This window comes from Lactuca virosa, chromosome 1 (genome assembly GCF_052849685.1).
Source record: "Lactuca virosa cultivar CGN04683 chromosome 1, Lactuca_virosa_CGN04683_v6, whole genome shotgun sequence".
Taxonomy (NCBI): domain Eukaryota; kingdom Viridiplantae; phylum Streptophyta; class Magnoliopsida; order Asterales; family Asteraceae; genus Lactuca; species Lactuca virosa.
The window spans coordinates 238,342,743-238,414,831 of NC_136426.1; the positions used below are offsets into that span (position 1 = coordinate 238,342,743).

Below are 72,089 nucleotides of genomic sequence, written 5' to 3' on the forward strand. Positions count from 1 at the left end.
ATCAGAGATGCTCAGGTGGAGGGCATGCGACCAGAGAACTAGAAACTGGAGAGGATTAGGGGCAAGAACGCCCAGTTTGTGCAGGATAGCCGGGGGTTGTTGACCCGATGCGGTCGGGTATGGGTATCGATGTCTGGTGGGGTCAGACAGACAGTCATGGAGGAGGCTCATAAGTCTCATTTCTCTATTCACCCGGGGGCCACCAAAATATACCGAGACCTGAGTATGAGTTACTGGTGGCCATGTATGAAGCGAGAAATCGTTTGGTACGTCGAGAGGTGCTTGGCCAGTAGGATGGTCAAGGCCGAGCATCAAAGGTTGCATGGTAAGCTGCAGCCCCTAGAGATTCCCATGTGGAAATGGTAACAGATCACGATGGATTTCATTACCAAACTGTCGCGAACGGCGAAGGGGTTTGATATTATATGGGTCATCGTATATCGATTGGCCAAGAGTGCTCATTTCTTGGCCATACGGGAGAGTTCTTCGGCTAAGAAGTTGGCCGACGTGTATGTTTGCGAGATTGTCGCTCGCCATGGGGTTCTGGTCTCTATTGTTTCTGACCGAGATGTTAGATTTACCTCCCGATTCTGGCAGAAGTTCCATGAGGAACTGGGCACGCGACTGCACTTTAGTACAACATATCATCCTCAGACCGACGGTCAAAGCGAGCGGACCATACAGGCCCTTGAGGACATGTTGAAGGCTTGTGTCATCGATTTTGATGGGAGCTGGGATTCCCACCTACCTCTTGCAGAGTTTTCCTACAACAATAGCTATCATTCCAGCATTGGCGCCCCGCCTTTCGAGCTGTTGTATGGGCGGATATGTCGCACCCCGGTTTGTTGGGGTGAGGTCGGACACAGGGTGATGGGACGGACAGAGGTAGTTTTGCAAACTACCTAGAAGATTCAGCAGATTAGACAGCGGCTACAGACCGCTCAGAGTCAGCAGAAGAGATACGCTGACAGACACCGATCTGAGTTGGAGTTCCAGGTAGGTGACATGGTGTTACTGAAGGTTTCACCCTGGAAGGGTGTGATTCGTTTCAGGAAGAGGGGAAAGTTGGGTCCCCGATACATCGGACCATTTTGGGTTATCGCCAGGGTTGGCAAGGTTGCATACAGATTGGATCTTCTGGAGGAACTCCGTCAAATACACAACACTTTTCACGTTTCGCAATTGCGAAAATGCATCATGGATCAGGAGGCAGTGGTATCGTTGGATGATATTCAGGTCGATGAGCGCCTGAATAATGTAGAGAGGCCCGTGGCCCTTCTGGAGAGGAAGATGAAGGTTCTGTGGAACAAGGAGATACCTTTGGTAAAGGTACAGTGGGAGCATCGGAGAGGATCCGAGTGGACTTGGGAGCCCGAATCCGAGATGCGGGAGCATTACCCGGATCTATTCGCCGTAACAGACTTCGAGGACGAAGTCTAGGTCAAGTGGGGGAGAATTGTAACATCCCGAGATTTTGCAGGTATTTCTGAACCCTATTCTATCATTACTTTGTCAATTACAGTCCTTGGGTTTGGGAATGCAGAACCAAGACAAGTTGTAGTGACAAAGAACATGGTTTGGCATGCGGAATTAAAGTTTGTACAATGAACATGGTGATTTGGGTGTTCAAGAGATGTATTTAATATGTATGGTGTTACAAAAAGGGACATAGATCTACATCTAAATAAATAACACACACTTACACACTCACTTTTTACATCTCTCAAGCACACCTCTACAAGTGGTATGAACCCACTATTTATAGAGGTGTTTACATGTCTCTCTCTCACTCTCACTAACACATGGGTCTAAAGGCTAATGCACCACATGCAAGTGGGTCTACAAGAGTCAAACCATTACAAAGTCATACATGAAGAACTTTGCACCCCAACATTCTCCCCCTCAAAGTTAGGAATGGATGACCCACTTCAAATCTTCAAGAATCGAGCAACTACGCGACCCGAGCCTCAAGCGTGACACATGTCGAAACGAACTTCAATCTTCAATTCTTCCATGATTCTTCAATTTGGGCTCTAGGATGTGAAACCATACAAACCGAGCAGCAACGAATGATTAACTCCAAATAATCACCCAAAAGTTGCGCATAAAAACACATCCCAAAAATCTTCAATAAAACCAAACCCATTTCGACAATAAATCATTTTCGAACTTCCAATTGCATCATTTCGTAAGCTTCAAAACTTCAAGATCACTTCGGTCTTCAAATCCGCGTAATATGAGAAATTCAAGTTCGAATTTCCATATAAAACTTCTCCCCCTTTTTATAATCGAAATTTGATTATAAAACTCCCAACGAAAAAGAACGTGCTCTATTCGGAATTTTTCGTTTCAAAACTCCCCCTTAACATGTGGCATAAACTTTGTGCTTCAATCCGGAAAATCCAAAAAATATTGAATTTTTAGCTTCGTTCACGGACCGCCTTTGACAAAATTTCTCAAAAATGGGTAGAAATTGTCAATTTCAAAATTCTGCAGTGACCCGGTGCGCCCAAAACATCAAAATATGCAAAACTCTCCCCCTTTTTCAAATATGGGTAAAAATCGTCAATTCGCACAAACTACAGGGGCTTGAAATGCATATTCTTCAATTTTCAGCAAAAATAGTCCTTTTTCAAATTTGGGCGAAAACTGCCAAACATTCGAAAGTTGCAGGGGCTGATTTCGAACATTCTTCTTTTGCATTCCATACGTACGAAACATTTTGCAAATAATACGAAACTTTGCCCCAACATTCGAAGTTAGACCATTTGTGCCACTTTGTTAAAGGTGCAGGGACCATTTTCGTAAGTTTTATGTTTTCTTCATCTTTCAATTCATACGAATCTTACTCGTTACCAATTCGTACGAAATAACTGCACGGTTCATACGAAACTTCACACAAGCAAACAAACGAAATTTCATCTCCCATTTTCACTCTCCCCTTCGTACGAAACTTCATCAACTCATATGAACGAAACTTTTCTTTCTCCCCTTCGTTCGTTCAATAGCTACTCAATATCAAGAGTTCGTTATTTATCCCCAAACTAACGAAATTCACGATTCGTTCCCAACACAAAATCGATTTCGTTCCCAGGCAAACCCTTCAAACATCGACTGTCAATACCAAATCCAAAATCAACGACTTTGAAACTCGATACTTCGTATATAATTTGTACCCACTGTTCATCCATTGAAACCATCGATCCCAGCTTTGGCTTTCCAAAAATCAAGTCTTTCCAGTTCATTGATTTCCAATTCACAACTATCGATATTTAGTCCAATCGACATACAAACCTTCGATTCTTAATACTCGAACTATCAACCATTGCTTTTTCCAGTCGATTACTTTTCTAATATTCACCAATCGATCAATCGACTTCAATTCCAAACATACTGATTCCAAACGTTACCAATACCAAACTCCAAATTTTCGAAATCCAGATTACCAATCCAAAATAGATTTCGTTCTCAAGAAAAACACCAACCATCGAACTTGATTTCAACACTGGTTTGTTCTTCACTAATAAACCCGATTCATCGACACCTGACTTTCAACATCAATCAAGTCTCAGATTTCGAAATCAACCACTCAAAACGTTCGATTTCTAAACCAAAACTCAAGTGTCGAACAAGAACCATTGTCATAGCCTTTGGAATTAAAAACAAGAACAACCCATTTTCGAAATTGAATCCCAAATTGAACCTGATTTCGACTTTCACAGCCTCTAAACAACTTGTAATAACCAATTTCAACTTTCAATTCATCGATTCATCACACAATCATCGACTTTGACTTTTTCACAGTTTGACTTTTCGGAGTCAAAGATCAACAAACACCAAATTCATGATTCTATCACCGATTTTCAGATCAAACAAAGAATCTTTAACTTGTTCTTTATTGCATTCAAGTGTTCTTGACCAAAACTTATAAGATCTCAAAATCAATTTCCGATTTCAAAGTCTAGATACGAACAAATCCGATTTCATCATACACAAATCATCTTAAATCGATTTCTAAGTTCAGATTAACAATCAATAACAAATGATTGTTAAGAACGATGAGATAAAATCGGATCTCTCAGACCAATCGATGAATAAACGATCAACTGATAAAAAAAACTTAGATGTTCGGACCAGAATGTACAACCACGTAAAGCTTGTGCGTATCAATTGGCTTATCTACAATCTAACAATATCGGATCCATACATATGTGAATGGGCTTGAGATGATCCGAATACAAACTCTTTAGATTGCAAATTGGGCTTGAACTTTGATTAAAACATGAACAGTAACTGGATTTTACTTTTGGGCTTAATTTGTTTGATTCAAAACTTTGAATAAAAATCATCTTAAACAAGGAATCGAAGAATTTGGATCAAAATTTTGATTTAATTCATTTAGAATTAATATTTGAATTCAAGTGAACAATTGCAAAAATTCGAGAATCAAATCAAACAACAAATATGATTGGATTGGACATTGATCAACAAAAGAATTATTGGATCACAACAAATGGGTTTTTTCAAAGAAAATTTGATCCAACAAGTCAAACGATCACAAATAAAAAACGTAACGCACGATTTCAATGAAATTAAGAGAGATCATAGAGAGAGACTCACCAAAATTGCTTCCATTGTGACAAAAATTGCCAAACCGAGAATCGTTCTTCAAAAATCACCTTGATCTTGAAGACCTGCTCTGATACCAATTGTAGTGACATAAGAACATGGTTTGGCATGCGGAATTAAAGATTGCACAATGAACATGGTGATTTGGGTGTTCAAGAGATGTATTGAATATGTATGGTGTTACAAAAAGGGACATAGATCTACATCTAAATAAATAACACACACTTACACACTCACTTTTACACCTCTCAAGCACACCTCTACAAGCGGTATGAACCCACTATTTATAGAGGTGTTTACATGTCTCTCTCTCACTCTCACTAACACATGGGTCTAAAGGCTAATGCACCACATGCAAGTGGGTCTACAAGAGTCAAACCATTACAAATTCATATATGAAGAACTTTGCACCCCGACACAAGTTAATGGCTAAGTTTGCAAATTTGGGCCAAAAAGGGGGTACGCTAAGCGTATTAAGGTCCGCCTTAGTACGCTGGGCGTACACTTGTGTATGTTGGGCGTACTAACATCAGGAATGAAACCCTAACATTTAGGGTTTGGGGCCTATATAAGTAACATAATGTGCACCAACACCTCTTTTACCTCAGCCTCCACAGATCAAACTCGTCTCTCTCAAACCCTAGCATCCCCTTTGTGTGTTAAGCTCATTTTGGTGTGTTCTTGAGGGCCTTAAGAGGAAACCATTGCATCAAAGAGTTGAAGGAAGAGACCAAGCTTGTAGATCTAAAGTTAGCTCGTGCACAAGAAGCTCCAGAAGGTATAAAGTTCCAAACTTTATGCTTATATGATTAGATCTCTTCATTTTGCTTTAAAGGACCCATTTCTTGTCCCAAAAACCACAAGGTGGTGCATGTTGTGTTTTGAACGAAAAGGATTGTCCTTCTGGACTCTTGAAGGGACCTTGAGTGATAAAAATGAGGTCCCATTAGCTGAAGGTGACCCATGCATGGAAGGATAAGGTCTTAATGGATTAAGACCAAGCATTTAGAACTTTATGGACGTCCAAAGTGATAAAGTTCACGACTTTATGGATCCTAGGCATGTTAGGTCTTTGGATCTGAAGTTTGGGCTTAAGTTCTTAAGCCATTAAGCACTTAACAAGGTTTTGGCAAAATGTCCAGTACGCCTAGCGTATATCCAGTACGCCCAGCGTACTGGGTCAACCACCCCGATGGTGGTCAACGTTGGATGAGTACGCCCCGCGTACCCAGAGAAGTACGCCCCGCGTACGCCCTCTGTTGGGCTTTTGACAAATAGGCTTTGGGTTTTGGGCTGTTTATGGACTAAATGGAATTGGGCCTTTGCTGGACTCTGTAAATAAGATACTTTGGGCCAGGTTGTAATAGTGGATCATGGGGTTAGGCCCAATAAGGAGGTTGGGCCCAATTTAGTAAATTGGGCCAATAGTGGACTTATGTATATGGACTTTTAAGTTAAGGACTTGGTGTGGGGCTTTGGCCCAACAAAAAGGAATGGACTTAATGAGTTATGAGGATACTTAGTCAAGGGAGTAATGTTGGGTATTAACCTAGTAATCATTATTGTGTGACAATTTGGGATTTTCGGTGAGACAGCAGTCAGAGATTTGCAGTATTTCAGCACTACTTGCGAGGTGAGTTACCTCACTATACTAAGGGGTCTAAGGCACCAAGGTCGGCCCATTGGATATGATATCCTAGTAGTTGGTAGTATATTGATTATGAGTTAGTGTTGCATGCTAGTTGCTATGCCAGTTAGGTAGATCTGTAGGACTACCTGTATTATTATGTGATTATTTGTATGCGCATTAGTTGAGATATATGTCGACATATTATGTGGGGTGGGTTGAGGTGATACTGCTCTGTGCGGTAACCAACAAACCCAGGAGCATTCCAGATACGATCTGAGGGCCAGGTGGGCCATGCCAAACTCGTACTGTGGGCTCGGGAGCATTCCATATAGGAGCTGAGGGAGACTCGTACTGTGGGCTCGGTGGCAATCCATATGTGAGCTGTGGGCCCAGAAGGCAATCCAGACTCACACTGCGGGGCCAGGGGAAATCCAGACGGTAAAGTTGTGGCCCCAGTGCATGTTGTTATTAGTATATTTGTTATGTGCAGTGTATCGGTATTTTGGGGGAACTCACTAAGCCTAGGGCTTACAGTTTCAGTTTATTGTTTCAGGTACATCAGGGGATCGTGACAAGGCGAAGGCGTGATCGTACAGCTCCTCATGTTTTGTTTATGTTTCTGGGAAAACTCTGATATTAAACATTTTGAAAACAAGTTGTAATGATTAAATGGTTTTGAAATACTTTTAAAAGTTTAAATTTGTCATGATTTTTATGGATGTTACAAATAATTCATATTATTTAATCACCATAGAAATTACAAATTTATTCATTATGTAATGTTTCGAGTAATAAGCTAACCACTTGAATTAGATAACATTAGTCATGCCTACATGCATACTATGCCTCTCTATGGTCCTTCCTTTGTGAACAGATCTATTGGACATGATTTCTAATGATGCACTTTTCACAATTCCTAATTCTTATCATTATTTAAGATGTAGTGGAATTTCATCTTTACATGCATTGTCTTTCTGTGATGTCGAGGCTCTAAATGTCATAGAATCGACCATTCAATATTATTGAATGTTCCACTAGAACTTGTTACTTGAAACAATTCCATGGTTATGAAGTCTCAGTTCAAGGTACATTCTTTGAACACTTCTCTTGCATTAAAGTTTCCAACTCACATGTATATTTTACAAATATCTCCCATTATGGAAATATTTCCATATTCCCATATGACCATCAATTCTGAACAAGAAACATCTCAATCCAAAACATTTCACTATGGTCCGTCCTTTTAATAACATACTCCTAACTGTCCACAAGCAACCAATTCTTCGGTAAAACCTTAAAATGTTCTTGACAATTGTTTTACAACTTCAGTCACATTAAATTCTCATTCTTTTTGCACAATGCTAAAATCATATAAAAATTAGAATAATCGAATATTATAGCATATGTAATCGATCCTATATCCGAAGCATATGAGACTTGACTTATAACTATAATGGTCCAATATTTTTTCAATTTCTTGCTATAATATTTCCAGATATAGAATCTCCAATGTTGAAACATTTCAACATTCTATTCATACATGCATTTGACTAAGTATGAGTGCCCTCTCCCTTAAGTCTACTTATAGCGAAACAATTCCTAATTTTTGCAACTTGCAAATTAGAGACATTGTTCCTTATGGATAGTATTGTCAACATCCAATACCATCATAATAATTATGCTCCCAATAGATTTGACACGTACTCAGAAATCAATTGGACTTCTAGAAATCAATACCCTTTAACTTTATCATGGAAGAGCAGATTCCTATTTTGCGATGCTTCGTTAAGCCTCCAATTAGACTTTTTAAGCTTATGAATTTTGTCTGGATAGCGTATGTGTTCAAAACCTTTCAAGACGTGATAAACATATCTCTTAAACGTTTAAATAATTCATTGCCATTCCTCACAACTCGAAATATGAAGAGGGATGCCGTAAGCATATTGTGATTTTGAGAATGCAATTAATACCACCAATATCCACATTGATCTTTATCAGATCTTTAAAATCTATTAATGAAAATATATCCTCATAATCACTTTCATGAATTATAGCGAAATCTTTTGCCACCTAGATTTGAAGGTGCATATGTTCCATCCATGTGGAGCTATCATTTCCATCCTATAGTCTTAAGAAAGGTTTAAACCAAATTCAAATTCAATTTTCCTTCATGGGCTGAACTTTGCTATTTTTTAATTTCTTGCCTTCTGGCAGCTTAAGGGCCTACCAGTGCTTCCATGTTGTTAGTAGCTCACCCATATTGACCAATGTACTTTCACCGACCAACGTGCTTTTGCTTTTCCAGTTAAATAGAAGTGCACAGAAATATGTCAATTAAACACAACATGTTTACAACCTCTGGTTGTGTGATAGTGATAACTAAAAGGTTTATTGTCGATTGACTCTTGAAACTTCCAAGGCCAATATGCCCCCCACTTACTTCTTGACATATGAGTTTTTCTCTCAAGGAACATTCCTTGACGTGCTAAAACAAATATTCAAAAAAAATTTTGGATTCTCGACAAGAAAAACACTTTATAGAATAGGTCTCAGTTTATCTTTTGTTTCTCGATTAACGAAAACATCACAACTCCGGTTCTATATATGTTTAGAGTAAGAAAATACTTTTACTCCACATACTACGATGCGTTATTATCCTTTTTAGTTTGAATTTGAGTTTCAAGATATGATTCATAGTTACTAGAGCATGCCTCTAAAACTTGATTGGAGAAAAGTATGACTCGTCTTATGATCGAACCATTTCCAACAACGTTCGATTCCTCTTCTTAGTCATACAATTGCACTAAGATGTTCTTGGAGGATTAAGTGTGATACAATTCCATAATTATTAAGATTATCAAAAAACATGATACTAAAGTACTCTCTTATCTTTTCAGATTGGAGAATCTTTTATCTTTCTGCCTAATAGATTCTTTTATTCGTTTTGTTACTCTTTGAATATTTTCAAAGGTATTAGAATTCTATCTAATCTTATAAACAAAACCATATCTACTGAAACATCAGTAAACCATGACGAATAGAGTTCTCGTCTCTTGTAGTGGATCTGAAGAGTTCATATCAACATGTACTATATCCATTAGTCATTCACTTGCTTCACATGAGCGAGTGAACAATGAATTAAGTCATAATTTCCAATGAACAAGATTCTCATATATTATACAATTCGACTTGTACAACACCAAGTATATGTACAGTTGGTGATGAGATTTCTTTTCATTTGGTCAATTATGCCAATACCACAAGTGATACCATAAGAATCAAGTCCACAATTAATATTGCTAAGATTAGAAACATAACTAACTTTTACATTGATGTCATTGCAAGGAAATAAGATAGGGCAACTAAGTAAACCAAAACTTTGGTTTTATTGAAATAAATGAAAAAATGGAACCTGTCCTTACAATGCATGAAATGAAAAACTATATTTTTAACCATCTTAGAAGAGTAATAGCAATCTATTAAATTATCCTAACTACTTAGTAGTAGCTCCAAATTTGGACCATCGAACCATGCGACCAAAGTCCATGTTTCATGATCAGATTTAACTTACTTTACTCAATCTTCCTTCCTTCTTTTGAGATCCTGTAATTCCATCAAAATGTGATCATCACATCATGTATTAAGATTCTAAGAATAGGAACTTATGGAGTTAGTTAATGGATGTACCTGACGTAAAGTCACACATATTGACTTCCCCATCTTTAAGATCCTTCAGGTACTTTGGGCAGCTTTGCTTCCAATGTTCCTTCAATTGACAGTAAAAACAAATAGACTCATTGGGTTTAACATTGGGAACGATCTCATAACGAGCCTTTCTCTTTACCATACAACCAAACGGGTTGACCTTGGTTGATCCCTTTCGATTGGGAAGAGAAAACTTTTCTTGATCACAAATGTTACCGTTATCAGTGTCCATGGAACATTGGGATTAGACCCTATAAGCATTTCTGCTTTAGTTTTGTTCTTAAGCATTTCTACTTCAGCAACCATCAACACATAGGTCAGATCACTTAGGGTCACAACGAGATTCCTTATATGAAAGTTCTTAACAAACTGACCATATGACTCAGGGAGCGAGATAAGAACCAAATCAATGGCTTTATCCTTTGGGAATATGATACCCATCCTTTCTAATTTTTCAATGTACGATTTCTTTTGAGAACATGCGCACACAAAATTTCCATTTTTGTGTTTACATGCCAATGAGACTTGAGTTGTTTCATATTTCTCAACTCGAGGAAAACGTGACGTTGAGAGAGTCATATGATGAGGATGTGGAAGAGTTAAATGAGGACGATATTCAATTCCATGATTTCCTAAAGAAGGAAAAACAATTTCACCTTGACTCGAATGTGGAAGACCATCTCTAGAAAATGGAGGAAAACCATTTCCATAAGAACAAAGAAGACCATCATTGTCTTGGTTTAACATCTAAAATTTTAGGAGAAGAGAGAATTTAAGTTAGTTGATTTATAATCCTTAATTATTAACCCATAAATTAAATTAAGGCTAGAATCCATATTTTCGATTCGACCTTTGAAGAGGGATGTCCTAATCAAATTCGAATCTATTTTAGGTAGGTATAGTCATCTCACCAATTTCAATCACATGAAACTCGTAGATCTTTGAGATTCATTGAATCTTATCAATGAAATGTTTAATCTCGATTATGCTCTTACCAAAAGTGACTGGGATGCCGAGGAACACAATTAAGATGTGAATAACCATTCAAACCCAATCAAACAACCTCAATCGATTTATAACGTCTCATTGATGTGCCGGTTAACCACACACGCTCCATCAACAATTATAAACACGAGTTATTTCATCATTTCACCTTTGTAGTCCCGAATTAGTGTGTCAGTTAAGCACCCACGCTCCACTAACGACTTATAAGGAAACGATGTGCGTTTTCATGGATTATCATATAATTTCACATTTTTCCTAAAGTAACTAGAGTGAGACAAAGCTTAGTTATTTTGTAGTATAATACTTTTAGAGGTTATGTCCTATCAAATCCGTTCGGCTAACGACCCTCCACCATACAAGGGAGCGGTGGGTGAGAGTGGACACTCATTCAACGGTCATTTTATAGGTCTTTATCCTTATACCCCCCCCCCCCCTTAGAGTATGGCTTCGTGAATGAGGCCTACTAATGATTCGACTGACTTGTTATACGTATAATATATTAAACTTTTAATCATATATAGTATAAAGTGTATTTTAAATCTTTTCAAAATACAAGGTTTCATTATTAATTATCGAGATTATCATATAACTAATTAATCAATTTAAACATATTATGAATTTATAATTATCTTTTAATTACATTACTATTAAATTAATTATCATATTCCTAAGAGATAATTAAATTTAATATAACTAATTAATAAATTATCAAATAAGGATATCTCATAATATTTAGGGTTTTTGGGATTATCACACAAGGCATTTAAAATTCGGAATCTAACATAATCAATACAGGATAATTACTAAAAATAACACCATAAATTAGATTAGGAAGATAATTACCGAAAATCTTGAAAAATTGTGCTCACATCGTGAGATCGGTATTTCGAAAAAAAGTTTAGTTCGATTCATCTCATTTGCAATCAATGTTTGATAAATCTAAGCTCTGATACCACTGATGAGTTTATAGAAAACACAATAGTACAATGCGGAAAACAATTAACACTTAATAGGGCACATGCATCCTATAAAAGATCTATGTCATACAACTTGATAACAACATACAATGAACAACTAAACCTAGTATAACCCTAGTGTAATTCAAAATTACTAAGTGTAGAGTTGCATACCTCCTGATTTGTTGTAGTAAACAAATCACTTCAATCTCCTTGTAGTGTAGGTCTTGGAAAGCTTAACACCAAAATGATGGTGCCTTTAATGGCTCACACCCAAACCCTAGAACTAGAAGACAAGAGGAGAGAGGAGAGAGGAGATTTTCGGCCAGATAATCCTTCAAGGAAGAGTATTAACGAAAATTGATGGCCTTGGGGTCATATTTATAGTTTAGATAACTTAGGGACAAAACAAAATTTGAATGATTAAATAATATATTTAATCTCAATTCAAATCATTTCCTTATTTACTACCAGGAGGCTTTTGGAAACCCTAAACAGGTTCCCAAAACCATCCACCTGGATGGTAGGTTCTAGAATTGCCTTTCCTTGCTCAAATATAAATAATTATAATTTACCCATTGCACCTTTAATTAGTTCTAATTAATCCCAAATTAATTCTAATTAGTAATTAATTAATTGTAATTGATTTCACATTAATTTATTAATCATATAAATTAACAAACCAATTTTCTTTTTTCAGTTAATATATTAATCACATAATATATTAACAAATTATTTCCTCATAATTTCCAATTACTTTATCAATCATATAATAATCTAATAAATCATCCTCTCTATCTCTATCTCTCTCTCTCTCTCTCTACAAATGTCATTCTAACCATGTTCTAGTTATGAGGGCAACCCAAAAGGAATTTGCTTCTAATTACAAGAATATACAAATTTAGTTACTAGCTTAGACACCTTAATCCAACATTAACTACATGATAGGCGTATGTAGACAAGAAGGGATCTCTTCCTCTTATTCATTGAGAGTTAGACATCTAAGGCCTTACTAAAAGTTAAACACCACATGATATTGATTGTGATCCATATCTCATGTTCAACATGATGTCTGTGACAAAATAATAACTGATACCACACCTTATAACCAATTGTGGCTTTGGAGCACTTGGAACTTAGTCAGCTGTTGGATGGCACCTCTTCATGTGTTGTTGTGGGCATTGGTCTGTTGTTATACATCAACCAATGTCTATGTCAATCTATAATGAATCTTATGCAAGTAGGGGATTGTTGGATCTATATGCTCAAGAATCATATGATCATATAGGGTCACATCTTTAGTATTGTAACGCCCGCGTTTCTAGGCTAAACATTATTATTATGATAAAATAGTTAGGGTTAACAATTGTAACCTATTTTGAAGTAATGAAGAGGAATTATTTGAGTATTATGTGATTTATGTGATTTATGTGCAACATACGTGCTTATAACGATATAATAAAATAATAATAAAAATATGCGTCCAAAAATAGAACGAAGATTTGACCCAATATCGTTAAAGAAAGTTGAAATAGTTGTAACAAGGATTTCGGGGATATAAGGAATGATGAAACCCGACTTATAACGAAACTGTTATGACCCGTCGAAGTTTTGCGACAAAACCGCCATGACGATGTGTATCGTAAAAAGTGAGTTTGCGATAAAGTACTTTTTAGCCTTAGCAATCTAAACAAGAGTCATAGTATATGTTAAACCAAGAGTGTGCATATAGAGAACGTCCAAATCTGACATCGTTAGACGAAGTTATGATTTTTCTAAGATTTGGCATAGCAGTATGCAGCCCGGAAATCGAATTTTAGATTGATCAATTTTTAGCCGACACAATCTAAACGAGAATCGAAGATCTCGTTAATAGGAGCTCAACGATATAAAGACAGATGAAAATGGACGTCAGATGACAAACTTATGAATTTTTTATGGACTTTATCTGTCTAAGCCTGTTTTTTAAATATAACTTTAAAAATAAAGTCAAAATTAGCCGACGAAGTCTAAATGAAAGTTGTAGATCACGTCGCTACCTACGCGTGGATATAAAAAATGTCAAAAACGTATGCGAAAGTTACGGATTTTAGAAAATAATTAATTTTCTTAATAAACTCCAGAGGTGACACGTGGCACAATCCTGACCGTTGCTTACTCCCCGCGCCTTTCCACTGGATCTCGACACGTGGCCCGCGTAAGTCCAGCGTAGAGCTTGGTACGCCCTGTGTACCGTGTACGCCCAACGTACTTCGAAGTTACGCCCCGCATAACCCATTTACTCAGCCTATAAATATAGGCATAAATCACCTCATTTCCTCACACCAAATCCATTCTTTCTCTCTAAAATACCCCCCTTAGACCCTCCCCTTCCTTAGCACTTACCAAGTGTTAGAGGCGAGTCCCGGAGTGCCAGAAGGCTCTGAGAAGAAGAGCTTTCGGCTCATATGTTCTACCCCTGTAGAGCCCAGCTCCTGGCTAAACCCCCTTGTAAGTGGGTTATGCTTACCCTACATTAAGTATAACTTATGTTTAAGTTCATTACTGTTATTATGAACCTAAAAACAAGATTTATCAGTGATTCAAAGTCATTATACTGATTGATCTACTTACGGGAGAGGTGTCTAGAATGGTCACGTTGGGCTTGGTTGTTGGATTTTAGAAAAGCTATATACCGAAATGGTCCTACCTCCAAACTGTCCTGTCTGGCTGATCCTTACTTGATAGATCATGACGTAGACCTTAAATTAATGATAATTCTATACTAATAATTAGTCGTAATAAATATTTGACTAAAATCTAGTGATAATGATACTAGGTTTCGTCGAAGGAAAATAAAAACGTTAGAAGCGAAGCGTTGCCCGAATTTGGAGTCATCACTTTAACAAGTGAGTGAATATTTACTTTCATCTTACACATATATATGAAGTATTTAATATAAATTACATTCTATGTGTGCATATTATCTGTGTTCTTGATATTTATGCTGGATGAACAAAATATACATGTTTTATTCGATTTAAACTGTATATGTATTTTATACCTATAATTATGATGGGTAAAGATGGGTAGATGATATAGATGATGAAATAAATGATGAAAGGCCTTGATGTCTAAGTTGATTTAATCATCTAGCAGAGTATAGATGACGCCCACAAACTATTCTAGACAGTCTAGTGGAACGTTGGCAGGGTCGCAACCTGTAAGTGTTTTTGAACTATGTGTTCACCAGGTGTACTCCATCCCCCTCATGGTTGCCTTTTTGACATATATTGCTAAGGAATACCCTAAGAAGTGTTGTCCATCCCGATGAGAATCCTTAGGCTAGGTCCCTTAATTTAGATGCTTTAGGGACAGAAAGTGAGGATAACGGGAACGGGTAATCGGGTTGATTAATTTGATGAAATTAATAAACTTAATTATTGTGAGTTGAAAACCCTATGTGCTCACAAGGCTCCCAAGCCTGGCCCACTCAGTTTCTTGTATTATAGGTAGTGGCCATAGAGCACAGGAGTGATGATATGATGAGAGATCAATAGATTATAGGCCTTTAGAATAATAGATGTTGTAAGGCCTCTACTATTTCTGTTTATGCTTATGTACTGTATTGACAATGACATCCCAACGTTTTTAATATAAGGAAAACACATTTCTTCGGAAATGCTTTGATAATTTACTTATCATATTTTTGGGGAACAAATTCCGCAACATATTTCTTCAAAAGGATACTTTGATTTTCAAATAAAGCATAAACAAATTGGTCTTTTCTGGCCGTAAAATTGGGGATGTCACAGTTGGTATCAGAGTATTAGTTTAAGCGAACTAGGAATTTGTAGAATTTCTAGACTTAAACTTAGAATGCTACGCGATGATTGTGAGATGAGTGTCTGCTATATATAGACATGAGCACTAGCTTATTTTAGGAACGATGCCTAAATTGTTTTTATGTGCTAAATGTTTTATGTTATCATTTGATCGGTTCTATGGTCTGTTGCCGACCAGATCTGGAAACTTTATGTGTTCAGATTTTTAAACGTTCGACTACGATATTAGAACTGGCATGTAACTTTTTGGAGAGACAAGGAGGATTTAAACGTCTATCGAAAATAAAGATCTAAATTCGCCTACTTTGGTGTTTAGATCGACATAGTGAGAACCCGAAGCAGATTTAGAAATGCTAATGGAAGTGCTTATGCTAATCAGCGACCTGTGATTGAGCGTGCACCAGAGGTAGCAGCTGCACCTGAACCAATCACGATGGCAGGAGTCCAAGCAATGATTCGGGATATGATGGCCGAACAAAGAGAGGGGATGAGACAAATGTTCGAGGATAATAGTGATGAACCTACTGTACCCATCGTACAACCTGAACTGAACATTGAACAATCAGATGAAGGAAACTATAGTAAGACTGTCAGTCAAGCTGAACCACGAGTGGGTATAAAAAACCACCCCAATGGAGGAAATGATGGACGTGGTTGCAAGTACAAGGAATTCATGCCATCCAAACCACCGAGTCTTTCTGGAAGCCCAACACCGGTGGAAGTCATGGATTGGATCTCCAAGATGGAGATGATGTTTGAAAGTTGCGACTGCAGCAACAAACAGAAGACCGCTCTCGTGGTTACAGTGTTAAAGTCAGGGGTACTGAGCTGGTGGAAGCTACTAGCTGATACCATGCCCAAGGGAGAAGCTAGCAAGATGTCTTGGGAAGACTTTTTGGTGAAACTAAAAATGCAGTATTGCTCTTAGCAATATCTACTGGAGATCAACAACGAGTTTCAGAACCTAAAGAAAGGAAGAATGAGTGTCACCGAGTATGTTGCAAGTTTTACGGAGAAAATAAAGCTTGTTCCTTACCTAGTTCCAACTGAACTCTCCAATGTCAGCAAGTTCCTGAACTCTCCAATGTCAACAAGTTTGCCAATGGATTACCGGCAGACTTTGGCACAATGGTCAAACAAGCAACCACCTTGAAGCCGCCATCTGGGCAGCTAAGAATGTTGAGACCCAGATAAGGGAGAAGAGTCTGGAGAGAGGTAGGAGAGAAAATGAAATTTGATGGATCTTCAAGGTCCAACAAGAAAAGCAAGTTCTCGAAGTCTGGTTCCAAGAAAATTAGAGGAGGATGAGGTGAAGCAAGATGGTGTGAGAAATGAAAAAAGAAGCACTTTGGAAAGTGTGGTGAGGAAATCACTTGTTACAAGTGTGGAAAAATTAGGCATTACGCCAATAAGTGTATATCCAGCAAGAGGGTGTGTTATGGATGTAACGAAGAAGGGCATATCTCAAAGGACTACCCGAAGAAGAAAGAGACAGTAAGGCCTAATGTTCCGCCGAGGCCAAAGGCGAGAGCATTCCAGATGACCGTGGAAGCAGCAAAGGATGCAACAGATGTCGCTTCAAGTACCTTTCTTGTAAATGGATTGCCTGCCAATATATTGTTTGACTCTGGAGCAAATTACTCCTTTATATCGCACAAATTTGGTGTAAGACTAGCATTGCCTGTAGATAAACTTGATAATGCTCTAGTTGTAGAAGTTGGCAGTGGAAAATTCATACCTGTTATCGATTGCATTAAAAACATTGTCATCGACTTGAGCGGGAATAAATTCCACGAGGAGTTGTTGCCCATTGAGTTGAACGGTTTCGACATCATACTGGGAATGGATTGGCTTAGTGCGAACGATGCCGAGATACTATGCAACAAGAAGATGGTGAGAGTAAACCCACCTGGAAAAGAGTCATTTATGGTGTACGGGGACAAAGGTAGAGTAAATTCTGGAATCATTTCCCTGATGAAAGTCAGAAAATGTTTTTCTAAAGGATGCACATCATACTTGGCTTTTGTGATCGATGCAAAGAAAGAGAAGAAAGAGATACAAAGAATACCAGTGGTGTGTGACTATCCGGAAGTCTTTCCCGAAGATCTTCCTGGATTGCCCCCTGATATATACAAGTGGAGTTTCGAATAGACTTGTTGCCAGGATCGACACCAATAGCGAAAGCACCATACTGATTAGCACCTACAAAGATGAAGGAGCTTATGATTCAACTTCAGGAGTTGTTGGATAATAGTTTCATTAGAGCTAGTTCATCACCCTGGGGAGCCCCGGTGTTATTCATAAAGAAGAAGGATGGAAGCATGAGGATGTGCATAAACTATAGAGAGCTGAACAAGGCAACGGTAAGGAACAAGTATCCATTTCCAAGGATTGACGACATGTTCGATCAGTTGCAAGGTTCGAGCTATTTCTCAAAGATCAATCTTAGGTCAGGATATCATCAGCTAAAGGTGAGAGAGCAAGATATTGAGAAGACCACATTCAGAACAAGATACAAACACTATGAGTTCTTGGTTATGTCATTTGGACTAAACAATGCTCCAGCAGCATTTATGGATTTGATGAACATGGTTTATAAACCATTCCTTGATAAATCCGTGATAGTTTTCATGTTGGATTAGGTGTCTAAGCCCATAACTATAATTGGTATGTACTTGACCCAATAGTAGCATGGTCCTTTTGGGTTGCCTTCACCGGAGCAATTTGATAAGATGAATATTTGAGAAAGAGGTTATTTGTGATTTATTAATATATTATAAGAATAATATATTAATTGAGAAATCATATTATTTAATTGGTATTGGTCAATAATTAATTTGGAATTAATTTAGTGATCAAAAGAGACTGATTACATTAATGGGGACTGATTAAGTAAATTAGTAATACATATAGTTTAGGCTAGTGATCCATGTTGATTAGGATGGACTAATTTTATGTGGGAGTCCATGAAGAGTTAGTCCAAAGGGCTTATCATATGGATTATTGCACTAAAGGCCCAAGGAAGTGAATTAGGGTTTACAAGTGAAACCCTAGGAATTCCACACTATAAATGTAACCCATAGCATCACCAAAAAGGCCCCTAAGAGTTCCAAGAAGAACCATATCCATTTTGTGTGCCTCCTACCCTCTCTCTCTCTCTCATTATCCTCCGTTGTTGGTGGTGTTTGTGACTCATTTCAGGCATCACATTTGAGGTGCTAAGCTCTTGAAAGGTCAAAATTTACAAGCTACAACAAAGAGGTATATGTATGCTAGTTGGAGGTTTCATGCTTTGGATAATTTTATTGCATGTATAACTTAATAAAACTTAGATCCGAAGCATTAGGGTTGTATATGCACCATAAGGATGTTATAGTGCTCAAAACTCATCAGTGGTATCAGAGCCTATGGTGTTTTCTGTTATATATATGCATTGGTTAATTATTCAAAGCTGGAGCAAATTGAAATCTGCCATCTGCAGGCTGAACTCGACGAGTTCATAATTGAACTCGATGAGTCCATAATTAAACTCGACGAGTCCATTGCCAGACTCGACGAGTTGGACAGTCTGTTGGCAGATTTTTGGGTTTTTTGGCCAGAATTGGATTAGGATCATTGCCATAAACTGTTTTGTATTATAAAATTTGTTTTTTCTGATATGGTAGTGACTATCCTTATCCAATCAAAAGATAAATTGTCGAATATTAAGAAAATTACTAGTCTATATGATAAACTAATTATTTGTATTATTTGATTTGAAATTATATTGCTATATGAATTGAATTAGGTCAAATTGGTAAAAGATAAAATTATATGATTATTTTATTAGTTTAAAATTTAATCTAAATGGTTTTAAAGAGTTTCAAAAAATGCCCTCAAGTTTTGGAATTCAAAAGGTTTTGAAGAGTTTCAAAACTTGCCCTCAAGTTTTGGAATTTGAAAAGTCTCATTTATGAAACATTAAATTCCAGAACCCTAGTAATTGAAAAGGATTCAAAAGGTGCAACTCTTGGTTTCGTAACTTAAAAATTAATTAAATAGTTTTAATTTTAATTTTTATATTTAGAACCTTGATGTTTTTTGAATAGGTCAAATTACACCTTTACGGATTTTATTAAATTAATTAAATGTTTAATTAAAAGAGAAAATTAATAAATCCATAATCATATGGTTTAAATTTAATTAAATTAAAAGTCTAATTTATTAATAGATTAAACCACCAAGTATTTTAAATGTGTAAAATCACCCTTATACTATATAATATTAAAAGTCTAATATATTATATGTATGAGTAAAAGTTCATTCTTACCGTTAGTAGGCCTCATTCACGAAGTTGGTCTATAAGGGGTGTTTAAGGAAGCGACCTGTAAAATGACCGCCATTAGGTATCCACTCTTACCCACCGCACCCTTGACTAGTGGAGGGTCGTTAGCCGAACGGGTAAGATAGGACACAAACTTCCATTATAAGTATAATGAATATAGAAAGTAACTAAACCTTTTATAAATTCCCAATCTTAGTTACTTAGGAAAAATGTAAATTTGGTGCTAATCCTTGAAATTGCACATTGCACCTTATTGGTCGTTAATGGAGCGTGTGTGGTTAACCGACACACTAATATGGGACTAATGAAGGATGGCAATGGGTTTCTCGTAAATTATCATTGATCAATGGAGCGTGTGTGGCTAATCAGCATATTGATTAGGTGATAAATGACTTCGAGAGTACCAAGCTAATTTGCATGGTTATTCACACCTTGTTTGTGATCTTCGGTATCCCAGTCACAAAATTGAAGGGCATAATCGAGATTAAACATGCCATTGAAAAGTTCAATGAATCTCAAAAGATCTAGGAATTTCATTTAGAAACCTAATTCGTTTAAAATTTCGTTTTCGTGGTGGAATTGGTAAATCGTCATTTACCTACCGACAAATAGTTTACAATTGGATTACGGAATCCCTCTTCCGAATTGTGAATTATTGTGTTGGGTCCTAGCCTTAATATTTCATTTGGGTGTTATATTAAGGATTGAATCAACTAACTTGAATTTCTCCCTTTTTAGAAATGTCTAGTTTTGACAACTATGGTGTTCCTCAATCCTTTGGAAAAGGCTTTCCATTCGAAGATGATATTCCACATAACGATCGAGGTGAAAGATAAATCCCTTCTCCGTGCTTTGGTGGAACTTCTCTTCCTCCAACTCCTCCATTTATTCTCTGTGACCCACGTGTTCGTCGACTTGAAAAGTTCAAGGTCACTCAAGCCCTATTGGCAAGCAAACACCAAGATGGAAGGTCTGTATGTGCCCACGTCTTAGAGATGATGTTGCATATTAACAGGCTGGGAATGTTGGGTGTCGTTTTCCCAAGGAAGTTGGCCATTGACTTGGTTCTTAAGTCATTCCCCGAGTCATATAGTCAGTTTGTTATTGACTGCTATATGATAGATCACGACATGACCCTCATAGATCTAACATATTTGCTAATTGTTGCTGAATCAGAAATGTTTTGGTGCACTGGTAAAGCAAATTTGATTGGAAGATCTACCTCCCAAACTTCCATGGACATTGACAATGGCAACATTGGAAGTCTAGAAAATATTTCTCTTTCCAATGGAAAGGGATTGGCCAAGGTCAAACCGTTTAACTAAATGGTAAAGCTAAATGCTAAATCTGAGATAGTCCCATGTACCATTCTGAAAGGGTCTGTTTGTTTCTATTGCCAAGAAAAGGGGCATTGGATGCGAAGCTGTCGTATCTACCTGAAAGATCGTAAGGATGGTAAAGTCAAACTGTATGACTCTACTTCAGGTAAATCCACTATCTAACTCTATTAAGTTCCTATTTATAGATTCTTAATACATGATGTGATAAGATTGCATTTTTATGTTTTGTAGGATCGAAGAAAAGGAAGGAAGCTTAAAGAAGAAGCAAGCTGAATTTGATCGTGAAGAAATGGATTTCGATCGCATGGTTTGATGATCAGATTTTTGAGCTGCTGCTTAGGAGTTATGATAGATTGCTTAGGAATATTTAGAAACATAGTTTTCATATGTATTTGCATTGTAAGGACAAGTTTTTCCGCACCTTTTATAAATAAAGAAGAATTTTGATTTTATCTTATTTTATGTTTCCTTGCAATGGCATTTGTGAAAAATTGTTGTTTATATGTTTCTATTAATAGCAATGTAGAAAAGAATTTGATTCTTATGGAAATGTCATAATTTATCAAATAAGGAAGGATTCTCATCACTCAAGTTTCAATTGGACATAAACTTGGAATCATGCGACTTGTATTGTGTGATGAATGAGAATCTTCATCTTTGGGAAATTAAGACTAATTCCTTGTTCACACATGTATGCGAGTCAAGTGAAAGACTGAAGGATTTAGTGCACATTGATGTGTACAAGTCAGATCCACCACAAAGGACAATGAGTCTATTCGTCATGATTTACTGTAGGTTCAGTAAATATGGTTATGCTTACAAGATTAAGTGTAATTCTAATACCTTGAAAAGTTTCAAAGTATAGCAGAACGAATAAGAAGAATCAATTAGGCAGAAAGATAAAAAAAGGTTTCTCCAATCTGAAAGGAAAGGAGAGTACTTTAATATCGTGTTTTATGATCATCCTAATAATTATGGAACCATGTCACAATTGATCCTTAAAGTACACCTTAGTGCATTTACATGACTAAGAAGAGGTATCAGAATTTGTTGAAATGGTTCAATCAAGAAGGTGAGTCATACTTTGTTCCAAAATCAAGTCTTAGAGTTATACTCCAAGATTATGTCTTGAGTGACATGTCCTAAGTAGGTTATAACACATCATGAAATGTGGAGTAGAAAAGTTTTCTTACTTATGCACTTTTGAGATTGGTAGTTGTGATGTTTTGGATAAAACAAAGACCAACTAAGATCGATTGTATGAAGTGTTTTTCTTGATAAGAATCCACACTAACTCTTGAATATTTGTTTGTCAAGGAATGATTCTTTACAAGAGAATCTTATATGTCAAGAGGTCAGTGGGAGTCTTGATGATCTTGAATAAGAACTAATCAAGAATAAACCTACTGTTTATCACTAGCACACAACTTGAGGTTTGTAACCTATCGTGTTGACACATTCTTGTTTCTATGCCATTCCAGTTAAGTTGACTATGCATATGAGTCCTATGAGTTCTCATTTGACTGCGTAAGGCAAAGCACCTTGATCAGTGAAAAGTTTATTGGTCAGTGAGGGTGAGCTGCTCAATAACTTGGAAGCAATGGTAGGCCGTTGCACTATCAAATGGCAAGAAATTAAAATAAGAAAGTTCAGTCCATATGAGTTTGGATTTGTCATAAATATTGTCTTATGATAGTGGTTGAAAATGACAAATTCACATGTATAGGAACACATACACCATAAAATCTAAGTGGTAAGAGGTTTCTCTCTACTTCATGAAAATGATTGTGAGGAAACACTTAAACGAGTATATTTTAAAGGATTGGAGTAAGCAGTTGTGTTAATTGCATTCTCAAATTCGATTATGATTAAGGAATCCCTCTTCATAGTTAGAATTGTGAGAAATGGCAAAAAGGTTGAACATTCAGGACTTGTTGTTGTAAGTTCTAAAATAATTTAGACACACATATGAGCTTTCTAATAAAGGTGTATGAGCTTAGATAAAGACTTATTGAAGCATCTTGTATCAGAAGTCTGAACTTTTGTAAGAAAGTCAATAAGTATTGACTTCTAAAAGTCCAGCTGATTTCTAGGTACATGTCAAAGCTAGTGGGAGCATAAGTGTTATGCTAATAAGTATGTAATTATTATGCTAGTGGGAGCATAATATACTAAGTATTGCGATTCAACAATGTTGTTTATAGAAAACAAATTTTTAAATTGCAAAGTTGCAAGGTTTGAAAAGTTGTTTCGCTATAGTAAGGGAGATGATACTTATACTTTATTTCGAATCTAAAAGTGTAGATTGAAATATTAATCAAGAATTAGTCATGAGCATATATGAATGTTAGGTTGAAATGTTTCAACATTGGAAATTCTATATTGGAACATTATAGCAAGAGACTGGTCAAGTATCATGTCTTTATGTAAGACATTATGAATCGTATCCCATATGCTTCGGATATAGGATAGATTGCATATGATGTAATATTCGCATATTCTGATTTTTCCAAATGCCTAGCGCATTAAGAGGGAAAAAGGACCATAACATTATATGACTAAAGTTGTTAAACAACTGTCAAGGACAATCTAAGGTTCACCGAAGATTGATTGCTTGTGAACAGTTGGAGGTATAGTAATTGATGGACCATATTGATATAATTCGGAATAGATAGGATTCTATTTAGAATAGATAGTCATATGGAAATTATGGACATGTTTCCATAATGGGAGTTGGGTATTAAGAATCTTTGTGTGAGTTGGAAACTTTAATGCAAGAAGGATGTTCAAGGAATGCTATTTGGATGTGAGACTTCAATTCCAGGGAATTGTCTTGTAACATTCTCAAATGGAATACTTTGTAATATCATTAGCCAAGTCTCTGTGACTTTTGTGCCTAGACATTACAAAAGGATCATTGCATGTAAGTTTAGACTCGAACAAATTCTAGTAAGTGACAAGAATTTAATATTCTTACACTTATAGATAATAATTAGGAATTGTGAAATGAGCATCATTGGAAATGTATCCAATTGATCTATTTCACAAAGTATGGACCATATGTGAACATAGTGTGCATGCTTGGAGCATGGGATAACTATTTTTTTAATTCCGGTATTAAGTTGATTAGTCAAAACATTATACAATATGGTGATTAAATAATAAGTGTTTTATTTATATTCAAAAGTGTTGAGACCATATTGGATTGGATTATTCTTGTGTTTCACTTTGCATGTTTTGACTTCCCGAATAATAAGATTATTCAAACATCCACAGTCAATCATACTTTGGAAGTAAGTAATGAGGTACGACTGTCATGAATCCGACTGTAGATTGTCTAAGTGTTTAGACATAGCAAAAGTTTGTTGCAGTGTTCATGAGTACTCCTGTAATAAGATTTGAGTATTGGATTAAACACACGCTCATGTGAATCACTTCATGGATTTTATCACGAGTGATTGTGAGACGATAATATCTTATATTCTTGAAACAGAGACATATGAGTTGTAGTTTACAAGTCGGTTGCACATTGATGATACGTAAACGCACCAGTAACTTCGTGTTATAAAACGTATTGTTGTGTGTGATTTGATGAGTAAATTGAGCAAGCATATGAGTAGAATTTTATCTGTTCCTTTTACCCAAAATGGGATAAAAGCGATATCTGTGGGCCCCTCAATGATTTAGTGATGACACCCTAAGCGCTTGGCCAAGCCTGGACTGATTTGATTTGTTCAATTAGTCAGTCATCATAAATCGGAAATCGGGAAACCGAACTTAGACAGAGAGAATGTTTATAGTCCATGTCTCATGTCTATAGGATATCTTGCAGAACGGAGGAATATTTGATCCCTTATCTAAAGGACGCGTTACTAATAAGATCAGAGTTCGACATCGGCTTTTGAGAGCTACGATTGCTAATCAGATTTTGAAGTTACATTGACAGTTATAGTTATTAGACTTATCCAAGTGGGAGACGGTTGGATTAGGTGTCTAAGCCCATAACTATAATTGGTATGTACTTGACCCGATAGTAGCATGGTCCTTTTGGGTTGCCTTCACCGGAGCAATTTGATAGGATGAATATTTCAGAAAGATGTTATTTGTGATTTATTAATATATTATAAGAATAATATATTAATTGAGAAATCATATTATTTAATTGGTATTGGTCAATAATTAATTTGGAATTAATTTAGTGATCAAAAGAGACTAATTAAATTAACGGGGACTGATTAAGTAAATCGGTAATACATATAGTTTGGGCTAATGATCCATGTTGATTAGGATGGACTAATTTTATGTGGGAGTCCATGAAGAGTTAGTCCAAAGGTCTTATCATATGGATTATTACACAAAAGACCCAAGGAAGTGAATTAGGGTTTACAAGTGAAACCCTAGGAATTCCACACTATAAATGTAACCTCTAGCATCACCAAAAAGGCCCCTAAGAGTTCCAAGAAGAACCCTAGCCGTTGTGTGTGCCTCCTAGCCTCTCTCTCATTATCCTCCATTGTTGGTGGTGTTTGTGACTCATTTAAGGCATCACATTTTAGGTGCTAAGCTCTTGAAAGGTCTAGTTTTACAAGCTACAACAAAAGAGGTGTTCATCTAACTAGTTTTTATGTTTCAAATATCAAAGTTGTATGCTAGTTGTAGGTTTCATGCTTTGGATAATTTTATTGCATGTATAACTTGAGAAAACTTAGATCCAAAACATTAGGGTTGTATGTGCACCATAGGGATGTTATAGTGCTCAAAACTCATGAGTTCATAGATGACATTTTGATTTACTCAAAGAGCCAGCAGGAGCATGGCAAGCACTTACGAGAAGTATTAGAAGTTTTGAAGAAGGAGAAGTTGTATGCAAAGTTCTCCAAATGTGATTTTTGGATTCGAGAAGTCCAATTCTTGGGCCATGTGGTTAACCAAGAGGGAATAATGGTTGACCCATCAAAGATTGAAGCTGTGATGAAATGGGAACGACCAAAAAGTCTCACTGAGATTCGAAGCTTTCTGGGATTAGCTATATATTACCGAAGATTTATCTAAGGATTTTCTTCGATAGCCGCTCCATTGACAGCTTTGACCCATAAATGAGCTACGTATACATGGATCGATAAACATGAAGAAGCATTCGAGAAATTAAAGAAGAAGTTGTGTGAAGCACCGATTCTTTCTTTACCTGACGGAGTCAAAGACTTCGCAGTCTATAGCGATGCATCTGGAGTTGGGTTAGGTTGTGTTTTGATCTAGAGAGATAAAGTGATAGCATATGCATCTCGACAATTGAAAGATCACGAGAAGAACTACCCCCACTCATGATCTGGAGTTGGCAGCGATAGTATTCACATTAAAGATATGGAAGCATTATCTATATGGCACAAAGTGCAAACTCTACACTGATCATAAAAGTCTCCAGTATCTCTTTGAACAAAAGGAATTGAATATGAGACAACGACGCTGGCTAGAATTACTCAAGGATTATGACTGTGAGATACTTTACCACCCTGGTAAAACAAATGTCGTAGCTGATGCTCTAAGTCGAAAAGTAAACCTAGAAAGAAAAAGGCTAAGAGCGTTAAGAATAGAAGTTGTCTCGAAAATTGTGGAAAGCATTAAGAAAGCTCAGGAAGAAGCTTTGGAGAAAAATGACCGAAAAGAAGAACGTTTAGGCAAAACGTTGGTATTCGGTACAAATAGTCAAGGATTGAAGGTATTCCAAGATATCATTTGGGTGCCTAAGATGGGAGGAATAAGAGATCGTCTGATGGAAGAAGCTCACAATACCATGTACTCGATTCATCCCGACAGCACTAAGATGTATAAGGATCTGAAACCTTACTATTGGTGGCCGACGATGAAGCTCGATGTTGCAAAGTATGTCGCAGATTGTGTAACAAGTGCGAGAGTTAAAGCACAACATCAGAAACCGTATGGGAGTGCAGAACCTTTAAATGTACCCATGGGTAAATGGGAAGACATCACCATGGATTTTGTGACTAAACTGCCCAGGACGAAGAACGGTCACAACATGATTTGGGTAGTCGTAGATCGGTTCACAAAGAGTGCACACTTCATAGCATCCAATGAGAGATGGTCTATGGATAAGCTTGCAAATGCTTACGTGAAGGAGATAGTAAGACTTCATGGTGTACCTTTAACGATTGTATAGGATCGTGACAGTCGTTTCACATCAAGATTTTGGAAGAGTCTACAAGAGGAAATGGGTAAGAAGTTGTGTTTAAGTACAGCCTACCATCCGCAGACTGATGGTCAGAGCGAAAGAACAATTTAAACATTGGAATATATGTTAAGAGCATGTACCCTAGAATTTTAAGGTGAATGGGATGATTATTTTCCCCTGGTAGAGTTTTCCTACAACAATAGTTACCATTCGAGAATTAAGATGGCACCTTATCAATCTTTGTACGGTCAGAAGTGTCGTACGCCGTCTTGTTGGCTTGAGGCCGGAGAAAAGCAGTTTATGGGCCCCGAAATAGTCCTTTAGACTACTGAAAAGTTAAAAGTAATTAGAGAAAGGATGTTAGCAGCTCAGGATCGCCAAAAGAGCTATGCTGACAAGAAGCGACGACCAATGACATTCGAAGTTGGAGATTCGGTATTGCTCAGAGTCTCACCGTGGAAGGGACTTATAAGATTTGGAAAGAGAGGAAAGTTGAGTCCAAGGTTTATTGGACCATTTAAGGTTCTTCAGAGGATTGGGAACCAAGCTTACAAGTTGGAATTACCGGAAGAACTGGATGGTATTCATAACACTTTCCATGTGTGTTATTTGAGGTAGTTCACAGGAGAAGTTCCCGATATAATTCCACTTTTTGAGTTAAGGATGGATGAAAATAAGAGGTTAATCAAAGAGCCTGAAGCAATTGTTGACTGTAAGACAAAGAAGTTGCGACGTAATATGGTCAAACTAGTGCTTGTGCGAAGAAAACATTCGAATGGGCTGAACCTCACCTGGGAAACAAAGAGTGACATGATGAGTCGCTATCCACATTTGTTTGCTGATGCATGATTCCGGGACGGAATCATCCTAAGGAGGAGAAAATTGTAATGCCCGCATTTCTAGGCTAAGCATTATTATTATGATGTAATAGTTATGGTCAACAATTGTAACCTATTTTGAAGTAATGAAGAGGAATTATTTGAGTGTTATGTGATTTATGTGCAATATACGTGCTTATAACGATATAATAAAATAATAATAATAATATGCGTCCAAGAATAGAACGAAGATTTGACCCAATATCTTTAAAGAAAGTTGAAGTAGTCGTAACAAGGATTTTGCGACAAAACCAGCATGACGTTGTGTATCGTAAAAAGTGAGTTTGTGATAACGTACTTTTTAGCCTTAGCGATCTAAACGAGAGTCATAGTATACGTTAAAACCAGAGCGTGCATATAGAGAACGTCCAAATCTGACTTCGTTAGAGGAAGTTATGATTTTTCTAAGATTTGGCAAAGCAGTATGTATCCCGAAAATTGAATTTTAGATAGATCGATTTTTAGCCAACACAATCTAAATGAGAATCGAAAATCTCGTTAATAGGAGCTCACCGATATAAAGACAAACGAAAATGGACGTCGGATGACAAATTATGAATTTTTAATGGACTTTATCTTTCTAAGCCTGTTAAAGCATAACTTTAAAAATAAAGTCAAAATTAGCGGACGAAGTCTAAACGAAAGTTGTAGATCACGTCGCTACCTACGTGTGGATATAAATAATGTCAAAAACGGAGCTCGTATGCGAAAGTTACGGATTTTAGAAAATAATTAATTTTCTTAATAAACTCCGGAGGTGACACGTGGCACAATCCTGACTGTTGCTTCCTCCCCACGCCTTGCCACCGGATCTCGACACGTGGCCCGCATACGCCCAACGTAGGTCTTGTTACGCCCCGTGTACCATGTATGCCCAACGTACTTCGAAGTTACGCCCCACGTAACCCATTTTCTCAGCCTATAAATAGAGGCGTAAATCACCTCATTTCATCACACTAAATCCATTATTTCTCTCTCAAATACCACCATTAGCCCCTCCCTTTCCTTAGCACTTCCCAAGTGTTAGAGGGGAGTCCCGGAGCACCATAAGGCTCCGAGAAGAAGAGCTTTCAGTTCAGAAATTCTGCCCCTGCAGAGCCCGACTCCTAGTTAAACCCCCTTGTAAGTGGGTTATGCTTACCCTACTTTAAGTATAACTTATGTTTAAGTTCATTATCGTTATTATGAACCTATAAATAAGATTTATCAGTGATTCAAAGCCGTTAGACTGATTGATCTACTTACGGGAGAGGTGTCTAGAATGGTCACGTTGGGCTTGGTTGTTGGATTTCAGAAAAGTTATATGCTGAAATGGTCCTGCCTCCCAACTGTACTGCCTGGCTGATCCTTACTTGATAGATCATGACGTAGACCTTGAGTTAATGATGAATCTAGACTAATAATTAGTCACAATAAATATTATACTAAAATCTAGTGATAATGATATTAGGTTTCGTCGAAGCAAAATAAAATTGTTAGAAGAGAAGCGTTGCCCAAATTTGGAGTCATCACTTTAACAAGTGAGTGCATAGTTATTTTCATCTTACACATAGATATGATGTATTTAATATAAGTTACGTGCTATGTGTGCATATTATATGTGTTCTTGATATCTATGTTGGATGAAAAAAATATACATTTTTTATTCGATTTAAACTATATATGTATTTTATACCTATAATTATGATGAGTAGATGATATAGATGATGAAATTAATGATGAGAGGCCTCGATGTCTAAGCTGATTCAGTCATATAGCGGAGTATAGATGACGACCACAGACTATTCTAGACAGTCTAGTGGAACGTTGGCAGGCTCGCAACCTGTAGGTGTTTTTGAACTATGTGTTCACCAGGTGTACTTCATCCCCCTCATGGTTGCCTTTTTGACATATATTGGTAAGGAATACCCTAAGCAGTGTTGTCAATCCCAATAAAAATCCTTAGGCTAGGTCCCTTAATTTATATGCTTTAGGGACAGAAAGTGAGGATAACGAGAACGGGTAATCGGGTTGATTGATTTGATGAAATTAATAAACTTAATTATTGTGGGTTGAAAACCTTATGTGCTCACCAGAATCCCAAGACTGACCCACTCAGTTTCTTGTATTACAGGTAGTGGCCATAGAGCACATGAGTGATGATCTGATGAGAGATCAATGGACTATAGGCCATTAGAATAATAGATGTTCTAAGGACTGTACTATTTCTGTTTATGCTTATATAGTGTATTGACAATGACATCCTAGCGTTTTTAATATAATGAAAACACATTTCTTCAGAAATGCTTTGATAATTTACTTATCATATTGTTGGGGAACAAATTCCGCAATATATTTCTTCAAAAGGATACTCTGATTTTCAAATAAAGCATAAACAAATCGGTATTTTCTGGCCGTGAAACTGGGGATGTCACAAGTATGTTGGCACATATTGAATATTTATTATTAATATGATTATTAATAAATATATTCAACTCTTGTATTTGATTAGGGAATTATTATTTATTGAAATAATATTTTCTAAGAGAGAACAACAACTAGAAACTCAAAATGTATGCTTTATATGTTATGTACATCTTTTTGGACCTTTAGTAGCCCATTTATATAAAGCTAGTTTCTATGAATAAAAGGTATACATACTTGCATATAATAAATGATGAAAGACACCCATGATTTGACTTTTTTAAGGTCGAAGCCGTGAGTTTGAGTGGAGAAGGTGAGGTTGCTTGTAAAGCAACCTCTTACACCCAATGTCTCTTCCATTTACAACCCACACTTTCATTTATGAGGTATAGTGCTTACTACTTGGAAGTTACTACAAAAAGAGATACATAACTAGCTTTTAAAGTTGCTTGAACTTTTTCTAGTCATCTTCTTCTTGTTTTCTCTCTAGAACTGTGGGTTCAATTATTTTTTTTCTTTTTTTGTCTTTTCAAGTTAATTGAAGATTTGGTGCTTATAAGTGCTTTTAATTTAATGCTTAATTGTGTTAAACACTTAAAGGCTTAAGGAGTACTTCATACAAGAAGGGAACTAACATTCCTACGAGCCTTAATCTTTTTGGTGGATATATTATAGAAAAAATTTATTCTTGAGTTTTTCCCATCTTCATCAACTCCCCAAAACCAAGTGGGATCAAAGTCTTCAAAGGTTGTACTCTTAACATCCTATCGTTATCACAATCTTTCTAGTTCATGTAATTGGATCCTCTTGGTGGTTTTATTAAAATGGTCTAGAAATAAACTAGTTATTTTAAAGTCTTTCGTTTGTCGTTTATAAATTGTTTTACAAAAAGATCGTTTTTAGCTTCCCAAAACCCATCAAGGCAGAGTTGTAGGTTTCACATACAGTCATCAACCCTAATCCAATCCTCCTCGGTCTTCCAACACCCTCTTAACCTTCGACAGACCACCAAAACCATTTTTAGCCATTAAGGAAGGAAGATGAGAGTCAATGAAATCGATTCCATATTGGTTTTGAGTTTCTGAAACAATGGGATAGGTAACCGATGGATTCATCGGATAAAAATAGATTTATAATTTACTCTTTTTTACCTTTTCCCCTTACTCCTATATGTTTCTATGGTGAAAAACCAAAATCAGGTTTTGTTTTCTATATTGTTACGATGAAACTTAGATAGAGGTTAGCTACAATGAAATGAAAAAAAGCCACGTTTCATCATTTAGTTGACATTTTAACCTTGAATCGAAACCAGTTTTTGGGTTTTAACTTGCCACAAATAGAAAATGAGTCAATGGTTGATGATATCTTTGTGTATGTGTGTGAGAGAGAGAGAGAGAAAGAGAGAGAGGGAGTGTGTGTCATTTATATATTTAATAATAATAAAATATTAAAAAGAAGACAAACTACAAGATTGGTCCCTGTGGTATTAAAAAAGCTTTGGATAGGGTCCAAAAAGTTTCCAACTTGCATGGAAGGTCCAAAATCAAGGTTTTTCTAGGGTTTTGGTCCCTAATACACTTGAAAAAGTCGATTTTACCCTTTTCATTTCCTTTTTATATTTTCTTTATTTATTTTGGTATTTAAATAATTAAAAATAAAAAATAAAAGATAAAATCTCACCCACCCCCCCCCCCCCCTCTCTCACATCCTTAGGAACACAAAAACACATAGTCAAGATCATAAACATTTTCATAAACAGATACACACATATCACATTTTCTGATTTTATTCTCCAAAATAGACAAACATATGCATATTGATACACAAGAAAAATACAAACATACACAAACACTCAAGTACAAACCTTCAACAATGGAAAGTAAAATCAGCCACCATCACCACCGTCTTCCATTATTACCACAGACTGCCATCACTATCCGCCACCCACCACCACCTTCAACCAGCTTCGTCTTCATCTAAATTACTTCTGCCACCTTCATCTCCACACAAACACTCTTTCCAAAAACAATTATATTACACAGATCTATTACACATTTCAACATCTCAATGCATCTTCTTCAAAGAAACAACACAAAACCATCAACTTTGATCCTTCATATTCGTTCACCATCAAACCCATTTTGAAAATCAAAATAAAAACATCAAGAACACTTTGAAATATCAAACCCTAAACCGTCAGTTATCCTAATGATCGCTTCTGAAAACCCTAAATCCATTTATCTTCGATCTCAAAATCAAACCACAAACCCTTTCTTACCCAATTAATCGCTTATGAAAGCCCCTAGGGCTTTCTGTTGACAAGCAGGGTAATAATGGTCGGAGAACAAAAGCCCCTTTCCATAATCGAGATCCCCAAGGTGATTTAAGTTCGATCCCAAAACCTCTGAGAATAATCGAAAAAGTATGCCTCCTAATTTCATCACTTGATTTGATTACTCGATTCGATCTAGCTTGAGACTACCGAAGTAATGATGGCAACCATTTTTATGAAGATGATCTTGTATATCTACTTGTGTGTGTGTGTGTGTGTGAGAGAGAGAGAGAGAGAGAAAGGGGGGGGGGGGTTGTGGGGTTTATTTTATTTTCTGTTTTTCTATAATTATTTAAATACTAAAACAAATAAAAAAATGTAAAAGGAAATAATAAGGGAAAAATAATCCTTTCAACTTTTTTAGGACCAAAAACCCAAAAAAAAAAAAAACCTTGATTTTGGACCTTCCATGCAAGTTAGAAACTTTTTGGACCTTATCCAAAGTTTTTTGAATACCACATGGACCAATTTTGCAGTTTGGTCTAAAAAGAAATAATAAAAAATGAATGATAAATATATAAAGGGTAAAAAAAACAATTTTAATTTTGAAAGAGACTAAATCCATAATGAAACTAATGAAGATGATTGTGTATCCAATTTTTTTTAAAGTTTGGATATTTTTCCGACAAATTTGCAAAAATGGTCCGTGTGGTATGCAAATTTTTGGGGTTTTAGTCCAAACCATGACTTTTTGGATTGGTGGTCCTTTTGAGCTAATTTCTTTGCGTTTTTGGTCCCTCAGTAAACTGAAAAGACTATTATGCCCTTCTGATATATTTTTTATGCTTTTTCTATTTAATTTAAATGAAAAATAAAATAATTACCTAATTTGGGGCCCACCTCTCTCTCTCTCTCTCTCTCTCTCTCTCTCTCTCGTAGGAAAGCACCATAGATCTGTACAAACACGTTAATGTCCCCGTGACCTCCTAATACCCCCAACCCCAAATTTAAGAACCCCAAGAAAAGTAGAAAAGAACGATCGATCATTCGATCTTCAAGCTTCCTGCTCCAGGAACCGAAGTTCCACTCGTTGCAGATCTGAGAATCAAGTTCTCCTCAATGGAAGTGGTGATATTTGTGCTTCTAACTCCGTACTTTCGTTCCAATTACCAGGTCACTTTAGGGTGGCAAAGTTCGTAAACATGGTAGATCTGAAGACGAAATCCGTCTTTCTACCTCCTCTCATCAACAACAGTCTTCAGTCGCGAGCTTATATTTCTGATCTCCTCCTCAGACGAGCTCCTCTCCGATCCCACCTTCATCACCACTGTTGGAAGCCCTAGTTGTGTCATCTGTCTGAACCATAGCGCCACCATTAGATGAGAACATTCACCGAGAAACCCTAGCCGCCATGAACATCCCAAATATGTGTTTTTAGATTTTCAAGGTCTGATGGGGTTTCCCTACACATGAACATCCAAGATCTTCAAATCAATTAACATAATAGATATGGGAATGTCGATCTCATGGAGAACAACACCATATGTGTGTTCTTAAGATTATGAAGGTGTTCTTGGGTGTTGGGAGAGAGAGAGAGAGAGAGAGAGAGAGAGAGAGGTGGGTCCTCTATTATTTTTTAATTGTTAAAATAAATAAATAAATATTAAATTTTACGAAAAATGAAAGAAAAATGAAAAATAAATACTCGAAGGGTATTATAGTCATTTCAATTTTCGGAGGGACTATTTTCACATACAAACCACTCCAAAAGGACCACCAATCCAAAAAAAATCGTGGTTTGGACTTTGGACTAAAACCCTAAAAATTGCATAACACATGGATCATTTTTGCAATTTTGTCTATTTTTCCTAAAAAAATAATAAGGACCATTTTTACAATTTTGTCACCAAACTTTGGACGAGCTCTTTTCATTTTATAACTTCTCTCTCTCTTTTTTTTAATACCATATAAATTAATCCAAACTCTCTTTCTCTTTTTCTTAATATGTATTTTATCAACATTTTGAAAAAAAATAAAAATAAATAAAAGGCTCACTTAAATGAGCAATGACAAACAGCCCCCCTCCCCCAACTCAAACTACACGAGGGTAAACTGGAACTTCTATGCATAATTACATATACCGTATGTGGATCATGTTCACTATTGTGTATGAACGAATCTAATCCATTTTTGACATTCGAAAGCCAATCTGACCGATAATAACCCAGCAAACAATACAATGGAATCAGTTATTACGTGCCCTCACTATGTACCTGGCTTGCATCCGATTTTCGCATTTAGCAAATCCAAGCTGGGAAGGCTCGGTTTTTCTCTAAAAGGTACTCTTTTCTCCTTACATTATAACCCTAATTATATATGCTCTTTGAGACCAGGTCTCTGTTTTTAATGTCTGTGTTCGTTATATACACAATTTAATGTGCCTATATTTTACACATGTATGTACTGATTGGGGTTTTTCATTTGGGTTGTTTGTGTTGTGTTTATTTTGGTAGAAAGTAACTGATTCGTTGAATGCCTTTTTTATTTTGAACACCCGCAAAATTAAGGGATTCGTTGTGTTGATTTTGCATTTTCTGGATGGAATCTGTAAAAAAAAAACAGCGTGTAGTTAGGAAGCATCATGGGAGGTAGTTTGTGGTTGAAATTGATAATCCTCGCGAAAGCCTATAGCTTTAAAGTACATAACGTATTCGTTAAGTTGTGATTGGATTTAAAGACCCTAAAATTCTTTCGGGGTTGAATTCAGTAGTTGTCAACATGAACATTAGGGCTGTTATTAGTGATGAGTATTTGGAGGGTATTTATGTCTTTTGCACAACACTATCCCACACAGTCCATTTAGAGTCCTTAGAAGATTTGTTACATTATGATGAAGAAGATGAAGATGCTTTTCTTTGTTAGATTCTTGGATTTAAAATTCTTCCTCCTTTTGTCTTTTATTTTTAATTTTGAAGATGATGGAAAAGGTACTTTTGTTTTGAAGTTTTCTGGTAATAAAACATTTCACTAAAAAACACATTTTTATACAAAACCAAAGTCTACAGTTTTGGAGGGCATTCATGTTAATGCCTAGGTATGCTCGGAAACAGAGAGTACAAGTTTTAAGATATGATATATTGAGTAGGTAGAAGGCTAAATGTAATAAATAACAGTGTACTTTCATTTATTTGGGTATCATAGCATCATCCTTTAATTTATTTCTATTGAAGCATTGTATTTTCAACTTTTTTCTTATTAAAGCATTATAAGTTAAAAAATATACCAATTAGAGCATCATACTTTCCATTTTTTTCTTATTAGGACATTGGATGTTGAAAAATTTACCCAATTAAAGCACTACAAATTGCTTTGTATCTGGATGACATTGCTATAGTTGGGTACATTTTTTTATAGTTCAATGTTGTAATGGGACGAATGAAAGTTGGATGCTAAAATAAACAATTGAATGAAAGTATATTGTTGTTTCTTGCATTTAACCCTTGTTATTATAAAAGATGAGAACAAAGTGTGAAGTTCAGATGAAATATTTAACGTGATATCATTAAGTTATGAGACTAGTGTGGCTATGAAAGTCATTAGTTCATATCTCCTAGACAAACTTAAACTAATACGGTTTTATAGCTATATTTAAAAGTGTTTGAGACCAAGGCACTACTAAGAATGTCTAGAATGGCCAAGTCTCCCCTCTCTATGATCTTATATCATCCCTAATTGCAAATTGTACGAAATAACATCGCACTTTCCTCCTTTTACCAATATAGGTAATGTACTTTATTTTTAAGCTGTAATAGCAATGAACTTACATTTCTTACCCATCATAGCAACAACTTATATTTGTTGTATCAATAATAGCAATATGTAAATAACCCATAATAGCAATGCACTTGCATTATTTTCCACATAGTGCAACATACTTAGTACTTACCATTCCTTACCCATAACATAATAGACATTTCTTTACCAGCAAGATGTAAGGCGGTGTTTATTTTTGAGGAGGTAAAATGTCTTCGGTCTTTTTCCATGTCTGCGGTACAAGATGTGGACCAAAAGTCTTTTTTCATGTCTTTAGTCTTCATAAAAAATTGTTTTGTCTTTTTAAGTCTTCTATAAAAAAGAATGGTGGTGTTGGTGTTGGTATTGGTGGAGGGGGTGGTGGCGGAGGTAGGAGTGGGGGAGTGTGGCCGAGGTGGTGTTGGTGGTGGTGGCAGGGGCTGTGGTGGAGGTAGTGGTAGTGGTGGCGGCGACAGTTGTGGCGGAGGCAGTGGCGGTGGAAAAAGAAATATCACATTAGGATTAGAACTTATAAAACGTCTTCCAATTTTTTTTCGAAAGAGAAGCGTCTTCCAAAATGAAAAGCTATTTTTTTTGTCTTTTGGAAAAAGATGTTAAAAAGATATTTTTATGTCTTTTGTCTTCTGAAAAACAGTCTTTTCCTCAAATGTCTTTCCTCCTACAGACATAAGAGGTTTTGGCAAAAAACAAACACCATCTTAGTCTTCATAAAAAAGATTGTTTTTTAAATTCTTCATAAAAACACGTTTTGTGGTGGTGGTGTTGGCGGCGGCGGTGATGGTGGTGTTGGTGTTGTTGTTGTTGTTGTTTGTGGTGGTGGAGGTGGCGGCGGGCTGGCGGCAGAGGTGATGATGGTGGAGGTGGTAATGGCGACGGAGGAGGGTTGAGGGTGGTAGTGGCGGAGGTGGGGGTTGTGTTGGCGGAGGAGGTGGCGAAAAAGAATTATCACATTAGGGTTAGATATAGAAAATGTCTTCCAAAATCGAAAGCTATTTTTTGCCTTCTGGAAGGCTATAAATACCTTTTTATGTCTTTTGTCTTCTGAAAAACAGTCTTCTCCTGAAAAGTCTTTCTGCCCGTAGACATAAAAGATCAAAAAGACTTTTTGACAAAAAAAAAAAAAAACAAACACCACCTAAGTTTGTCATTATGAGTAAAAAATAAATTACATTGCTATTATTGACAAAAAAACGATATAACTACACGTCTACTATGGGTAAGAAAGATGAAGATAGGTAAACAAACCTCTAGGATTTTACAATATTCCTTGTGGCAAATTGTAGGAAATAGCAATGTATTTACTACTATTGCCAATACAGGCATTAGGCAATGTACTTGACAATAACCATGCACTTACCTAATAGCAATGTACTTGCATATTTTATTGGTAATAGCAACATGCGTATGTTTGATTACTGACAACAGCAAAATGTAACATATAAAGTCAATTGCTGATGTTGATAGCAATACGTAAGTACGCTATTATTATGAATACAAATATAAGTAGTACGTTGCTATTATGAATAAAAAAAATAAAGTACATTGTTATTACAGGTAAAAAGATACAAGTACGCTGCTATTAGCATACAAACTTGTGACTGAGAAAACAATCTTTTGATGCAGCTTGTTAAATTTGGCAGAATTTGCAGATGGACACTTGTTTGCACATCCGAGCACTCTCCAATTTCCGATATCAAACATTAGAACCGATGGAAATAGAAGAGTAAGATTTGCACAAAGAAATCATGATAGTGGAAGATCGATAAATGGTGATGATAACAAGACACCTCAATCATCAGAAGGCAAAACGTATAATAAAGATGAGATTCTTGCACTTTTTAGAAGAATACAGTCTTCAATTTCGGGAGAATCCAATGCTTCAAAGGGAAGAACAAAAAACGCATCGGCTGAATCGGTTTTAGAAGTTCTACGTCAATCCCGGAAGCAAGTTAAAGGTACTTTTAATGATTTTGCCACTGAACTATTATTATACAATTATAATAAAGTAAAATTTTGGTGGCTAAATCGTCAAAGTAGATTTTTTTTTTGTATTTTGGCCTTTTTTCAAAACCGGGTAATAGCGGAAAATGGTTTTTTTTTACTATAAAAAAAGTATAATGGTTTAATCACCATAGAATATAGTTGAGTGGTTAAACCAATAAGATGGTAATGCAAGATGGTACTAAAGATCTTAATAACACTTTGTTGTCTCAAGTAGGCAAAAATAAAAGCATAATGTACATTCAACCTTTTTAATCAATTTAGCCACAAAACTATTTGTTTCGTAATTAAACCATTATACTTTTTTGATCATTTACCCGCTTTTGATATTAATATCGGGGAAGAATATGAGAAAAAAAAAAGACTATTTATTTTCACCATTTTACTGTGGGCTAATAACCTAAAAAGCAGTATATTTTGTCACTATTTCAGGTTTAACCACCCATTTTTACTTTGTGTTAAAAAAACCATCCATTCTGTCGCGACCGTTGCCCCCTTTTATCCAAAAATGGGTGGCTTTTTAACACAAATTAAAATTGGGTGGTTAAACCTGGAAAAGTGACAAAATATAGTGTTTTTATGTCATTAGCCCTTTTATGGTAGGAATTAAATTATTATTCTTCTTTTGATGGTTTGGATAAGAATAGTTTTCGTGGGTTTTACTTAGGGATGAAAGTGGGTCCAAACCCGGACCGGATAGACTCGGAACCGGTTAACGGGATTTTGTAGAACCGGAAACCGAACCGGTATATAGGAACCGGTTCCGGTTCGGTTCCGGGTAAAGTGGGTCTAGAACCGGAAAACCCGGAAACATCAAAGTGGGTAGGTTGGAACCGGATAAAGTGGGTTTAGAACCGGAAAAACCGGAATTTTTTGGTAATTACTTACTACTTAGTGGGTTGAACTTTGAAAATTTTCATATTGATATCTCGACTTTGAGGGGCTGTAACTCATTGAATATGAAACCAAAATTAACAAAATTATAGTCTAAACTCATGTACAAACTCCAAAATACACTCTGGAAAAAACCGCATGTCAATCCGACTTTAAACGAATGAGATATGCATGTGTTAACATTTTCACATAATATAAAGTACAAAAACAAATAGCTGAAAAGTTGAAAATTTTCAGTTTTGATATCCCGATTTCGGAGGACTGTAAATCATTGAATGTTAAACCAAAAATGACAAAATTATAGTCTAAACTCATGTACAAACTGTAAACTACAAGTTGGAAAAAACCATAGGTGAATCCGACTTCAAACGAATTAGATATGCATGTTTTAAAACTTTCACTGAATACAAAAAAACTGAAAAACTAAAAACTTTCAGTTTTGATATCTCGACTTTGTGGGACTGTAAGTCAATGAATATAAAACTAAAAATGACAAATTTATAGTCTAAAATCATATACAAACTCTACACTACATGTTGGAAAAAACCTCATGTCAATCGGAGTTGAAACGAATGAGATATGCATCTTTTAAACGTTTCATAAAAACCGGTTCCGGCCCTAAAAGTGGTTCCGGTTTTTAGACCCGGTTTACCCGGATCCGATGGACCCAAACCCGGATTACCCGGAACCGGTTCTATATATTCCGGTTCTAACGGTTCCTGGTCCGATTCCGGTTCCGGTCCGGTTTTCCGGTTCTAAATCTCATCCCTAGTTTTACTTTTGATATCATATCAAAGCGAAATACAAAGCAATACGACATACTTTTACCATTGTATGGATTTAGCCATGTTTTATCGATTTAGCTACTGAAGAAATATTATATAGTAATTAATAGAGTAAATTACACGGATAATCCCTGTGGTTTGGGGTAATTTGCATGTTTGGTCCCTAAGTTTTTTTTTCCTTTTTAACTCGGACAGTCGTAACATAAAAAGACAATTTTGCCCTTAATAATTTATTTATCCTTTTTATATTATTAATCTATTAAAAAGATATTAATTAATAAATAAAAGCAAAAGAATCCTCTTCCACCATCACCACCAATATCAGCCATGTACATCACCATCTGTGGCCAATATCTCCAGCAACCAGAAAATATCCCATCCCGTGGACCCCCAACAACCACCTTCTATCAGCAACTACCACACCAGTCACAATAATGAAAACTTATGAATCAAATCCAGAAAATCAAGAAATATCAGATCTGCAAACACCCAAATTGATTGGCTTTGCTTCGTTCTGAGAAATCGATTTTCAGACCATTGACTTGCGACATTGGTTTCATATTGAGGTAAAGAGATTGAAGTAAAGTTGAAGGGGTTTTCCGAGTTCCCATATCTCTGAGAACCACCACCAATGTTAGGTACAGAACCAAAAATAAAGAAACAAGAAAGATGTGCTATTTGAGACCAACACTCTTTCTCTTTCTCTTTATCTCTACGCCTATCCCTGTCTCTCTCTTCAAATCTTCCTCTTTCTTCAAACAATCGTCCTTCTTGCACTAAGATTTATGCTTCGACCCTTGCATTGCATATCTTAGTTTTTACTCTAGCGAACCTACTTGTTTCGAGTCTAAAAAACTTGGATCCCTAATTTCTTTCGATTTTGTTTACCTCAAGAGCAGAACTTGAGTTTCAATCAACTATTCGAATCCTCCTTCTTACTTCTTTTTTCCTGCCATTCTTCAACTGTTCAATCAACCTGATCAACCGACGTTGAAGGCACCCACCGGTGGTGGGTGGGTCGAAGGGGTTTTCCGACATTGATTTTCAAATCGATTTACATACAGAAGGTGTGGCGACGGCTAGCGACTTTGTACTCGTCGGGGATGTTGCAGATAGAAGGCACCAGTGGGTTGAAGATGGAGGGGAGAGGCGGAGATTGATATGGGTGGAAGTGGAGACGTGTGAGATGAAGTGAAACGAGTAGGTTTAGGATTTTTATTTTTATTTTTGATATTTAATGTATATAATAATAAATACATTATTCATTAAAAATACTTAAAAATCTATAAGGGCATAAAAGTCTTTTTACTTCTAATAAGGACCAAACACGCAACAAAAACATACTATGAGGACTGTCCTAGGTAAAAACTAAAGTTAGGGACCAAAGACGTGGATTACCCCAAACCACATTGACCATTCGCGTAATTTACTCTAATTAATAAATGAAAATAAATAGTAAAAATATGTAGCGTTTTTAGTATTTTGTGAGAACTAGGAAAATTATTTTTTTACGGTCGAAAGAAGTGTTATGATTTAATCACTATAGAACACCGTTAAGTGGCTAAATCGATAGAATGATAAAATTACTATTTTTTTTTTTTTCTGTATTTTGCTCTTTCGAGTAAATATTTAGCACAAACCCATCGCAAGATTGTAACATGCTGATAGAACATAGTTGTTTCATGATGGTTTAATCACCACAAAAATATTTAAGTTGCTAAATTGATAAAATAATGAAAGTACAAGTGTTTTTTTTGGTTGTATTTTTATAGCAAGATTGAAACATTTGTTTTGATGATGACTAAAACCCATATCCAAGATCCTATTTTTAAGTGAATTTTGTCGTTCAGGAAAGTCATCAAACAGAGAAGGGAGCATGTTGTCGGGTGAGTGGAAAAAAGAGGAAATTGTAGACTTTAAGTTAACTGATGCTAAAATAAGCCGCCCTCCCTCAAATTTCACCAAGAGGTCACCAATCCCGTCAATAGAAAGAGTACAGCAAGATGAGGTGAAGAGTGAGAGTGAGGGGCTTGAGACAATGAAACTTGCAGATCTTAAAGAATTAGCAAAATCTAGAGGAATCAAAGGCTATTCCAAATTGAAGAAAGCTCACCTCGTCGACTTGCTAAGGACTGTATGAATGGAAATTTGGCTGTTATGTTAAGTTTTCTTGATCTATTTTTGTCATTAGTTTTTTTTTTTTTTTTTTTACCTTTTTGTTGGATTTCTAGTTTGTTTTAAGGACTAAATGCAAGAATTTTCATTTACTTGTTGTCTATTATAGCATTTTTTTTCTTTCATTTCTTTCTATTACAGTGTTGCATATTTAATTTTTTTTATTAAGACATTATAATTCGAAATTTTGTTCTATAGGACATTATACTTTTAAAAATCTAGCTAATTATATAGTAGTGAAAATGCTATGTATTTGGATGATATTGGTAGAATTTGGTAGAATTTTTAAAGTTACAGTGATGTAATAGGAAAGTAGAATATTGAGTAAATTACATGAATGGTCCCTATGGTTTAGGGTAATTTGCGTGTTTGGTCCCTAACTAATTTTTTTTAATTCGGAAGGTCCCTATTGTTTGTTTTTGTTATGCGCTTGGTCCCTTTCTTACCTAAAAAGACTACTTTTCCTTTGATTTTTTAAATTATTTAAATAAACACACCTCCAACCCCACCCCCCTCACCTTACCTTATCTACCCCACCATTTGCCCTATTTAAATAATAATCTTTTTTGATAAGACAGAGATCAAACGCGTAACAAAAACAAAAATTGTAGGGACCAAGCGCGTAACAAAAACAAATAGTAGGGACCTTCCGAGTTAAAAAAATAAGTTAGGGACCAAACGCATAAATTACCCCAAACCATAGGGACCATTTGTGTAATTTACTCTAGAATATTATAATAAATAGAGTAAATTACACGATTCGTCCCTTGTAAATGTGCCAAAAGGCACGTTCAGTTCCTATTTTCAAAAATTAACTCGGATCGTCCCTGTAATGTTTTTTTCTCACTCGACCCGTCCCTGATGGACATAAAATGACTATGTTACCCTTTTCATTTCTTTTTTGATTTATTTTTTAGTTTGTTTATTATTGACAATTTAAAAGAAAAACAAAAAAAAAGGCCCACCACAGTCACACCCTTAACCTCTGCCTCCACCCACAACCTTCATCTTCATCGGTTCATCTTCATTCTTATATTACTGGAGCTATGGAGAGAGAGAGAGAGAGAGAGAGAGAGAGAGAGAGAGAGAGAGAGAGAGAGAGAGAGAGAGAGAGAGAGAGAGAGAGAGGATTGTTGTCGCCACCACCGTTGTCGGAGATACCGAGATAGAGAAGCCCATCGCTTCACTCTACATGTACAACACCATCGCCGGAGTTACTGGATCATCTTTGATTTGCAGGTTCGCTTACCACCATCTCCAACATCACCATTGTCTTCTCCGTTCGATTATCACCACTTGTGCGCCGCCATCTCGTGCAATTTAGGGTTTGCAGATCTACATTCGTGAAATAACTCATATTGCTTCTCTGTTCGTAGATCAGTACACTAGGGATTTGCACATTGTGGATTAAATTGCGCTTCTGGGTGGTGGTGTCGGAGAATTAAATCACACCCACTGCTGCCTTCCATCTTTCCTGAAATAAATTACACCCTCAGATCTAAGGTCACCTAGGGTTAAAGAAGAAGAAGAAGACAGAGGAGGTGAGGCGAGGTCTGGTCGGAGAAGAATTTGGTCTTTGAGATATATACCAGCCACAACCATCAACTCTCCTTTCTGAAAAGATTTCTGGGATTTGTTAATAGGAATTTGGGGGAGAAGATTTATTTTTCAAATCTCTTTCGGATGTAGGATTAGATTTAGGTTTGATTTTCGGGTTTAATTTCCAATTTATGTTTTTATTTTGGTGGTGAATGGTGGTGTTTGATAGAGGTGACTGGTGGCCAGAGATGGCTGATGGCTGGAGGTGGTTGGTTGCTGGAGATGACCGGTGGTCGGAGGTGGTCGATGGTTGGGGGTTGGAACTTGAAACCAGTTTAAGAAGAAGTTATTTTCTAGGAATTATAATAAATAAAAAATTAGATAAATTAAAAACAGTTGAAAAATAAATGAAAAAGAAAAAGAAAAGGGCAAATAGTCATTTTATGTCTGCGAGGGACGTAACGTGCAACTTTTAACGTTATGAAGGACGGTCCGAGTTAATTTTTAAAAATAGGACTAAATGCGCAATTTTACACTTGGACGAGGGACGAATCGTGTAATTTACTCTAATAAATAAACCAAGGAAAATTATCCCTTGTCAAAGATGCATTTTTTAGGGCTCGCCCACTATTATGTGTTTGCTACTTGTTATATACAAGGCTTGTACACATAGAATGTGTTGGTTATATATTAGTAGACTTAACAAATTTTTTAAAGTTATTTTTTATGATGAGGATGAACGGACCTTTAAGTCTTTTACATAGATGATTAGTTTTTTACATAGATGATTGATAGTGAGTTGTTATCACAATTTTGTTTCACATATTTTATGTTGTCCAATTGACATGAGTTCCACTTCAATGTACGTAAAATAAGCTACAATTTGTTGTCTTATATTGCATAACAAGCGGGCTATAGAAGTAATTGGTTTCATAATTATTGTTTTTTTTTTTTGGTTCTAAAAAACTTTGAACATGACTCTTTAAGGTTAAAATCCAATAAAGTTGTTTGCTATTATTTAAATTATTATTTGTACACAAATAGACCGTGATTATGTTTTTTAATTGGTTTGGATATAACTGCACATAAGTCATCGACAAAAAACAAAATAATGAATCTATAGTTAAACTTGCATTACAGACAACTTTTCTTTCTTTGGTGTTTTCACAAATTATTTGTGAACATTTAGAGTCATAGCACGTATAATTTGCAGTTTAAGGATTGATATACAACTATCAGATAAAAAATTTGTACGTTCTTTTAGCAATATTCTATCTATTTTTTATTTGTCAGACGAAAGATGCAAGTTGTAATTTATTTAGGACCAGAATATGCATCGCAACCAAAGTAGGTTCCTAATATTTACAGTGATATTTTATTTTCTACCAATTTATGCAACAATGTTTTAATCTTTTACAAAGTGACAGAATATTGCAACCACAGTTATAAACATTCCCAATATTTTCTCCATTGTTCTTGCATTATTTTGTTGCCATTAAAGATTTGGCAATGACAATGTGACCAATTTTTCCCAAATGGTAGTTTCTCTCATCCGACGAGTCCATTGGTATTCAGTCAGTTCCTTTATCCTCCTAATAGGCCACCAAGTACCTGATTTGACTCTCACAATGGAGGCGAGTAGTTACATATACAAAGGAGGGAACTAGTCTCTCCGAATGCTACATTTACATTTCTATAAATCATTAGTTCTACTTTCATTTTTAATAAAATCATTCAGTCAAAAGCTATGTACAATAATTCGTAGCAGAGCATTCGCCCGAGTTGACAAGATATGTGCCACACAAGATGAGGATTTGGAAGGCAATATTCAATCGGAAATCAGAGCTTTAAAGGAAGATTTTCAAACAGAAATCATAGCTTTTGAATAAGTTAATGGAATATCTGCTTAAAAACAAGAAGAATCAGCCAATAAAAGAGAGTTAATGAAGCAATATCAAAGGACGAGGAAGAATCAATAGTAGAGTTCAAATGCACAAAACAAAATCGTTCTTAGTAATCAAATTCTTAATCAATCTTAGTTAAGGTCGGTCTCGATCAAATTGCTAAATCGCAAATACAATGGCCAGGATCTGGGAGAGGGGTTGAGGAAGATGACAGTATCAAAATTCAAGGAGTTCTATTGGAACAGGAAACTCTGTTATTACCGTAGCGTTGTACTTTTAATTCTTATTAGAGCATTATACTTTAAAAAAAGAAAAATATATAATGTCAAAATAAAAAAATGAAAGTAAAACACTATAATTACTAACTAGGTAAATTTTACAAAGTACGATGTCTTAGTGAGAACAAAAACTTTATTTAATTAAAAATACTAGGTATATTTCTTGAAAAATGGAAATTGGTTTTAAAAAACAAAAGAAACGGCTAAAAAAGCAAACTAGGCAGATATTTCAATGTACGGTAGGTATCTTAATAAGAAAAATTGCATTTTGCCCTGCAACAGGAAGACATATTAGCAATGCAAGAAAAAAAAAACACATGATGAAATAACAAAATACTACTGAAAGGGTTAATGAGAAATAGATAAGACGAACATATTCCTTTGGAGGCCTGCCTAAACTTGTTTAAAGAAAGAAACAAACAACACAAGTGGTGGCTAAGGGAGGAGGGAGTCGTTCCCTCCCAACCCACCGAACCCACTATCACATCAATTTTTCTCTTTTATTTTTCTTCATCTTTTCGAACCCACAACACACGGAAATCCTATCTTTTTGAACCCACTCAATTAAAAAAAATACAAAACAACTAAGGTACAAGTTTTATACATGGTACAAGAAAAAATAAGAAAGAGAACGTAGAGAGAGATGATGAAGTGAGTTAGTGAAACCAATCAACCCACTCGTTGAAGCGGGAGTGGTACCGCCGATAACTCTATTGCTAATTAAGATTTTACATTTGATTGTTTTGTATTTTTTTTAATTGAGTGGGTTCAAAAAGATAGGATTTCCGTGTGTTGTGGGTTCGGAAAGATGAAGAAAAATAAAAGAGAAAAAGTGATGTGCCAGTGGGTTCAGTGGGTTGGGAGGGAATAAGGGAGGAAGGAGTCGTTCCCTCCCAACCCACCGAACCCACTGCCACATTAATTTTTCTCTTTTATTTTTCTTCATCTTTCCGAACCCACAACACACGGAATCCTATCTTTTTGAATTCACTCAACCCACTCAATTAAAAAAAAATACAAAACAACTAAGATACAAGTTTTAAAACACATGGTACAAGAGAAAATAAGAAAGAGAAAGTAGAGAGAGATGATGATGTGAGTTAGTGAAACCAATCAACCTACTCGTTGAAGCAGGAGTGGTACCGCCGATAACTCTATTGCTAATTAAGATTTTACATTTGATTGTTTTGTATTTTTTTTTAATTGAGTGGGTTGAGTGGGTTCAAAAAGATAGGATTTCCGTGTGTTGTGGGTTCGGAAAGATGAAGAAAAATAAAAAAGAAAAAGTGATGTGACAGTGAGTTCAGTGGGTTGGGAGGGAATGACTCCCTCCTCCCTAAAAGGGCAAACTCAACGGACCAAAAAAGAGGGAAGGGTTACTTGTAATGAAAGAAGGCTAAGCTAAGCTCCAATTTGTTGGGATTTATTAAGAATTACTCCCTCATATTTGACCTGGAACCACTTCATTGCATCATCCTTTGTAACTCTATGCTGAATACCAACACGTGCCTTGCACCTGCGACGACGCCCAACACGGTAGCCAGGGCGTTCTAGCACCACAAAGAAGTCCATACCATAGATACCCGTTGAAAGGTCATACCTATCATATTCATATTCTCCAATATTACTTAAACATATCATTTATCCAGACAACAATTGATAGGAAATTAAAAACAGGGCCTCTTACTTGATTCCAAGATCAATGTGTTCCTGAATACCAAACCCAAAGCATCCCGTGTCACAAAAAAAGAGCAATGACCTAGGCAGGAAAAATCTTAAAAGTTTATTGCACGAATAACTTATCCTTTTTAATAAAATGATATGAATTACTTCCTCAAAACTAGAAATATGGTGATTATGGTACTTGTATTACTAAATAATAGATAACATTGTGATGAAAAAAGAGTCGGTGTCAAATCAAATGCCTTGGCTGATTGCTTGTAGTTTATAACAAAGGACCATTCGTCCATCATATGAACCTCAACAGAAATCATAATGATTTCTTAATGTAAATTGAGCAGCAAAAAGGAAGTAGAAATAAGTTGTAATATATATATATATATATATATATATATATATATATATATATATATATATATATATATATATATATATATAACCCTTGGAAAAAACAGGCGATTGGCCACTCAATTGCCCCAGAACCTAATTAATTTTTCAGGAACAGCGAGTCAGAAAATGTTAGATGGATACAAAACGAGGGTGAAGACTGAAGAGTGACTGACCTTGGCGGCATGAGTGAGACGATCGCCACTTTCACCGACGGATATGCTGAGAACAAGTTTCTGAACCTTAATCTCCCTCATTGGATTCGCTTGCTTCCTCTTTCAAGCCTACAATACATTCCGTTCATTAAAATCAAAGTTTCTACGGAAGGAATTAAACATTTATTCGTCCTTACCATTGATTGTTGTTGTAAAAAGATGTGAGGCAGCGGCGGAAAGAAGAATAGAAGAGAAAAAGCGTCGGTAGAGGTACTGGTCAGAGACGATGAACAATGCCTGTCTGTTAAGTTTTGTTCGGACTGCGAAATGACAAATATACCCTTTACATAGGCAAAAATGGAAAAGAAATTCCGTTGCCGGGACTTGAACCCGGGTCTCTCGGGTGAGAGCCGAGTATCCTAACCAACTAGACTACAACGGATTTGTTGCTAAATTCATACATAAGTTATTTGTTTGTGGGAGCGATTAGTATGTAACATTTTTTTTTTCTAGTTATACAACTCTAAATAAAATTGTGTATGGAAAAAAAATGCTGTGTACGAATCAATTCCCTTTACTCAATGATTATAAAATATCAATATAATAACATATTTCATTTAAATAAGGCAATATGCAATTTGTAAGCATTTGAACATAGCTAGTACGACTAGGGCCGTAAACAAACCGTACGTTCGACAAACTGTTTGTGAACCGTTCGACGAGAAGTTTGTTTATTTAATAATTGAACGAACATGAACATAAATTCTCGTTCGTTTAGTTGAATGAACGAATATGAACAATGGTTTTGTTCGTTCAATTATGTTCGTGAACATTCGTTTATGTTGTTCGTTTATATTTGTTTATGTTGTTCGTTTATATTTGTTTAAGTTCATTCATTTTAGTTCATTTTATGTTTGTATATATGTTAATTGTGTTCAATTACATTACTATATTATATTTTTTTGTTTATGTTCATATATGTTCAATTATTTTTGTTTATCTTCATTCCTTTATGTTCGTTTAGCATGTTCACGAACATAAAACGAACAAACATGAACAATGTAATTTGTTAAATGAACGAACATGAACAATAAAACTTGTTCGCTTATCGATTTGTGTTTGTTTGTTTGTTCGGCTAACTTAAACGAACGAACATAAATAACCACCTTCATTCGTGTTCGTTCGGTTCGTTTACAGCCCTACATACGACTCCCAACTCATTTTTCTGTTTAGCCTAGATGTACACAAAGGGCTCGACTCGAATTCTTGGCAAACTTCAATGGGTTAAACTCAAAGATGACTCTATATTTATCAGTGTTGTAAAAATTTCGACTAGGTCCCGATTAATCTCCGATTAATCCCTAGGCGCTACACGAGTGACTAGAAGGCACCTAACAATTAATTTTTTCCTACACAATGAGCGAAATACAAACTATTTGAGGAATTATTATTGTTGTATTAATCATATTAATATATTTTGTTATGATATATGATATTAATTATATTTAATTCTTTAAAATTCAATGAATTAGCAATTGAGGGTCCCTGATTAATCTCATGATTAATCTCCGTTTAACTGATTAATCCCTGCATCGAGCGTTTTATACAACCTTGATATTTATAGACCTAACTCAAAGTATTTTAAAGCATTAAGTCCTGAGGAAAAAAAATAGAAAAAATGACATCGATGGTTTTCTACATATTTTCTAAGAGTTATTTACTATGTATAAAGCATAACATGAATAAGAAAACAATAATGGTAGTGCATGAACGTTAGTTTTCACATAATCATCCAGTGGTGTGTCTATGTTACAATTATTCAAGCTTTTTAGTTTGTATCGACACTAACTATATAGAAGTTATAACAGAACAAGAATAGAGTGCCTTTAATAATGTAAAATGGTGGCAAGATAAGCAACAAAAAGAGTTATTTAACGTTTTAGCCAAAATGCCACACAATATTTTAATAATCCAAGTTATTACCATAGCTTAAAGTTGTTTTCCTTTTAATGGCATGCTTATAAATTATGTTGGAGCAGGAAATGCTCTACAACGATGAATAATAGCCATGTTAGAAAATTTTCTTTGTGCTTGTAAGCTTCTCATATCTCCTATAAATAAAGATGGAATTGTCATTACTTTATGTACACCTCCAAAATATAGTCTCTTTAGTTAGATAGAGTGGTTGGAATCTCTTCCAAACCTTTGTTCTTCATTGTAATACTAGGTGTGAAACCCGAATGTTATACGGGTTTGATAAAACGAAAAATTAAATATGAAAGTTTAAACAAAAATTTATTTAAATTTGGAATTTTAGATTTGAAATTTAAAATTTAAAATTTGAATTTAAAAGGAAACATATTAAATACTATATGAGTATTAATATTGTAATTTATTGGTTATTTTCAATTAAGGCAATTATTAATTGAGGTATAAATATGATGTGTTAATTAAGAAAAGATAAAAAAAATGAGAAAATGACAAATGAAAAAACATTTAATCAAAAATACCAAAAAATGACATGTGTCAAAGCTAATGAGGGAGTGACATGTGGCAAAATTATTTTGATTTATTAGGGAGGATTTTGCTCTCACTATCTATATTATAATCAATTAAAATTTGAGATTTTATTATTTCCCGCAAGCCGATCATCTCATGGGATCCTACAAATTCAAGGAGAACTGAAATTGACGATGGGTTCCATTCAAATGTCGGTAGTGCTTAAAGACTACAACCACTCAATTACTAAGAGCTAAGAGGATGCAACTCTTGAATATCTTTGTGTTTTTAAAGAGTAACTTTATCAAGATCAAGTGGATCAAAAAACAGAAAATTCATAAGCATATTAAATACTATTATGAGATGGAGGGTATTTCGAAAACTCAAGTACCATCTCCAACCTCGAGTAGCCAAATGTCAAATACTACAACTATGATAACTTTAATTTTTTCAATTTACCTGTCGAGTCTTTGTAATTTATTAGATATGTTTGTGTTGAGGATATTATGTTGTGAAGAATCAAAATGCCAAAAGTATCTTTGAAGTGATGGTGATATCGAAGACTTTTCATGTAGTTTATATCGAAATATTTATTATTTCAATATATATTTTTATTTCATGTAGCGGTTTTGTGTGTACTTAAACGTCGAAGTCTACATGTATATTTTGTGATCACTTGAGGGACTAGGCATGTTGCCTATATATAATGTTGTAGGTTAGAGGGTCATTAACACTTTCCGCACATTTTACGTATTTCACTTTCTCTCACTTGTTTTGTACTCTAACTTCCTCCTTGATCTATCATTGAGCTGAAAATAATTATTTACATCATGTATTCTTACATTTCATCATGTCTTGATTCGTATAATTGATTTCATAACTCTTCAAGTTGTATTAGAGCAAGAATCTTTCAACTTTTTCGGAGAAATTCTTTCGTTTTCATTTTTAGATATGAAATTATTCTTAGATCTAATTTCCGAACTTGAAACATGTTTCTTCGAATTTTTTTTGTGATTTTTGATTTTGTCATTTGCTCTATTTGTTAGGAATAATGACAAGATGACGAATGCGGAATCTGAAGAACAATCATGAATCAATCACCATAATATGCAAGTAATATGACAAAGGTTTTGTTTCTTATTGACCTGGAATGGAACGTACAAAGAAACCCTTTTTTGGGAAAAAGCTTACATCACAAGCTAACGTAATGATTATTTATAGGGAAAATAAAACATTTACCAAAAATACAAAACCCTAAAAGGGCTTCCCTAAATAACCAAAAATGCCAAAGCAGTTTCAACATCTCAAATACTCAACAATCTCCCCCTAGATGTTGAAACTGATGAAGATCACGATTTCCGATCTTCTTGGCATTTCTCCCCCTAAATTGTGATATTCATCATAACATGGGGTCTTCAAAGCGAGAGAAACAAATATCATCTTCCAAATGCGAACTCCCCCTTGAATAATCAACACTTCCCTTTAAATCTTCAACAAATACCATGGAGAGAATCCGGAAAGTTAAGAAGAATCACTAACAACCTACGCTATCTCAAAGAATAAGTCCGCGTATAACATACTCTTTCATAAGGAGCGAGTTTGCCAAAATGGATCTTCAAAATCCATCAGACTTGAAGAAATTATCTTCAAAAATCCGTGCAAATAAGATTTAACTCTGAAATGTTGCACTTTTGTACTCAAACATTCTCTATAACACCATAATCTTCAATGAATCATCGAAAAGTCGGTAAAATCTGGAAATAACCACCGGATAAAATCTTTAACCGACGTATAAACACCAAAATTCAAAATTTCTCCGAAGCTCGGAATGATTCGGAAGTGAATAGTAAATTCCGAAATGAACGTTGACATATCAATTCCGAACATTTTTTTTTCGATTTTTTTAGGCTCCAAAATTTGAATTCCAAAATTGTGACTCCGAGTGGTTCCAACGTTCGCAACATTTCGGAGGAGTTCGTCACAAAAAAAATTCTTGACTCCGAAATCCTGTTCGGATCTAAGATAAAGATTAATTTCGAGACCAAAAATTGCAAGATGTGATTTCGGAACACAAAATTTTATAATTCCGAGACGTACACCTTCTTCAAAATGACTTTCTGATTTCTTTTTTGGAAACGACAACACTTTTATTAACCACTGCACAGAAAGAAACTATGCAGGGCAAAACAAAACCAAATTAAATAATATTGAAGGGAAGACAACACCAATCAATCCACCTACAATTCCCAAAACGCCCTTGTAACATTCCATTTTTCAAGTAGCTTCAAATTCATCCCTCGGATTTGAATTATATCACTTTTGGCCCTTGGGTTTGGAAGGAAGTGGAAAGAAAGGACCAAGCTTGAATAGGTGGCACTGGGTGAGTACGCCCAACGTAGAAGGTCGAGTGGTCGCGGGTGTTGGAGGCGTACGCCCAACGTACGAGATGTACGCCCAACATACGCTCAGTGACGCAAAACCCTAATTTTAGGGTCCATCACTATATAAAGAACATTATGGCTCAAACCCTAGCCTCTTTATCAGCCACCCCAACCTCAGAGAAACCCTAAAGCGTCTCATCCTTTCATCTTTGGGTGATCTGGACCTTGAGAAGCTCATTTTGGTGGTGTAAGCTTGGAAGAGGAAAAGAAGAAGTTGGCAAGGAAGAACTTGGGAAGTTGGAGCTCATAGATCTGGGATAGCATCATCCTCTGGAACTCTTTGGAGGTATAAAGTTCATAACTTTCCTCAAGAATTCTTAGATCTTGTGTAGCTTGATTTTGAAGTCATTTTGGTCCCAAGTATGGAACTTTATGGTTCAAATCCGATTTCTGGACTTAGAGTTGCCACTTTCAGTTCAAAATGGGTCCCTAAGGCATAAAGTTGCCATCTTTAATGCCTTATTGGATTCATGCATGAGTTAAGATCATTTCTATGAGAATAGAATGCTATTTTGGAGTTTGGGCTTATTAGGGTCATGCAAAGTCACAAAGTCAGTGACTTTATGGATTAAGACGTTGAAAAGGACTTGGATTTGTGATTGTAGCTTCTGGATTGGGGTATTAAGCACTTAATGGGAAAGTGACTTAACAGGGGAGTACGCTGAGCGTACATGCAAGTACGCCCAGCGTACTCACCATTTAGCTAGTATGCCCAGCGTACTCATCAAATATGGGCCTTACGAGTTTTGGGCCTCGGTTTGGGTCATGCAGGGGATTTTGGTTCCTTGGGCCTTGGTGGGTCATCAGAAGTCAGATAATGTGGGCAAAGAAGATATTTGGGCTTAGGGTAAGGCCCATTAGGGGGTTTGGGCTCAATTTAGCAAATTGGGTCATTAGTGGGCCACTAGTGGGCTTAGAAAGCCTATCTAGTGTTGGGTTTTGTTTTGGTATTGGGCCTTGGTCCCAAATTAAAGAAAGGACAAAATGGACTATATGGACCCCTTAGTCAGGATTGATAGCCCATATGTTGACTCAGAAATTGTTATTTTGGTTAGTATGGGATCTTCGGTGAGACAGCTCTTCGGGAGTCGATACTTCAGTTCAGACCGACATTGCGAGGTGAGTTATCCTCACTATATCAACAGGGTCTAAGGCACCAAGGCCGACCCTTTATCAGATTTGTATCTGGGTATTTGCTTGATATGTTATTTGATCTGCTAGACCTGCATCCTGGTAGTTAGGATGATGTTATGTTAGTGACCTGGTTTAGGTCGGTATCCTGGTTTATAGGATGATGTTATGTTAGTGACCGGTTAGGTCGGTATCCTGGTTATAGGATGATTGCTGTGTTAGTGATCTGTTAGATCGGTATGATTATCTGTTATATACATGCTAGCGTATGATATTTATGTGCACATGATTGTTTGATTTGGTATGGGGGTTGGGTTGAGGCGGGTCCTGCTTCGTGCTATAGGCTAACATACCCAGGGCGGACCAGATAGACTGCAGGCCCAAGAGGGCACCTAGTAATGCCGAAGGCCCGGCGAGCGGTCCGGATAGGATGAAGGCCCCAGAGGGGCGGTCCAGATGTGCTGAGGCTCGGAGAGTGGGCCAGATAGACTGAAGGCCCGGTGCGGGCGGTCCAGTCATACTGTAGACTCAGAGAGTGGACCAGGTGGACTGAAGGCCCGGTGCCGGCGGACCAGTCATACTGTAGACTCGAGATGCTTGGCTGTTCTATTGCTTATATGTTTATATGATATGGTTATATCGGTATGGCGTTGTTATTTTGGGGGTAACTCACTAAGCTTTCGGGCTTACAGTTTCAGTTTATTGTTTTAGGTTCAGCGAATGACTGCGGGAAGGCGAAGGCGTGACCGTACACTTTCTCGATTGATGATTTTGATTTCTGGGAAATCTGATGTTTAAACTATTTTGAAAATAATTTGTAATAACTGAATGGTTTGAAATGATTTAAAAAGTTTTAAATTGGCTTGAATTTTATGGGTGTTACAGCGCTCTAAACTTGACCCAATTAAAAACTAACGAGATCACTTTGTCTACCAATTTGGCCTGATAAGTACATTTTTTGTTGAACAATTTATCATTTCTCGGATTCCAAATACACCAAAGGGTCCCGTAGAAGATGGCGACAAGAATCTTCCGTTTTTTTGGGAATTTCCCCAATTAGCTGCAAACTCAATCACCTCCCTTATGGAAGTAAAATCACGAGCAGAAATATTGCACCACCTCATAATCAACACCGGCACATCTCGAGAAAAAGAAAAGCCAGTGAAAATGTGGTCCGCCTCGTCAACACCCACGCAAAACAATGGACAAGAGGAGTCGTCAATTGAAACACCCCTACGCAAGAGGGATTTCGTTGTAGGTATTCTGCCAATACAAGCCCTCCAAATTAAGCAATTAACCTTCAGAGGAACAAGATACACCCAGATCATGCCATTATTCAACGGAACAGTAAAAAAGGAGTCGATAAGCGACCTCAAATTACGAACGAAAAACTTCCCATCATTGGATAACACCGATTTCCAAAGAGTCTTCCTTATCGCTGAGTGACAAATAGGATACCACCATCTTCAAAGCATCAACATCATCGATTTCCTCTCTAGACCTTAGACGCCTCTTCCAAGCCCATCCTTCCTGAACAGAACAGATTCGGTCACAAATGAAACAACCTTTTCTCTTATCCAAATCAAAGGCAAGGGGGAACCTGCTGGCCAAAGACGCATCACATGTCCAGTTGTCGAGCCAAAACAACGTGGACCTACCTGAACCAATAACTATTTTGAAAATAGGAGAGAGAGGAATGCCAATTCCTTCAATTGGAAAGGTATCTCTTCTACTTCAATCTCTTAATATCCCTTCATCTTCATAGAAATCCATTTTAGATGATATTGAAACTAATTGTTCATACATCAATAAGCTTCTTATTTCCATGAGTAGTGATGTAGAGAAGGCAAAAGCTGGTCTATATCAAGTTAGAAATAAATTGGAAGAAAAATAAGTCTAATATAGACATGATATCGAATATATTGTCCATTATTTTAGAAGATAGAGATTCCTTAAGAAAAGAAAACATTGTGTTACTAAAACAAAGACACATTTTCTGTAACACAGCTAAACGTCTTTATGCTAAAATAACATCTCTATATCATTCATCTGCCATTTGTACCGAACAACATCAAACTCACATTTAAGAAAGACATTGTTGATTAAATGGTATTTGATTGTGAAAACATCATTTCATCAGATAAAGTCCAAAATGATATATATGCATATGGGATTGTATCTATTGAAAATTTTCTTGATTTAGATGAACTTGTTCAAAGTGTGATGATACTTTAAAAGTCAAAAAAACAGGTTCAAATCATGAAATTGTCTAAATCTCAACAAAATAGGCAAACAAATTATTCTGAGTTAGATGATAATTTAGATACTTTTAGTGAGATAAAAGAAGAGTTAGTGTGGATTTTTCTGATTTTTCGATGATCAATTCGTTAACTAAAGATGAAGATCATATTAATTCGACATCGAATAATAATGATATTTTTTCATCTAAAATTTACATTTATCAAAAGAGGATAATGCCACAATAAAAGACATCACAAACGATGAAAATAAATTTAAAAACGAATATGATGCTGAAGTGCTACCTAAAGGTGTAGAAGGTCATGTATTTGAAGATTCTAAAAAGTACAAAAAGATTTTTATTGAAAAAGGGCTCACATTATCTTTAAAAAAATGTTGTTGTTTATCAAAAGTTTAAAGATTCTCCAACCGTGTGTTTGTTACAAAAGGAAATTGCAACAAAATCTATAAAAGATTGATTTCAATGGTGAATGATGATAATTTGAAATTAACTGATGATGGTTTTTATTCAACTGAGAATTTTGAAGAAAATAATTTAAATGATAAATCTGAGGTTTTTGAAAATTGTCGAAAGAAGGAATTTAATATAAATTTCAAAAATTTAATGAGTGAAACATAGACAGTCTGGGTGATTAAAGGAACAAAACCTCCTTCAAAAGTGATTTCTCAAATTGAGTCATTATCATGTGAATCAAAAGTGTTAAAACATGTTACAAATCCATTTTCAAAAAATAGATTCAAAACGAATTTCTCATTATAAGAAAGAATAAATGATTTTCTTAATAACAAACAAAGGATCAATTCACAAAGGTCTCATTTTCGACAAAATCTGTGTGAATCTTGCTCAGTTTCAAAATCAAAAGTGAAGTTTACTCCTGGTTGTCCAAAATTTTCAAATCCACCAAGATGTCTATCACTAAAGTATCCTACTCAAAAGGAACAAATGAAGCTGGTACATTCAATAATTGACTAGATAACGATGGATCATTTTTTAAAACAAAATCATTTTCTATTGATGAAATCAAAGAAGCTTATGAAAAATATCTATCAGAATCTACTCAAGGAAGTATTTCATCAAAAGGAACCATTTCACAAGTTAAACCTTGGATTCCACAAAAATCATCCTTTGAAAAATGAAAAATTTTAAATAAAAATTAAAATCAATCTTCATATATCGAAGAAATATGATCATTATCCTCGTAGTATTGAATTGTCTTTGATAAATTGCATAAAACGGAATGAAGTTCGAAATTGGTTAAATCAATCTTCTTTATAAAATAATCTTGTAGGACCCAAAAATATTTGGGTACCTAAACTTTCTGAATGATTACAGGTATTATGTGGCGAGAAATATGATTCAAATTGGTATATTGATAGTGGTTGCTCACGTCACATGACTCTGAAGAAGGAAAATCTCAAAGATTATCGAAAATTGGAAAATGTTAGACTAGTGAAGTTTGGTAACAATCAGAAATGCTCCATCAAAGGATACGAGAAATTACAAATGGACACTTCACAATAAAACATGTTGCTCATGTTGAAGTATTACAACACAATTTGATTAGTGTTTTTCAATTGGTTGTAGGTACAAGAAATCAAGTAGCTTTTGATGAATATGGAAGTGTCATATCGAATAAACTTTCAAAAGAAGTTCTGGTAAAATCAAAACATAAAGGAGAAATATTTACTCTCAACATGAAACCCATAGTTGGAGCTCCTTCGATATGCTTGTTATCTAAAGCTACATATGATCACAGTTGGTTATGGCATAAAAGGCTTTCACATCTAAATTTCAAAAATATTAATAACTTGTTCTTAATGATCTTGTTCGAGGTTTACCAAATTTAAAATTTGATAATGATTCTTTATGTGCAGCTTGTGAACAAGGAAAACAACATCGATGAGGACATCCATTGGTCATCGAATACAAGGTTTAAATCTTATTAATTTAATTATCTTTTAATTAAACCTTCAATTAATTATATTAAATCTTTTAATATTAAATAATTATCTTAAACAGCCTTTAATTAAATAATATTTATCTTTTATTTCTCTTCCTTGATTTTCGAATTACGGTTTATCTAATTACCTAGTTTAGTTATCCAAATTTTATACAATTAAAATAATCATTTAAACTAGTAATTGTCCTACAATCCGAAATAAGGAAAATAAATCCAAAAACCTAAATTTCGTAGTTTTTTTTAGGTTTTCACCAATGTGCATATTATAGAAGAACCCTAGGCTATGATATCACTGATGAGTTTTTCAGGTTACAAAATAATGATTTGCACAACGGAATTCACATAGAAACTATTTATGGACACATGCAACCTAGATATCTATTGCTTTTCTCATAATAGCAATATATTATGAAAAACAAATCTAACTAGACATAATCGAAATTTACAAGGAATGAAATACATACCTTTATGTTATAATCGTATATAACACTCTTGATCCTCAAGTGTTCCTTGGAAAGCAAGCACTAAAAGTATGGATGACTTTAATGGTTCACACCTAATACCCTATAAACCCTAGGAAAGAATTGGATAGAGGAGAAAGTAGAGGATTTTCAGATCTTGCTTGTCAAGAGGGTTTCAACCGAAAGTCATATGCTTTGGGGTCATATTTATAGCTGCTAGGATACCAAGATAAACCCTAATTTGAATAATAAAATATTTCATATTTATCTTATTCAAATTGGTAATCCTTATCAATTAAGGAAGGCTTTTAAAACCCTTCTAGAACCTCTCTAAAATCATCCATACTAGGAATGTTCTAGAACTACCTCCTTTGATCAACTATTGAACAATTCTAATTTAACCCTTGCAACTTTTGTTAATTCTAATTAATCCAAAATTAATTTATATTGATTCTAATTAATTATTAACCATTTCTTATTAATTTATTAATCAAATAATAAATTAACAAATTTCCTCACACTCTTAAAGTTATTCCTAGCTAATTCTAGTTATTGAGGGCAACCCAAAAAGGACTTTTCTTTTATTCCACAACGTTATATCAATTTAGTTATGATCTTAGACACCTAATCCAACACTTTCAAACAAGCTCACAACTAGCTAGTTACATCCTAACTAAATGATTACTTAAAGTGCCCATTTAATTTGTACATAACATATATATTCATACATTTGAAATATAACTAGTTTTGTTCTCTTATATTATCATTTCCTATAAATAATAATTTCCTAATTAGTTGTTAATATATTATTTTCATAAAATAATATTTTTCCAATTAACTACAAGTGTTGATTATATTTATTAATAATCAAATTACTTTAATTAATAATCAATTAGTGGTAACTTACTATAAGGTGTGACCCCATATGATCATATGTTATTAGCAAATATCATTCTATAATGACTCTTAGGCATAAACATCTTTCAGAATGGTGGTGCGGTGACCTTGAAAAGTTCCAAACAGGAGACGGTGGTAGACTCTACTTGCAAGTCTAAGTATATTGTTGCAAGTGAAGCATCCAATGAAGCTACCTGGATTAAAAAACTTCATAGGCGGCCTTGGAGTTGTTCCAAGTAACAAATATCCATTGGAGATATTTTGTGATAATGAAGTGCAATCGTTTTGACTAAAGAACCTAAGGATAACAGAAGGTCATGCATTTAAAGAGGAAATTCCATTACATTGAGACAAAGTTGAGGATGAAGATCGAGTTGTGAAGCGCGTATCGTTAGAGGAAAATCCAGTGGATTCGTTCACAAAAGGGATGACCAAGGAAAGGGATAGTGTGCATGCTAGGAGCATATACATGATAGATGATTTTAATTTTAGTAGTTAGTTGATTATTTGGAAACATTTAATGAATAATATTTGTAATTGTTATGGTGATTAAATAATGGAGAATTATTTATTTCCAAGTGTCTTACCATTTTCAATTAATTCGTTATTGTGTTTCATTTTTGCAAGTTTAGATGCCAACTTCCCGATTATTTAATTTACTCAAAACTCCACAATTGGTCATGCTATTGGGAGTCAATATTGATTTAAGATTATCGTGAAGTGTTAGTAGATTGCTTATAGTGATTAGACATGGCATGGAGATTGCGACTAATGTTCATGAGTATTTAATAGAGATTTAAGTGTTGGATACAACCCACACTCAAAGAGATTACTTCATGGATTCAATCACGAGTAATTCTGAGATGGTAATATCTTTTATTCTTAAAGCATAGATACATTGAGTTTTTTGCATACAAGTTGGTTGTGTATTAGTTTTACTCTAACTCTATCCGTAACTGGTGGTTATAACGAGTAGGTTTATGCATGATTTGATGAGTAGACAAAAACTATGTAGTCAAAGTTTATTTGTTCCTTTTTCCATAGTGAGTAAAGCGATATTAAGGGCCCCTCAGTGATTTGATGATGACATGCATGTGCTAGGCCTAGCGTATACTAAATTGATGTGTTTGATTTGTAGTCTGAGTTGATCATCATAAATCGGGAAACAAGAAACATAATGTTGAACTGTTTGGTTGATTCACAATCCACGACTCATATCACAATGATATATTGTAGAAACAAAAGGAATAACTGATGACTTATCTAAGAGCTTATACTTGATAAGAATAGAGTTTAAGAGTTATTGTGGAAGGCACGCTTTGTTGGTTATTAAAAGATTATTTGACCAATAGTAGCTAATGACTTGTCCAAGTGGAAGACTGTTGGAAATGGGTGTCCAATGTCATAACTAATTGGTATAACTTTGGGAATAATAACTAAGTCCTTTTAAGGTTGCCCCTAAGAGCTCAAATAGCCAGAAAAGGATTTAAAAGAGTGAGATAAGTAGTTTATTAATTTATCGTAGCTTGATAAATTAATTAGAAACTTGTTAAAATTAATTTAGAATTAATTAGAATTAATTTGGAATTAATTGGAATTAATAAAAATTAATCAGGTTTTATTTAAAGGCACATGGACTGAAGGTTAATTGTTCAATAGTTGAGAAAGAGGACAATTTTGGAATCCCCAAGGGAGTGGACACTTTTGGAGAGGCTCTAAAAGCCTTATGGAAATCGGCTAGTAGTTAATAAGGCAAAGATTTTAATTAGGATTAAATCAGATTATTTAATTAATTCAAATCGGTTTTATCTGCAAGTTACCTCAACTATATACAGTCCCCCATGGCCTTCAGAAATCCGATCCTAGACACTTGCAAGGCTAAGAATTCGGTTCTTGTAATCCCTCTCATATCTTCTCAATTTTCTAGGGTTTAGACTTTTGGGTGTGATTCTTTAGAGGCACTCTACTTTGGTTGCTAGATCTTCCAAGAGTTACAAAGTAGTTCGAGATCTACAAGTGGTCAAAAAGCAAATCTGATTTTGCTTAAATATTAGTAATCATATCCCTCATGTAGCATTAATCTTGTAGTTTTGAAAGTAGGTTACTATAATAGCAAAACCTAGATCTTGGGTGCATGTACACTTAGGGTTAATTTTAATTATTTTTGCTGCCTAAATTTGGTGTATAGATGCATAAAAACCCAATAACTCTACTATATCAGTCATTATATCCTATCATATAAGGTAATATAGTGTAACACACAATATAGTGAAATAACTCACTTGAGTCAACAACAAAATCTCAACAATAGTCTCTGCAACGAATAGTTATCACATACCACCAAATATCAAATCGAGACTAAACCTTAATCAAATACTCAATTCCAACAAAGTTTGGCCATAATTCAAACTAGTAAAAATGTCAACTATCAACTAGTCAAGGTCAACGGTCAATGACCAACGCGTTGCGACCAGACCTTGGTCGCAACGCTACCACTAGGCAACAAAATAGTTACGACATCAGTCAAATATTTACGACGTGAGCCTTCCTTGGTTGCATCGTGATTTCTACTGTGATGCACTTATTCCATTAAGTGCTTAATCCTTTCCAAAAGAAGACCAAACTTACACATTTGATCTTTCTAAGTGTCTTAATGGATAAAGTTTCCAACATTATCCATTCCTAAGGCTCAAATACACCAAAACTCTAAACCTAACTCCCAAAAGGGCCAAAACTCATGCATGGATAAAGGGAAGCGCATGCATTCCCATTTTTCTCTCATCTTACAAGTCCAAAAAGCAACATAAGATGTCCATAAGGTTCTGAAGTTCTCCAAAGTCCAAGAATACAAGGAAAGGGACTAAAATACACCAAAAGTCTCACATTTCTACATCTAAGAGATAAAGCATCAAGTTTGGAACTTCATACTTACAATGGTCTAGAAAAAGGATAAGAATGTTGGATCTAAGTTATTGCTAAGCTTCCTTGCACCAAGAATGGTCTCCTTTCTCTTCCAATCTTCACAAGATCACGAAAAGGCTCAAATCTGACTTTGGAGGCTAGGTTTTGTGAGAATGAACAATTCTGGAGGTGGATTCTAACAAAATGAGGTAACCCTAAGCATCATATTCCTTAAATAGGGCTCATAGCCGAAATCTAGGATTTTGGATGAATGCGGCTTCGCGTCACGACTCTCCTTATGGTCACGCCGTGACTTGACATGTGGCTTATGGTGTTTCACTATAATACTCGTGTTGCAACAATGATTTTTTTCCCAAAATCCCTCTAAATTGAAATCCTCAAAAGAATATTCGATAACTTAGGAAACATGTGTTACAATTATCCCCCACTTATCTGGATCTTATCCTCGAAATCCGCCTTCACAAGTCTTTCTAGGTACTTCTGTTGGATTTTTCTTCAAAATTAGTTTTATAAACTAGTAGATGGCAAACGGAAGACTTGAATATTCAAAAATAACATAACAAATTTACACCCACCAAGGCCCATCTTGCAAGTTATGGAAATATATAAGCACAACCATAGACGGAAGAAGATGATAACAACATTTGATGATCTTTGGGTCCTATAAGGGAGGCTTGGAAGTTGATGGAGATGGTTGAACCTTAAGGCATCAACAAGTTGTCCACTTGATGTAATGCGAGTTACAACTCTTGATCTTTAAGCCAAAACAAAAGTTTGACTTAAAGAGAGGATGCAAGTAACTTAAAATCTATCACCTTTGTTTGAGAGAATAATAGATAAAAGAAGGGAGAACTCATGGTTTTGGTAATGCAAAAATGAAGGCTTGAAAGCCTTCATAAAGTAAGACTATTACAAATAAGTTCTTAACCAAGTAAGCCCTTAAATCCCTAGACCAAGATGTCGCCCATGCTTACAACCCATGCCCATTTCTTTTGATTAAACAATGCAAAATACAATGCTTCCCATGCCCATAACAATCTTCGACCATATGTATAAAAAAGAGAAGATTTGTTTAGATTTTATAAACTCAAAGTTTGTAAAATATAAACATTGTCTTTAGGTAAAAGACAAAATGATTCAACTAGTCCAAAAGGTTGTGCATGACTTATTAATTCATACCATATGAACTAATATGTTACTTGTTATTGTAAAATAACTATTTCCTTGATATAAATATTTTTCTAATTTATTATAAGAGTTTATGAGTATTTATTAAAATCAATTTTCTAATAAATAAACAATTGTATCAAATTGTTGTTAGTGTGACCCTTAGGATCATATGTTATTTAGAAATATCATTTTAATATGACTCTTGAGCATACAAGATCTTTTAATCTCCCACTTGCACAAGAATCATATTAGATTGATATAGACAGTGGTGAATGTCTAGCAACATTTCACAACCCCCAACAACATATGACTTTGTGCCATTCTATCAACGCCCAATACCCTCGAAGCCCAGAGTTACAGTTGGTGTATAAGGTAAGTTTTTCAGTTATCCCTTTGCTACAGACATCATGTTAAACATGAGATATAGATCGCAGTCAATCTCATATAAGTGTTTAACTTTAGATCCGGCCTTAGATGTCTAACTTTCAACGAATAAGAGGAACAAATCTCATCTTTACTACATACGCCTCTTGCATTGTTCACATCATACCTGATAATATCTTTTATAACCGCCTGTTTAAAAAACAACATTTGACTACATCAAAGCATAAAGGATTTACATATATTACCTTTTATCAAGTATCATTCATGACAACGATCCATGAAGTGATCTTGAACGGGTCAATCCAATACTTGTTCTCTATCAAGTACCTATGAAACTAGTTATAACACTTTGTCAACCATTCCAATTCATATTAGTCTTATTTCATTATTTCTCACACAAAAATAACTGACTATGAATTTTAGAGTGAATAAATATACTCAAGGATTAAATATGTTAATAAATAACTCAACAAATATTTAGTGAAAAGTTCATATGCCATATATATCACAGTCATTACAATAGCCAATGCTACAAAATGTTCTATTACACAATACTAATACATAGATCAAAGCTAATCACTAGAATAGTGAAGTCCAATTCCTCGAGCATGACCTTCAAACTTTTCTTGAGGAAGGGGCTTCGTGAAAGCGTCTGCAACATTTTGATTAGTGTGAACTTTGCGTATACTGATTTCATCATCTTCAACTTTATACCGAATGAAGTTGAATCTTTGACTAATGTGTCTGGTCTGTTTGTGTGATTTGGGTTCTTTTGCCAATGCAATTGCACCCTCATTGTATTAGAATACTTCTAGGGGATCCTTAATGGAAGGAACTATGCCTAGATCTCTAATGGATTTCTTCATCCAAGAAGCTTCTTGTGCAACTTTTGAAGCAGCGATGTATTCAGACTATGTAGTGGACTGTGCTACAAAACGTTTCTTAGAGCTCTTCCAAGATGATTTACCCCCATTGGCAATCAACACATATCCTTATTGTGACTTACAATCATCTCGATCTGTTTTGAATGAAGCATCAATGTAGCACTTTACACTTTAGCTTTTTTCAACGCCTTCATAGACGAGGAACATGTCCTTAGTTCTACGCAAGTACATAAGTATGTTCTTCACAGTTATCCAATTAATCTCCCCTAGATTTTGTTGGTATTTTCCTACCATGCTCATAGCATAAGCAAGATTAGGTCCAATGCAATTCATGGCATACATGATGGATCCAACTGCCGAAGCATATGGAACATCTTTCATCTTTTCTAGCTCAACCTTTCTGCTAATACATTGAGGTGAAATCAGTACAGTGCCATGTGCCATAGGTACAAATCCTCTCTTAGAGTTTTCCATCTTGAACCATTTCCATACTTTATTAATATATGTACTTTGGTTTAAACCTATTAATCATTTTGATCTATCTCTATAGATGTTGTTTCCGAGAATATATTGAGCCTCACCAATATGGTTCATTTAGAACACTTTCCTAACCAAGCCTTTACACCTTGTAAAGTTGTAATGTATTTTCCCATGAACCAAGAAGGTCACCGAGCTTTCACTAGTTTTCATGTAAGCACAATATTCATCTCCATTTCTAACAAATCCGTACTTTATGATTTTATTATCTAAATGATGATTCCATTTTCGAGATGCTTGCTTTAACCCGTAAATGCATCTCTTGAGCTTACACACTCTATTAGGATGATTTTGGTCGACAAAACCTTCGGGCTGAACCATGTAGACATCTTCTTCTAAGTGTCCATTTAGAAAAACAGTTTTGATATCTATTTTCCATATCTTATAGTCATGATATGCAGTTATGGCAAGTAGTATCCTAATATATTTAATCATAGCAACTGGTGAAAAGGTTTCATCATAATCAACCCCTTGGGTTTGAGTGAATCCTTTAGAAACAAGTCTTGCTTTAAATGTGTTTAAATTGCCATCCATGTCATTCTTCTTCTTGAATACCCACTTACTCCCTACAATCTTACACTGGGGAGGAATTTCAACCAAATCCCATACTTGGTTTTCTCTCAAGGATTGCATCTCTACATTCATGGCTTCAAACCATTTGTTAGATTCAGGATCTATCATTGCATTTCGGTAGGTGACGGGCTCATCAACATTCATCATCATGAAGCATTCATTGATAAGAAATCCATATCTCTTAGGTTCATGACGAATTCTACCAGATCTGTGAACGCCTTGTGTTTCAACTGGTTGAAGAGTAATGATCTCTTCATGTTCAACAACATCTTGTTCAATACTAGTGCCAACTTGAGTTGCATCGAGTTGTGGTTCTTGATCTTCTTCAAGTTCCACATGCCTCACACTTGCTTCATCTATTAGAAACTTGTTTTCCAAGAATTCAAATTGTCGTGAAATAAAGATCTTATTCTCACCAGGGATGTAGAGGTAATATCCTAAACAATCTTGAGGATATCCTACAAAGATGAATTTGGTAAACCTTGGCACGAGTTTGTTGTAAGCCTCTTGTCTAACATGGGCTTCATAACCCCAAAATTTCTTATAAGATAGAGATGGGGCTTTTCCATACCACATCTCATAAGGTGTCTTGTCTACCTTCTTAGTTGGTGCCATATTCAAGATACAGGTTGCGATGAGTAAGGCATAATTCCAAAAGGATAAAGGAAGAGTGCTCCTGCTCATCATGGATAGAGCCATATCAGTTAAAGTCTAATTTCTCCTCTCAGACACACCATTAAGATGTGGTGTTATGGGTGGAGTAAGTTGTGAGATAATCCCATAACCCCTATGATGATCTTGGAACTCTTGGCTCAAGTACTCGCCACCTCTATCCGAACGGAGGATTTTGATTATCTTATTGAGTTGATTCTCAACTTCACTTTGAAACAATTTAAACTTTTCAAATGCTTCATGTTTATGTTTCATCAAATTCACATAAGCAAAAAGACTGAAGTCGTTAATGAAGGTGATGTAATATCTTTCACCATATATTGACATTGTTTTGAAAGAACCACATACATTAGTGTGACAACCAGCAAGTTCTGGTCAAGTCAAAGTCAAGTCAAGGTCAACGGGGCAACTGGTCAACTCATCTAGTGCTTATGTGTTAGGAATTACCTTATGATTTCTAATGCATAATTGTAAATCTTAATGCAAAGTAAAACTTGAAGGTTTCAAATGTTCAGAATTTAAAACCCTAACCTTATAGAGGGAAGTAATAGCTCTATAAAACATTAGTAAGTGCCCTTCGGGGGTATATAACACTCGAAATGGGATGTAACTAAGTCTACGACCTTTGAACTACGAAGAAAAACATTAATAAAGGCCCCCGACAAAGTCTCTCTCAATCTCTCCCACTGTATCTCTCTCTCCCTCTAAAATCTCTCCAAGAATATGAAGTCTCTGCCCAAATCTCTCCAAGAATATGAAGTCTCTCCCAAATCTCTCAAAGAATATCAAATCTCTCCCAAATCTCTCCAAGTATGTGAAATCTCTCCCAAATCTCTCCAAGAATATCAAATCTCTCCCAAAAATATGAAGTCTCTCCCAAATCTCTCCAAGAATATCAAATCTCTCCCAAATCTCTCCAAGTATGTGAAATCTCTCCCAAATCTCTCTATGTACCTTCCTCAGTCGAAAACAGCCCAAAACCGGAGGAGAAAACCCAAAAGGACCCTCTTGGTCCGGAACCCTCTTGGCCGGAACCCTCTTGGTCCGGAACCCTCCTGGTCCGGAACCTCTTAGTCCGGAATACCTTCTAAGGAACCAAGAGGAATGCATTTTCGGAACCCTTGTGCTTCGGACCCTCTCGCATGACTCCGGAAGATCTTGCTTAAGGCTGCTTCGGAAACGTCTAGACCCGCTCCGGAAGTTTGAGTCGCTTCGCACCTGGTCGGTCCGGACCACTGACGCCGCCTCCTGACTTCGGAATTTCACCTGTGACTCCGGAATTGCGAGATTTAGCTCCGGAACTCCTCTATATGCTCCGGAAATCCGAGAAGATGCTCCGGAATTTGCTTAGTGGCTCCGGAATCCCTCCTAAGCCTTCGGACCCTCGCAGGAATAACACTACACTCTGGTTTTTTGCAATTTTCAGACTTTTTTTTTATAATCATTTTAAGGCATTTTGACGCCGGAAATCACACCAAACTCATATTTTTCCTATCTTAGACCCCTTAAATCACTATTTTATGCCAAAATCAATTATTTTAATATATTTATATAAAATAGAGCCCAAGATTTTTAAGGAGATTCTAAGCAAATAAAGGGGTTTGACTTTATGATGGGATGTTGATTCCTCATTTCCCATGCAAATCTCATATAAACACACATTATCCATAAGAAAAGGAGCTTTACCCACCAGTTTTCCATGCAAGTGTCAAGTCACTCCCTTATCCTCCCCTTCAGATACGTGAATCTCTTTTTCCTCCCTTATCCCACTTCTCACTTCCTCATCCAGTAAACTCCCAAGAATTCTCTCAAACTCCTTCAAGACTCAAGCTTCATTCCTTCAAGAAAATTCCCAGAATTTTTGGTAAGTGTTCATCTTCTTTGAATAGTGATTTTTTCCTCACCATTCCTAAGATTTCACTATACTTACACCTAAATTTATTCTTAGAATTTTTCTAAAGTCCCAAGAACACTTCCAAGTGCTGGAACTTGGAAACTCCTCATCATCTCCTCTTCAAATCTCCAGCAAACTAAACCAAGGTGAGCTTCATACCCCACCTTTTTCCTTAGCTTTTATTGATTTTGGGGGAGAGTACAAGTCACCTCTTGTTCTAAATTCTTGAATGATTGCATGTATACGTGTGTTTAATATGTGAACGTGAGGTTTCACAGAACCCATGAAAATAAATAATATTTTAATCCCTAGATGAATAATACAATTTACAAAAAGAGCCTCCCAAGTTTTTGGGGGTGTTTAACATGCACCCTTGTATCCATGCTTTTCATAATTAGAGATAAAAGTTGTTGAAATAGACCTTGAAATGTTGACATTAAGTCTAGAATTTCGAAAATTGAACTTTGTGTCCCATAAATGACTATTTGCAAACTGTTAAGGGGTTATTTATAAAATTTCATAAAAGAAAGTTCACCTAGAATATATGCAAATAGAGCCTTTATGACAGAAAATTATGCATGTCATAAAGCTGCTATCATAACTTCACAGAAGTCAGAGTTTTACACAAATCATAACTTGACATTTCCCCGGTAAATGGGGTCTCACTTAGTAATATATAGAGAGGAGAGCCATTTTAGCCGACTTCTTTAATATTGAATCGTTTCGATAAAATATTAAAGCGGATTATTTTCAACAAATGAAACGAAACGGAATATCTAGTCAACAAGTACAACTATTATTATTTATTTAGTAAATAATGGATTTCAATGATTTATGCGAAAATGTTAGTATTCTAGTCAGACAAATCTTCACAGTACATATATTAATACAATATTGTACACTTTAAGTCCTGTAAGAGTTATAACTAGAGTCTCCTGGAGGGAGAGCGGGAATTTGTGTATAGATCTATACGGGGTTGACACCCCGCACCTTCGCTGTTCGCTACAGCTAGACCGGCCAGTCTAGGGTGACAAATGTCTTAAACGAAACTGGCGCCTGAAGAACGTCATGACGGGCACTCCGTCGCATTAGTATGGTTATAACGACTCACTAGAATATATCAGAAATGTACTTATACAGATTTTACCTTCGGGTTTATAATTAACTGTGTTTTGAATTACCTCAAATGAGACTTTTCGCACAAGTGTTATTGTTTTAAAAGCTACTATTTTATACATCAGAAAATATCAGATTTTCTGGAGGAAACGATTTAATTCGATTTTGAAAACAAAGAACTAAGACACACATGCAATTATACTCGATTTGAAACAAGACTTACAACGATTTTGATAAAAAAATATTGGATTTTCTGTATTTCTAAACTACCATCAAAGTTTTATACGAAAATGCTTATGAACTCACCAACATATTTTATGTTGACGCTTTTCAAACGACTTGTATTCTCAGGACACCATTAAGCAGGTTGTGGATCGCGGACTCAAGATTATTTTGCTATATTTTGGATTTGCTTACTGATGTCTCTTTTGTGTAAAATTTGAGAACATGAACATGATGTAAAACAATGTAAGCATGTTATATTGATGTATGATGTTTGGGTTTGCTATGTTCATTTATATACAATTGTTATGATACTGCACAATGACGTCACCCACCACCGGACGTTTCCGCCGTTCTGGTCCGGGGGTGTGACAGATTGGTATCAGAGCATTGTTTATAGTGAACTAGTATATCTAGCCATATAAGATATACAACTATAAATACAATGGGACTAAAACACTCTGACTAAAAGTATACATACTTGCTAGGGTCGTATCATAACAAGAACAAAACAAAAGTTGTTTATAGTAGAGTTGGACATCACAGTTAAACCTGGGCAGTTATGTAATCGTATTAGGGATACATATAACCTGATCAACTATATTTATTCAGAATACGACTAACATGTGCTTGGGAAAAAAATATTGGTGGCTAATGAACTAGAAACTTACAAAAGCTAAGTCGAAAGTTGTAAGGAATCCAAAACTAAACAATTAAAATACTATAGGAGTATTTTATCCTTTTATCCATTTTCTCGTACTTATATATATTCTCGCGCAGATGACATGGCTGGATTTCATCTTCCCGGAGACCCCTATTTCCCCAACCAAGGGAATGGCGGATGGATTGAGCCGGAAGAAGAACCCGAAGAGGACCCAGAAGAGGAACCCGAAGAAGAACCGGAAGAAGAGCCCGAAGAGGAAGATGGTGGCACCGATGACTCGGACGCGGAGTCCGAAGTTATCAATCCGCCCTATATGGCCAGGGTGCCCCCATATAGGATGGGTCCCAATGGCCCAATGCCCCCGTGGGCGCACGAGGTCGAGAGATGGAGCCGTCAGCAAGGAGTACGACCTCCATTTGATATGAATCAGGACTACTTCGACCTACGGCATGGTGGACCTGCAGACCGGGCCCTACCCGTGATGGTGAGAAGGACACGCGACATTGGCGAGCAAACACATGCAACTGCCGGCCAAATGGTGGCTATGAGGGCCGCGGTTGAGCACGCGGAAAGGATGACCCAGGAGGTAGTCAGGGACTACCATGCGCGCCAGGCAGCAATGGAAGCCCGACTTAGGG

At 35.7% G+C, this 72,089-nt stretch overlaps 1 protein-coding gene, 1 long non-coding RNA gene and 1 other non-coding gene across 4 annotated transcripts; 1 reads left to right on the forward strand and 2 right to left on the reverse strand.

The window, feature by feature from the left end:
* Positions 1 to 35,239: 35,239 nt before the first annotated feature.
* On the forward strand, positions 35,240 to 42,946 carry LOC145165460 (Rho termination factor). Its single transcript, XM_079084199.1, has 3 exons — positions 35,240 to 35,492; positions 38,607 to 38,921; positions 42,497 to 42,946. Exons 1-3 carry the CDS (start codon positions 35,393 to 35,395, stop codon positions 42,784 to 42,786), a joined length of 705 nt encoding a protein of 234 aa, XP_078940325.1. The 5' UTR covers positions 35,240 to 35,392; the 3' UTR covers positions 42,787 to 42,946.
* Positions 42,947 to 46,849: 3,903 nt separating this feature from the next.
* Positions 46,850 to 49,058, reverse strand: LOC145165469 (uncharacterized). 2 transcript variants are annotated; one of them, XR_013740066.1, is made up of 4 exons: positions 48,962 to 49,058; positions 48,786 to 48,893; positions 48,230 to 48,301; positions 46,850 to 48,142 (listed from the first exon to the last, which is right to left on the reverse strand). It is a non-coding gene; the product is annotated as an uncharacterized LOC145165469 (long non-coding RNA). The 2 variants fall into 2 exon arrangements; XR_013740068.1 differs by having other exon boundaries at positions 48,230 to 48,705.
* A 75-nt stretch (positions 49,059 to 49,133) lies between these two features.
* Positions 49,134 to 49,206, reverse strand: TRNAE-CUC (transfer RNA glutamic acid (anticodon CUC)). The gene has a single exon. It is a non-coding gene; the product is annotated as a tRNA-Glu (tRNA).
* Between the last annotated feature and the right edge of the window lie 22,883 nt (positions 49,207 to 72,089).

Excerpts from the sequence above, each read along its gene's own strand:
- LOC145165460 (XM_079084199.1), top strand. The coding sequence starts at position 35,393 with ATGGAATCAGTTATTACGTGCCCTCACTATGTACCTGGCTTGCATCCG. Across the intron at positions 35,493-38,606 it reads GCTCGGTTTTTCTCTAAAAG|AATTTGCAGATGGACACTTG; the intron begins GTACTCTTTTCT and ends TAAATTTGGCAG. Across the intron at positions 38,922-42,496 it reads ATCCCGGAAGCAAGTTAAAG|GAAAGTCATCAAACAGAGAA; the intron begins GTACTTTTAATG and ends TTTGTCGTTCAG.